The sequence below is a fragment of the Neomonachus schauinslandi genome, chromosome 13 (assembly GCF_002201575.2).
Source record: "Neomonachus schauinslandi chromosome 13, ASM220157v2, whole genome shotgun sequence".
In the NCBI taxonomy this organism is placed as follows: Eukaryota; Metazoa; Chordata; class Mammalia; order Carnivora; family Phocidae; genus Neomonachus; species Neomonachus schauinslandi.
This window is the reverse complement of record NC_058415.1, coordinates 63,392,231-63,464,319: the sequence shown is the minus strand read 5'-3', so window position 1 is coordinate 63,464,319 and position 72,089 is coordinate 63,392,231.

The following is a 72,089-nucleotide window of genomic DNA, read 5'->3' as shown; positions in this document are numbered from 1 at the left end:
TCCCAAATCAAACTGGATCCCTTGCCCCTCCACTGAGTTGTCCAAACCCCATAAAATGACCGCAGAATCTGCAGATGACCTGGTAATGGCTGAAACTTGAAGGTGCCTTTGTCTTAGTAGGAGAGGATGTTGTGGGTGTAGCATGGTCCAGATATGATATAGACATGTGACCAGAAAAAAGAACCAGGGGACAGAAAAAACCCAAGACAGGGTTATTGAAATACCAAGATGAAGGAAAGACATTGAGAAACAGTCTCTATAAAGGTTATATGTGTTTCTGAAGAATGAATGACACTTTCATGCTAATACACAATCCTATGGGTCAAGTACCCAATACATACCTCTGGAAGGAATTAGTTATGTTTCTCCTATAAAAAATAATGCACAGAGAGAAGTGAAAGCCACTTCACTTAGCCAGAATTGTCAAAATAAGACCAATGAGTAAAAGCTATAGGAAGACAGATTTCAAAGACATTCAATATAAAATGTTTAACAACTGAAAGATGGAACAGGTTACCTTTGGATCCTATACAATAAAATGATTAGGAGCATAGGTTTGAGAGTCAGAAAACTGTGGATTTGAATCCCAATGTTTAATATACACTCACTGTTAACTCAACTTCTTTGGACCTCTTGTTTCTCACCTAAAGACTATGGATAATAACAGGGCATACTTCCCTGAAATATTGAAAGATTAATGACATAATGTAAAAAAAAAAAACACACATACAGAATCTGACCACTTAAAAAGACTCAGTAAATGGAAGCTTTTTGTGTTATTGCTTTTATGTTAATAACTGGCATGAAGTAGAAGCTGCCAACTACAGATGGAGGAGATAGCTTTGGGAATTTATATCATGTAAACAATGTTTGTTTCTAAGCAAATGTATGGACATCTCAAAAGAGATGAAGTTAATTGTGTCCACTAGCAAGAGAAGACTCAGAACGTGTATGTCTGTTCACTGTACCTCTCCATCCGACCCATGTGATGTGGAAATGTATAGCCCAGCACGATAAACTAGACAGATCAATAAAGTTTAAACAAGAATTCCCACATGAGGTAATGCAGGGGAAAAAAAACCCATCAAATTGGATTATGACATAAAGGGCCTCTGTGTGTATGTTGAAAATATCTGTAAGTGATTTTATATGACCTGAAGCAGAATACCAAGGGCTAGTGATTACATAAATAATGGAGCAGGAAGATAGCAGCAATATTTAAGGTTATTCAAAACAATGAGTAAGCATAAAGCTGCCATGTGAAATGAGAGCATCTAATCCAATTCTATAAGGAATTAATTAGCTGATCTTTTGATTTAACACTTACCAAATTACTTTCAGAAAGACAAATACAACTGTCTCTGCTGGTGAATTAAAGATAAGCCCTGTCTTTAATGAAGTAAGAACTTATAACACATTTCAGTCTATTATTTGGTTTTAGAGATTGTCTTTATTTGATGGGTATCAAAAGGATGCTTCTTGGATCAGCATAGGAAAGGACTAACTTTAGATGTTTTTCACTGTTAGCATAAGAATTCAAAAACAAATTAATGTTACAGAGGATCCTATGCAGAACACAGATCCTTCAAGGGAAATAGAACTTGATCTTATTAAAACTGTAAAAACCCCATTTCATTGATAGCCTCTTTATCCAGTCATTGGTTTCAAGTAAAAGAGACTCCCAGCCCTAGACACTGAACTGATGAGCCCAGGGTAAGCAGTCCACATGGAGCCTTTTGTTTATGAAATGGCCATGATGTTACCAAGGAGCACAGAAAAAAGTGCCTCCATTCCACTGCTGCCATAGACCATGCCTGCCTTCATCCTCGCAGCAGGGGCTCTCCTTATCAGGTTCCTGCTGGTTCAGCTCCTAATGGCCTTCCTCAATTCCCATTCTGTCTGCTTCACTTTGGGCTGACACAGCAAATGCATACGGAAGAGGTTTGCAGTGTGGCAAGAGTCAGAGACTGGAGACAAAGAAGTCTCCTCTAATTAATTTATTTTTTTCCTTGTTTGTTTGTCTGCAATTCTCTCCACCCATTGATGATCAAGGATTTCAGTGGCTGACACCAAGGACAAGCACTAAAAGAAATCAATTCTCAGTAACTTCAGAGATCACAAAGTACTGGATAATAATCCTTTTTTTTTTTTTTTTGGTGTTAGTGTTTTAGATTTTTTTATTTTTTTTATTCTTATGTTAACCCCATACATTACATCATTAGTTTTAGATGAAGTGTTCCATGATTCATTGTTTGCGCATAACACCCAGTGCTCCATGCAGAATGTGCCCTCCTCAATACCCACCACCAGGCTAACCCATCCTCCCACACCCCTCCCCTCTAGAACCCTGTTTGTTTTTCAGAGTCCATCATCTCTCATGGTTCGTCTCCCCCTCCGATTTCCCCCGCTTCATTCTTCCCCTCCTGCTACCTTCTTTTTTTTTTTTTCTTAACATATATTGCATTATTTGTTTCAGAGGTACAGATCTGAGATTCAACAGTCTTGCACAATTCACAGCACTTACCAGAGCACATACCCTCCCCAGTGTCTATCACCCAGTCACCCCATCCCTCCCACCCCACCCCCCACTCCAGCAACCCTCAGTTTGTTTCCTGAGATTAAGAATTCCTCATATCAGTGAGATCATATGATACATGTCTTTCTCTGTTTGACTTATTTCACTCAACATAATACCCTCCAGTTCCATCCACGTCGTTGCAAATGGCAAGATATCATTCCTTTTGATGGATGCATAATATTCCATTGTATATATATACCACCTCTTCTTTATCCATTCATCTGTCGATGGACATCTTGGCTCTTTCCATAGTTTGGCTATTGTGGACATTGCTGCTATAAACATCGGGGTGCACGTACCCCTTCGGATCCCTACTTTTGTATCTTTGGGGTAAATACCCAGTAGTGCAATTGCTGGATCATATGGTAGCTCTATTTTCAACTTTTTGAGGAACCTCCATACAGTTTTCCAGAGTGGCTGCACCAGCTTGCATTCCCACCAACAGTGTAGGAGGGTTCCCCTTTCTCCGCATCCCCGCCAACATCTGTCGTTTCCTGACTTGTTAATTTTAGCCATTCTGACTGGTGTGAGGTGGTATCTCATTGAGGTTTTGATTTGGATTTCCCTGATGCCGAGCGATATTGAGCACTTTTTCATGTGTCTGTTGGCCATTTGGATGTCTTCTTTGGAAAAATGTCTGTTCATGTCTTCTGCCCATTTCTTGATTGGATTCTTTGTTCTTTGGGTGTTGAGTTTGATGAGTTCTTTATAGATTTTGGATACTAGCCCTTTATCTGATATGTCATTTGCAAATATCTTCTCCCATTCTGTCGGTTGTCTTTTGCTTTTGTTGACTGTTTCCTTTGCTGTGCAAAAGCTTTTTATCTTGATGAAGTCCCAATAGTTCATTTTTGCCCTTGCTTCCCTTGCCTTTGGCGATGTTTCTAGGAAGAAGTTGCTTCGGCTGAGGTCAAAGAGGTTGCTGCCTGTGTTCTCCTTTAGGATTTTGATGGACTCCTGTCTCACATTGAGGTCTTTCAACCATTTGGAGTCTATTTTTGTGTGTGGTGTAAGGAAATGGTCCAGTTTCATTCTTCTGCATGTGGCTATCCAATTTTCCCAAACAGGTGAAAACAGGTGGGAAAGCCTAATAGAAATATTACACCTTGACTCCAGTATACCAAAGCCATTTTGGATTCTGTTCCAATTGACTGTCATCAACATGCTTCAGAAATGTTGCTGGGATTATTTTCTGATATAGGTCAAAGGTTGTGTCCAAAGAAATGAATGCATAAAAGAAGATCTGGAAATTATCTTGTGAATTGGAAGACTTGGTGAAAGTCAGGTTATAGAATTTAGGCTACTAAGGAGGATTGCACTTCATCAGGAAATTGTGATTCAACATGGACAAGAACATTCAAAGTAATAACTTTTGACATTGAAAATACTGTAAATAGGATTTTATATTTCCCTTTCTAGAGATTATTTGAAGTAGCAAAGGCTATCATATGCTTCTGGTTTCTTATAGAATAAAATCCTGTCTTCTAAGCCTGATACACAAGGCCATTTATAATCCAGTGCCAGCTACATCTCTTCCCTACAACTTTCAAATCCTTTACCCCAGCCACACAAGAAGTACGTCTTTTTTATCCATTGATTCATTTGTTGATTCATATACTCATTCATTCATCCACCATACATATAGCATCTCATTTATTTATCTAAACAACCTTGTAAGATGGGTAGAGTATTATCATCTTTCCTAGAGCAGGGATGTGAATGCTCTGCTAAGGCATCTGAACTTAATTCTTAATGGATATGAAAATTCCACAAAGTACATGAAGATTAGAGGGATTTTTGTCATGGAATTAACTTGGGTCTGATTTTTATTTTGGAAAAATAACTCTAGAGGCATTAGAGCAGGTGGGTGTGATGGGGGAATTGTAGAGGACACAGAGGATATTGCAATGATCCAAGCAAGGTATAATAAGAGTATAAATTAATCTTATGGTGATGGGAATGGGGAAACATGGAATCACTATGAGAGACATTTAGGAGGTAAAGTAATGGACGCCTAGGTGACTGACTAAAAAATTATGTGAGGAAGAGGGGGGTTGCCAGAGGAGACCTGGGTTTCTGGCTCAAGTGATTAGATTATGGTGATGCCATTAACTGAACTGGAAAGTGTAGGAAAGGCAGGTTTGTGGGAGAAAATAAATCTTTTTATATCTTCTGTTTTAGGTACTATGTGACATCCAAGTTGAGATGCTATTAGCTTCTTTAACATGTGAATCTGGGCTCTTCTGAGTGGAAACATCAAAAAAGAATTAATATAAAATTTCTATTTTGTTCTATTTTTATTTTGCCCTTTTACTTTCACCTGACTGAGCAAAGACTGTAAGTGTTAATATCTTTTTAACACCGACTTAGAAGTGTTTGTGAGATAATGAAATACAGGCAACTGTTGGGTGAGTAAATCGGTACAGTCTTCCTGGAAGGCAGTTTAGCAGAATGAGTCTCAGTTAAAAGAGCCTTCCCTCTATGTGGTAGATTAAAAAAAAAAAAAAAAGCCACAGTGGTTTGCAGCTCCTCCCATCAAAAAGTTGAGACTATTTTTCTACCCCTTGAATCTGGGCTTGGTCACAGAACTTGCTTTGGTCAATGGGACATTAGAAAACATGACTGAACAGGACTGCAAAGTATTTGCCCATTGGAGTTTGCCTTCCTTTACTGCTGGGAAACATTACACCACCATGTGAACAAGCCCAGGCTAGCTTCCCACAGGAAGAAAGACAATGTAGAAGGAAGCCACAGCCACCCAGTCATCTCAGCCACCTCAGCTGCACCATTTGAGGCCTTGAACACCTTAGATCATGGTTTCTCAAACTTGCCAGTATTGACATCTGGGATGAGATCATTTTTTATTGTGGAAGGTTCTCTTGTGCATTGCAAGATGTTTAGCAGGAGCTCTAGCCTCTACCCATTAGATGCCAACAGCACCCTTCTCTCCCACATTGTGTTAGCCAAAAATGTCTCCAGACATTGCCAAATGTGCCCTGGGAGACAAAATCACCACCATTTGAGAACCACTGGTCTAGTCCATATTTATTGTCATATTCAAGGTATAGTTTTTATAATAATAGCAAGCACCATATATTATATGCTTATTATGTCATATATATTATGATAAATATTTTATGTGGGTTATGTCATTTAATCCTTACTGTAAGCCTAAGAAGTAGGTATTATTAACATCTCTATGTTACAGATTAGGCAACTGAAGTAAAAAAAAGGTTAGGGGCGCCTGGGTGGCTCAGTCGTTAAGCGTCTGCCTTCGGCTCAGGTCATGATCCCAGGGTCCTGGGATCGAGCCCTGCATCGGGCTCCCTGCTCTGCAGGAAGCCTGCTTCTCCCTCTCCCACTCCCCCTGCTTGTGTTCCTTCTCTCGCTGTGTCTCTCTCTGTCAAATAAATAAATAAAATCTTTAAAAAAAAAAAAAAAGGTTAAATATTATGCCCAAGTTCACCCAGCTAGTAAGTAGTGAAGCAGGGATTTGAACATAGGCAGTGTGTTCCTAGTACAACTCCTTAACCACCATTTGGAGCCAATCCATTTAAATCTGACTTCTCTTTAGGGTTAGAACAGAATAGCTCTAGTTTGTCTAGGATCAATCAAAACTGCCATTAATAGGCATCAACTTGGGCCAATTTTGACACATAAATACAATGTTTTTTACTGACTTGGTACTACCAATAGAGAGACAAGATTCCCTGAGTACTCTCTCATCATCCTCTGGGATCTTACCACTGCTGGGATCCTTCTTCTACCCTATTCCACAGTACTATTCTTATAGTATCCCCCATCTCAGATGCTATTCCTTCATACTTGGTTCTTCCAGTAACAACTAAAATAACAGACAACAAAGCACCTACTCATTTGAGATCTTATATATTAGACCCAAGCCCTACTCAGAGAGCTCATATACACTTAGTTTTCATTGTTTTTCTGTCTTTTACATTCATGACTTCATGTTTAAAGAACAAACTTGTTCTGTGACCCCTCTACGTCTCAGAGTAGACAGTAAATTTTCTCAGTACATAGTCTTTTGCCAAAAAAGACACTGAGGAGAATTCAAATCAATCTGGAGATCCACAGAATCAGAGATCATGGAATTTCCTGGAATTTTTAAGGAGGCTCTTGTTTTTGGTTGTTTGGGTATGATAAGCTCAAAGGAAAACTGATCTCACTATCTCGTTTTTTAAAATAAGTCTCTTATTGCTACCACACGATCCAGCAATTGCACTACTGGGTATTTATCCCAAAGATACAAATGTAGGGATCCGAAGGGGTACGTGCACTCCGATGTTTATAGCAGCAATGTCCACAATAGCCAAACTGTGGAAAGAGCCAAGATGTCCATCGACAGATGAATGGATAAAGAAGAGGTGGTATATATATACAATGGAATATTATGCAGCCATCAAAAGGAATGAGAGCTTGCCATTTGCAACGGCGTGGATGGAACTGGAAGGTATTATGCTGAGCGAAGTAAGTCAATCAGAGAAAGATATGTATCATATGACCTCACTGATATGAGGAATTCTTAATCTCAGGAAACAAAGGGTGGGGGGTGGGGTGGGAGGGATGGGATGACTGGGTGATAGACACTGGGGAGGGTATGTGCTCTGGTAAGTGCTGTGAATTGTGCAAGACTGTTGAATCTCAGATCTGTACCTCTGAAACAAATAATGCAATATATGTTAAGAAAAAAAAAAAGAAGAAGAAGGTAGCGGGAGGGGAAGAATGAAGCGGGGGAAATCGGAGGGGTAGACGAACCATGAGAGACTATGGACTCTGAGAAACAAACTGAGGGTTCTAGAGGGGAGGGGGGTGGGGGGGTTGGTTTAGCCTGGTGATGGGTATTAAAGAGGGCATGTTCTGCATGGAGCACTGGGTGTTACGCGCAAACAATGAATCATGGAACACTACATCAAAAACTAATGATGTAATGTATGGTGATTAACATAACAATAAAAATTTTTAAAAAATAAAATAAGTTTCTTATTAGAAGCATCACTTCTTAACATATATATGCATAGACATGTATGTGTGTGTGTGTATGTATATATATATATATATGATTATTTGTTTTTTTAATACAAAAATGGATTTACAATACCCATCACTTAAGAAAAAGTACTCTGTTGTCATGAGAGTGCCAACTTTGGCCCTTTCACCATTGAGGACACAGGGAGAAGCTGATCATCTGTGAACCAGGAAGAGTGTCCTCACCATACACTAAATCTGCTGGTGTCTTGATCTTGGATTTCTAGCCTCCAAAACTAGGAGAGGCAGATCCAAAGAGACTGAAGATCAAACTAAGGGAGGACTTCCATCAGATATTACAGGCTACAAATTACAAATGAGATGAAGGATTCAGAAGGCAACTTTTGCCTGGATCACCATAAGTAATGGATTTTTATTAAAGTAAGGACTACAAATGAAGAGTAAAAGGAAAAAGAAGAATAAGAAAGTCTATCATTATAACGTGGTCAGGAATTGAAAAATATAGGCAGCTGTATAATTTCAATTTTAAAGCTACAAATAGAGTAATTATTTCTATTTATTAATTAAATGACACAATAGTCTTTAGCATGATATAAAAACCCAATCCACTCATTTCACATTTACTTACTCTATCGTTGCGGCAGTGTAATATTTAACTAAAACATTGTACTCTGCTCATTATATAAGACGATCTTTACCCCCAAACGGTTATTTTCATGGAGATACAAATGTCAGTCCCTTTGGCAGATTGATTCTAATGAGAAACATCTAAACAGACAGGAGGGAGGGAGGAAGGGCAGGATGGAAGGATGAAGGTAGGAGGGAAAAACAGATTACGTTTTGATTTGTTTTTAGAAGAAAACAAATAGAAATAGAAAGTAGAAATATAAAAATCAGAAAGGAATACGACATTCAAGATTTCTTTCCCTACCCACATTTATTTTCATGATTTGCATTCTATATTATAACCTATGGTTGTGATTTGTACATTTCACATTTCCTTTTCAGTATTGATGGACTTATGTAGCACTGTAGATCTTATCTCCCCTATAAAGAGGCAATTCTGCAATTTTGGACATACACACTTCAAAAAAAGGATCTTAAGCTATGATCCCCAAAGATAGCTGTGAATAGTAACAGGACTTGGAGTGTCAGATATGGGGGGTTATGGTCATTTATAGATATACCATATTATTTCAAATGTATGCAAATTTCTTACTTACTTCTGACATTTAGACATTTGTTTCTGCTATACCATTTAGCCATTTTATTGACAATCTGTAATTTTACAAAGGTAAATTACATCTAGCAAAAAACAACATTTGGGATGAGTTTAATTCATTGTGTATTTTCTCAAGTTATAACTGTAAAGTTTTAGAAACAATTTTTTTTACAGATTTTTTTATTTATTTATTTATTTATTTATTTATTTATTTATTTATTTATTTATTTGACAGAGAGAGACACAGCGAGAGAGGGAACACAAGCAGGGGGAGTGGGAGAGGGAGAAGCAGGCTTCCCGGCTTCCCACAGAGCAGGGAGCCTGATGTGGAGCTTGATCCCAGGACCCTGGGATCATGACCTGAGCCAAAAGCAGACGCTTAATGACTAAGCCACCCAGGTGCCCCCTAGAAACAATTTTTATTACAATTTTGGTGAAAGAGTTTGGTATTCTTAAGTTTCATGTCTGTATAGATACCTAATAAATAATTTGCTTGGGAATTCAAAACTGATTAATGTATTTAGAGGACAATTTCCAAATCTATGTTATTACTGAGTTTTTTTCATTAAAATATAATAACCATTTTCACTCAATAAAATTAAAATGGCATTTTCATTTTTAAAACAACGAGCATAACTTTGGAGCCAACCCACAGGGTTGAAATCCTATTCTACCACTAAATATTTGTGTAGCTTTGGAAGTCATTTGGCCTCTCTGCTTTATTTTCTCAATTTTAAATTGCTACTATGATATTTAAATGAAGTAATATATGCAACTTAGAATAGTACCTGGCACACGGTAAGCAAGATATATATATTTTAACTACTATTATTAATTTTCTCTTTCCATTTCCCAAAGAATAAAGGACATCCCTCCAGGTAAGTAAACATAAAGCCACACTTTTCAAAATGGCACAATATTACAATTTATTTAGTATTCCATAATTTATTCAGTGCCCTCTTGATAAACTATTCAGATGTTTTCCCATATTTTAATGACTAAATGCTGCATTAGAAATATATCTATATAGATGTAGATATCTGTATCTATATATCCTTAAAAACTCATGCCCTCATTTCCTCAGAATATCTTCCCCCAAAGTCAAAGTGCTGAGCGAAAAGTTATGTGTATTTTTAGTTTTGAAAATATTTGCCAATTAAGTGCTGAAACTGTTGTAATAATTCACACAACCATCAGCAGTATACAAAGTGTCTGTTTTCACATATACATACATATACACACACCTGCCACCACTGAATAAAAACAGTTTTTATTCAGTTTTTATTTGCTTTTCTCTGACTACTAGTAAATTTGAACTTCCCTTGATATAATTATTGGCCATTTGCATTTTACCTTTTATGAGTTTCTTGTTTGTACCTTTGCTCATTTTACTATTGTCTATTTCTTATCCTTTTGTAGTGCCATTTGATAGTATGTTCATTAACCCATTATATGCCATAGGTACCTCTAGTATTTTCCTACTATATATGCCTACATATGGCATTTTTCAAGTCTTCCTCATCCATGTATCAATGAATAGCCACTCTTTAGACAATGGCTCTGAGCCAGAATCTTTCCTGGCCTCTGAGGATTTGTGGCTATTGAAGCATGAGCATTCAATGCAAATGCATTAGGAGATGCGCATGTTTCCTATTATAAAATCAGTGCTTCTAAGAATCTCCCTGAAGTGAGCCGGCATCACATCAATCTTCACACTTTACCTTAAGAAAAAAAACCCTCTTCCTGAAAAGGGATGTCTGGTTCATTTACTAACTCGTTGTGAGCCCCATTTTTCCGGGACAGTCTTGCATCCCAAAGCACTGTGTTCTTCTTTCATACTTTACAGGAATATATGAGATTCAGTACCAAGTTTACACTAAGGGCTCTAGGATCTCTGTGGTTTTTAATTAGCTCATGGAAGGCCTGGTGCATCTTACCTCAAACACTCAGTAGATCAAGGATCACGTTGTCTCATGTCTGTGTCTTTTGTCTTCCCAATGAAATAGTAAGCTCGGTTGTGATTTTTTGCTTTGCTTTTCAGGAGCCCTGATGTTTTCTTGGACACAGAACAAGGCTATTTGGAATTTCTCCCTGTAAGTAATGATCTATTTATGGACCTGTTTCTCTGACACATTTCTCTTGACACAGTTCTTAAGACACAGAGAAAAAAGGAATGAAGTGGGGCCAAATAGCTCCTGAGCATGGCAAATGGGATAAAGGAGCAGATGATTCACTCACTCAGTCAACTGACAAATATTAATCGAGCCCCTTCTACAGAACAGTCTGGGTGCCCACCTACCAATATGGTACAATTTGAGGAAAATCACAAGACTTACTTACCTAAGCTAAAACATCTCCACAAACAATAAAGATTCACTTCCTAAAAATCTTAGTAATATCTTAGACAAAACCAGCCACCTCAGGAAAAGAAACACATGACAGTAATCAAACGGGACAAGAAGTAAAAGAAATGAAAGGGCTGCTCAAGATGGGATACTATTCAAAATAAACTATAGTCACAGATGTATTTGGAGGAAGAAATACCTACAACATGACCATTATAAACATAGATTTTCAAAGCACAAACACTGAGCATCAGATGGTGAGGAAATCACGTGGTTCAGACCTGAGGATGGATTCATGCCGGTCACAGTCTACATTGGGAGTTAAAAATGAAAGGGAAGAGAAACTGAAGTGACACCACTGGGGGAGTGGAGTGGAGACCTCTTGGGCTGATTAAGGAAAGGAATGGTGTATTCCTGATACAAACTACAGAATGGACACCATGGTGAGGAAGATCAGGGATAAAAGACAAATATTCACCTACTGCCTAAAACACAACTTGATTGACCCAATGCTCAGATATACACTTAGCATTGTTTTGTGATTTCATTTCTCAGAGCAGATGAGGTCATAAGGTAGACTAGGCTGTAACCTATTCTCATCAACATGGAATGAAAATGTGGAATGAGGGAAACATCCTTAAAACAGGAATGGAAGAGTTCATGATAGCCAAGGAGGAGTATTTTAAGGACTCCAGGGAATAAAGGAACAAAATCCCCTAATCTAAAATTCTAGAAAGAGCTAAAAGGGCTTGGTGTAATATGGGAGGAGGAGAGTCTCAAGAGTAAAAATATGACTGAAAAAAACTATCAATGACTCTGCTGGGGAAGGAAAGGTAAGTTATCTAGAAAGACCGGTGTGACTACACAAGCTTGGATTTCAATAAGCTTCACTTTAAAGACTATATACTAATAGGGACACATAACGAAGATAAATACATTAAAATAATTGCAAGATTTGAAAGAATGGTAACACAAAGAATAAATGAAAGGAACTAATGGTTGAGGAAAAGTTAAAAGAGGAAAAGGGAGCATTGACATTGGTAAAGAATAAGAGAGATGATGAATCAGGGTAGATGATGGAAAAGAAAAACGTGGCATGTGGTAATTCTCCTGTTGCCCTGGGTGGGAGTATGGACTTTAGAGTTGTCTGAGGGAGGAGATGGGAGTTATTCATTAGGGATCAGCAGCAAGCGTTGTCTAAAATGGGCAAGAGCGTAGATAAAAAGACATGCAAGGGAAAGGGAGCACAGAGAAAAGGGGCAGGAGACCAGGAAAATGTCACAAAAGAAACTTTCTTGGGTAAAGTCCACATGGAGCAACTGATAAAGTGCAGTTTGTGTTTAGCAGGCCCTCAGTGTAGTGCACTTATAAACACAAACATGCTTAAGAATCTATATGCTGGATTTTGCAGGAGAAAACCAGTGTTGGTTAGTTAATATGATTCTAAATTTCTTTCTTTCTTTTTTTTATTATTCTTTTTAAAATTTTATTATGTTATGTTAATCACCATACATTACATCATTAGTTTTTGATGTAGTGTTCCATGGTTCATTGTTTGCGTATAACACCCAGTGCTCCATTCAGTACGTGCCCTCTTTAATACCCATCACCAGGCTAACCCATCCCCCCACCTCCCTCCCCTCTAGAACCCTCAGTTTGTTTTTAACATGTCTGTATCTGAAGGTGTTGCTGATATTTTGTCCAACAGTAAGGAAAGGAGAAGGCAACTGACATTTATTGGAAATAAACAACATGCCAGGAAATTTACAGATAGCTTAAATACTTGCAATATCATATGAGGTAGGTGTTGTTAGTCCATTTTTAGATGAGGAAATTAAAGGTCAGAGACGTTAAATATCTTGCCTATGTCAAAGCTAGTAAAGCAGAACTGAAAATCATCTGTTGGACTCTAGAGTCCTTACTTGCCTCATTATTCTATGCCATCTCAGGGGCAGGACAAAGATATCATAAACTCTTCAAGCATCAGGTGGCATAAAAGCTTACCACGTATATACCTTTAGGACAAGCCTCTGATCTGACCGTGTCTTGCTAAAATAAGTTTCTTAAGAACAATCATTTGGAATCTCTAACCCAGAACATTTTTGGCTTGCCCTCTCCCTACCTAATGCCCAATAAGTTGTTCCACTGGGCATCTAGCATCTAGTTGGCATCAGAAGCTCAGTGTAATCCCATTTACCCATGACTCTTTGAGTTCATTTCCTTATCCACTACTCTTCCATTTATTCACTTATTCAACAAATATTTACCACATACTCAAATATTCTAATAATCAAAGAAAAAGAAGGTATCCAGTTTCAACTTTAGCTTCTCATTAAAACTGCAATCCACCTGCCTATTTATCCAGTTGAATTTTCCTGATGATTTTCATCAAAAGAGTTTTGTTTTTTCAAACCCTACAGAGGTAAAGGGCATGGGACCCTTATTTTTTACTGAGCTTGATGCTTTCAGACCCCACAGCCATATCTGGCAAGGCTTCTGCTATATTTTAAGTTCATCTGAAAGTGCTGACTCCTTCTGGATCAGCTCAGACCCTTCCTCTCTTTGTCCTCTCCATTTTCCTCTTCTGTAAGCAGCCCAATCTCCAACCGCCTACAGTTTTAAAAACAAGGCTGAGAATCTTCTCAACTCCTCTGACACACTTCATATCAAAATGGGAACACAGTAAGCAAAAAACTTAATAGCTTTAGGTAAGTAGTTTTGGGCAAATTAGGTAAAGTGATCCTCTGTATAAATGCCAAACATATACTCTGTTTACCACAGAACAAGTCCAAGTCATATCAAAGAGAAACACATCTGATCCTAGGGAAATATATATGCCAGTACATATATTTCCCTGATTCATACTACATGATTTGGCTTTCAAATGCCAAATGAACGGTAAAAATTTGAGCCTTGCATTCCTGGAAGAGTTACCTCTTCTCCCTTCATTCTCTACAAAATGATGGTGCTGAATTAGTAATACTATATTAATAAATGAACACTTTCGCAGAATTTTTCAGTTTACCTTCTCATTCATCATTTCAAAACAATTCTTTATGAGTTACCCTTGTCTTCATTTTATAAATGAAGCAATGAAATCTAGAGGTTGAGAAAACTCTTGGTCACACAGTGAGTAAGTGATGTATCAAGGCTCAAACTCAGATCTTTTGATTGAAGTTTCATACTTTCCCTACATTCCACCTTTTCCAAGTGATCTTTATGTTCTCTTTCAGGGGCCAGGATGGGTATGGGCTGCAAAGCTGTCTGGGTGGGGAGGGGGTGGGAGTCATACATTAAGGATTAGCAGCAAAAATTGTCTAAAATGGGCAAGAGTAGATGCCTGGGTGGCTCAGTCAGTTAAGCAGTCAACCCTTGGTTTTGGCTCAAGTCATGATCTCAGGGTCCTGGGATCAAGCCCTACTGGGCTCCATGCTCAGAGTGGAGTCTGCTTGGGATTCTTTCCCTCTTCCTCTACCTCCGCCTCTGCCCTTCCCCGTGAACATGCTCATGTATGTGCATGCGTGCGCTCTCTCTCTAATACACACACACACACACACATATATATATATAAAATCTTCCTAAAATAAAATAAAATGAGCAAGAGCATAGACAGAGACAATGCAAGGAATAGGTAGCTCTGTAGAAAAGGGGTTGAAGACTAGGAAAAATGTCGGAGGAAAAACTATCCTGGGTGAAGCCCATACAGAAAAATTATTAAGGTGAACATTGTGTTTTATCTCCCATAATAATGGAACAATTATTCTTTTTAATTCACATTTTAACAATATTTAAATCATCTTCATTTGTAAAATATCATCCAGGGAATTATAATTCAATAAAATTTCCTTTTGATCCAAAGTATAATCCCTTATATTATAGCCATTTCCTAAACTCAAATCAAGAAATAAATCAAAATTACTTTTGAAGAAAAGGAAAAGTCCTCAAGTTTCTTCCTGTGGTTCTGGATGTTCAGAAGCAGGTTTACTTGGAAGCTGAATCTACCTTAAAGGTAACTTAGCATTATTTTTAGGAAAGAAGTGGGGGAATCTAGCACCTGGGAGGGAAAAATGAGGGAAACTGTAGGTGGGTAGATATCTCTTTGCTACTAAAAAGCCAGAAAAAATCTTGACATTAAGTATCCTTGGGATGGTCCTCACAGGCTTTCTGGAGAAACAAGAGAAAAAAGAAACCCTAGTTTCATGAATTGTCTCCTGAATCCACTAACAACAAAGAATCTAGAATTTGAGGAAAAGGTAGAAGAACAAAGATTTATAGCAAAAGTGAGATCTGGGAGGAAGAGAGAAGGAAGATCCCCTCTTGGGGATCACCCTCTGGTGAAAGACTATAGAACATTCTATCTGCCAGATGCCTTATTAGAAAAGGTACTCATCTGATAAATTCTGATTTATTCTCCAATGACTTTATCCTTCCTGTAACACTAGACAATCAATTGACCTAGTTCTGAATGTTTAGATTTCTTTCAGTTCTTTTCCTATAAATTCAATTTTCTTCATGTATAAAGATATAGCTTAGTTTTTCATCACTTGCCCCCAGACTGGCTTTTCCTGATGACTCTTTCTGAAGGCTGACATCTTTTAAGAATGACTATTCCAGGGGCGCCCGGGTGGCTCAGTCTTTAAGCGTCTGCCTTCGGCTCAGGTCATGGTCTCAGGGTCCTGGGATTGAGCCCCGCATTGGGCTCCCTGCTCGGTGGGAAGCCTGCTTCTCCCTCTCCCACTCCCCCTGCTTTTGTTCTTGCTCTCGCTATCTCTCTCTCTGTCAAATGAATAAATTAAAAAATCTTTAAAAAAAAGAAATAATCTGAAGATACAGTATCTTTAAAAAAAGAAAAAAAAAAGAATGACTATATTATATCCTCTTTTAACATAGCTAAACTGCAAAATTTTTACATTTCCCTTCGATTAGTTTTGGTAAGCGTCTTTGGTAAGCACCATTTAGTTTGGTAAGTTTGGTAAGCTTCGATAAGTTTTGGTAACTTGGTGTTTGAGGCAGTGGAAACTTTTGCTCAAAGCAAAAGAACCATAAAAAAATCTAACAACTGGGGGCACCTGGGTAGCGCAGTCGGCTCTGGTCATGATCTCAGAGTCCTGGGATGGAGTCCTGTGTTGGGCTCTGCACTCAGCGGGGAGTCTGCTTGAGGATTCTCTCTCTCCTTTCCCTCTGCCCCTCCCCTGCCCCCCATCCCCCCAATCACATGCTCTATCTCTCAAATAAATAAATAAATCTTTAGAAAAAAATATAATAACTGTTCTCCAAGGAAATTCACAGAGATCAAGACCCGGGTTCATGTGTTTAGGCAAGGCTGCCACACCTTGTACAGCTTCTCCGGGAGAAACTCTGGGACAATTTCGGGGTGGTCCAGCCCTTCAGAGAGCTGCCTCTGGTTGCTGTATCCCTGATCACATGAATGCAACAAACCACACAGAATACCTGTCAACGCTGGACCCCAAGGCAAACCTAGTAACCAGGTATAACCTCATATTTAAAGATCCCATGATAGCTAGACTTCCTATACAAATATACATTTCTTCAATAGCGGGTGACATACAAAGATAAGAGGGTATACATGCTAAGTGTTTTTAGTTTTCCAAAGGTATTTTCCTTATGAGTTCTTAACCTGTGCCCAATTTGCTCATTTTATTGGAGCACTATATAAAAGAGTCTTTTTATAAAATGAAGTTTGATTTCTTTGGGCACCATTTAATTTTATCTTCTTCATATGAGTTGCACCCCTAAATCTGGCCATCTGATCCCATGTAGCTAGAGAGAGGAAGAATTTGGCTCAATCAGGAAGAATATTTTAATGTTTCAAGTTGTACACAATAAAATGGACTCATGCAAAAGTAAGTTCGAGGGCATGTGCCCCACTCACCAGCACCCCATGTGTCTGAGAGCTGCTTAACTGAGACCCTCTGCCTCATTTAGAGCAATCCTCTGCGGCCACACCCTACCTTGTGCCTCATTCCCAGTATGCATTCTCAGATCTGCCCAGCAGAACTATGTAGCTATCTCACATTTTTAGATATTGTCTCATCTTCTGTCTTTTAGATTTAGTGATTTCTATTGGTTTCCTAGATCCACTCTCAAGATGCCAATAATTCTTTACATTTTAATTCATTTATTCAATAAGTTTCAATTAAAGTTACAGAATGTGACAGGCACTCTTCTAGGTCTTAGGGATGTAAAAAGGGACAAGACATATAGAGTCTATCATCTTGTTTATATTTTAGTAGGAGGAGACAGGTCACAAATAGATAAGTAAGCATATATATGAAAAGCGAGGTGGTGGTCAATACTAATAAAGAAATGTAAAGCGGAGTAAAGAGTTAAAGATGGGGCACCTGGGTGACTCAGTCAGTTAAGTGTCTAACTCTTGATTTTGGCTCAGGTCATGATCTCAGGGTCATGAGATCGAGCCCACATCAGGTTCTGTGCTGGGCGTGGAGTCTGCTTAAGATTCTCTCTCTGTCCCCCTCTCCCTCTGCCCTTCCCCCCTCTCCCTCCCCCTGTTCCCGCTCTCTCTCTAAAAAAAAAAAAAGAAAGAAAAGAAAGAGAAAGAAGAATCGGCTGGGTGTTTTATAGACAGAATGACCAGAGAAGACCTCTCTGTCTGATGAAGACATGAGGTATAAAATGGTAAGAGCATGAGAGATGTAGCTTTTTGCAAAGCAGGCATTCTAGACTGAGTTAACAGCAAGTGCAAAGTCCTGAGGTAAAAGTATGTTTGCATTTTTGATGCACATCAAGGTTACATTCTCTGCCCCAGCTCTCTGGATCATGGCCAACGACAGCTCAGATCCAATCAGCCTCAATGTTGGGTAAATCCATTATGGCCACCCAAAAGGAGAAAGAATGCTGAAAAGGAGATGCCGGATAGCTTCTTGTTATGTGGTGTAAAAAAGGAGACCCCAGCACTGAGTGAGTGACTGGGATTCGATATATATGTCTATCTAGATAACCTACCAGTAAACTAAGGAAAATGGGACCTACGGTATGTATTTAACCAGTAGTGTTTAATAAGGTTGTCTTCATATTTGAGAAAGGCATACATTTTCATCAATTCCCAAGCAATTCCATCAAAGTAGAAAGATGCAGAGAATGAGGGCTGAGATTTATTCTTTAAAGCAGAGCTTTGATGTATTAAACAAACCCCTCTATTTTCCCACCCCTTGCTATGCTTCTGAATTCCATGGTTCATGCATTAGGACCAGCTGAAGGTGATATTCTGACAAAGAACTGACAAAGTTTTGGGGTTACCAATGTAATGATGCATATTTTCAGCTTCTTGGTTTAAGTCTTAATTTCCAAACAAACAAATAAAAGGAGGTTAAAGTGTTATGGAAGAAAATGTGACAACCGGGTATTTTAAAGCTTGACATCTAAGTGGTTCTGAGGGCTATTCATCATGTATGTGTAATCAATAATGAATAATAGTAGCTACAATGTCCTTGGTCCTTATTATGTTCTAAACTCTATATTAATGGCAAGTAATTTATTTATTCCTCAAAAAATCTCTTCCAGGGAGGGAAGGTACTTTTATAATCTCCATCTCACAGATGAGAGAACTGAGTCTGCAAACAACAAAGGGCCCAGCCTAATACTGCAATGCCAGGGAAGGGCAGAGCTGGGACTAGAATCCAGCTCCATCTGTCTCCACAGCCCAAGCTATTAGCCCACCACAGGATCCTGCCTCCACAGCAGCGAAAGATAATTAGAGCATTTAGGAATCAGAGTATTACTTATGCTCCCACCACGAAGAAAAAAATCATCAGTTAATATAAGAAAGAGTTCCTGCCTTGACTGAAGTTGGCAGGTAAAATTCATTTATTTTGGAACTCATTTCTTAAGGTTCAAGATGGCTAGAAGTGAAACTGAAAAAATAAATCTCTGCTAATATGTTTACAGAAGAACACCCTCCCTAGGTCAGGTAGATAGCCTCTCATCTCAACATTAGGGTCAGACTATTGCCTACCTTCAGAGTCTTAGTAAAGTGGGAGAATATCAGGCCCGGGAGGAGAAGGTAGAGCTTGGGCAGTGGTGAGAGAGGCAGGGAGGGGAGCAAGGATGGAGAGACAGTCTCAGCAGCAGCTTGTGGTGAGAATATTTACGTAAAGCATGAGTCTCAATTTGCTAGGCATTTGTTGCTCAAACTAGTGTTTGTGAAGTGAGTTCCCTTGTTCCCTCTTCCAGATGTGAGCCCTGCTTTGCAGTCAGGTATAACGGAATCAGCACTGCCTTACTAGGCTGGAAACCAGCCTGTCATCCCAGCCTCTCCAATCACTGGGGACCCTGGAGAAGTCAGTTAACCTCAATGGACCCTTTTCTCATCTAAAAGAAATAAGACAATTGAGTAGACTCTCCCTTCCAGCAATCGTGTGAATCAAGGAGAATTTACAGCTGTTGCCATTCATTAAGTCCAAATTAAGTCACCTAATTATTTTATCTCTTGCTAGATAGAAGGTAAGCTCCTGAAAGCACATGGTATAGTAGGTGGCTCCTAGAAGGAGCTCAGAAAGTATCAGGTCTTTGACCATATCTACAAAATATTCATGGGGACAAATGGCCAAAGACCCCAGCATATATCAGCTGAGCCCTATTTTAGGATGGAAAGCAGCACTCATCCTTCTCATACAACAGTAATGTTTACCAGATGCTTATTACACTAAAAATCGCTTTCGTTTGAAATTGTAACTAAAAGTAAACGGTAAAATAGTATGTAAAGTATAATCTCACCTTTAAAAAGAAAAAAAGAACAACATATGCAAAGGTTAATGAACCAAAAAGGTCGGAGGCACATACACTAAACAATTGACAGTGGTTTTCTGCGAAAGAGTTTGGAGCAGAAATAGGACTGATTTTTACTTTCTACACCATGTACTTAATTACATCTGCATTTTCTATCACACTGTGGTACCTATATCATTGTTGAGGGTTTTGATTGCTAAAACACTCTAATTGTTCCAAACTAATCTGGCCAGGAATTGTTTGTCTCACATGTTACATGTCAGCCTATGTAAAAAACTAAACCCAAAAGATTTTCTCAAACCTAAAGATACTGCCTTGCTTTTTACACTGCAGGGGAAAGAAAACCACACACACAGAGACCATGTTTTTTCCAGTTAATACAAGTGTGAATGAAATGGTCTTACTTTTTTTTTCCTTTCAGTTCCTGTGACCCCCAGGAGAGAAGGCTGTGGGCTGATTATTAGAGCATTTGAGTGTGTGGGTTTGCCTGGAAGCAATAGCTAGCAAAGGCTGGGAGATGGGATGAATGATAAAGCATGCTCAGCTTGTAGAGCTCTGAGCTGAACAGCATTGCTCTCGACCAGATTTTATTTCTTTTTTTTTTTTTAAAGATTTTATTTATTTATTTGACAGAGAGAGAGAGTGAGAGCAGGAACACAAGCAGGGGGAGTGGGAGAGGAGGGAAGCAGACTTCCTGCCAAGCAGGGAGCCCGATGCGGGGCTCGATCCCAGGACCCTGGGATCATGACCTGAGCTGAAGGCAGACGCTTAACGACTGAGCCACCCAGGCACCCCCAGATTTTATTTCTTGTTAATTATATCCGATTTCACTTGATTATGGATTTCATTGAATTTAAAAGGCTGGGAGTGGGGGTCAATTCTCCATGCTATTCATCAGAAACATCAATAAAAAGAGCACCCAGAAACCCCTGACCATCAGCCGTGCAAATACATTACCCCTCATTGTGATGGATTTGCTCCAGTAATTATGATCACCTTTTCTTTAGTCTGTGTCTGTGAGCATTTCTAGAACACTTGATGCTATAATACCCAAAGAAAAAGCCCTTTCTGACATAATGGAGGCAATATAAAATATGTGCTTTCATGTCATGGAAAAATTTATGACATTCACACAAAGAGGGGTATTTATTTCCTATGTGTATGCATCTCTGCTTTCTGTTGTTATTGATGAATGGGAAAAGATAAATGTACCACAGAAGGAGGGAATAATGGCAGGGAGGGGAGCTGACTGCTGACTTCCCATCTAATGAACCCAGACAAGCTGCTGACATGCTGTACCTAAGGCTCTGAGGATGGTGGAAGGTGATGGGGTGATCTGTCACCCCTAGCCTTTGAGAATCGGAAAGATGAAGTGGGATGAGCACAGGCCTTGAACTCAGACCGAGGTTTGAATCCAGCTCCAGCTCTGAAAGCTTGGGAAAGCTAACTGACCTTTGCTCAGCTGCCGAATAAGATATTAATGTCTATTCCAGCATGTTGGAGAAATTAAGGAAATAATATGTAAAGCCTCTTCTATACTCCATAGTAGTGCCGTGGATGGTACTTAGTAGACACCCCCTCAAAATTCCCTCCCTTTAACTCTTTCTCATCTCTATTAGCAGTCCTTTTCCTTCCTTTCCTAATTTTTTGGCAGAAATAGCCAAGGTTTGGGTTTTTTTTTTTTAACCTTCTGACCACAAACCTTCAAAACAGGCCAGCAGTACCATAAGCCCAAACCAGCCAAGTTGATGGGTAGAATAACTTTCTCTTTTTTTTCCATCTTGGGTCTTCAAAAAACTAAAAAAACCAGACATATATAAACTTAAAAATGAAGATGATCTTTGTCCTTAGCCCTGAGATAGAGAGATGATAGGTAGATAGAGCTTTTACTCAACTTCATTTTTTCCTTTTGGCCTTGCTTTATACTGTGAATGTAATAATGCTAACTAGCAGATCAGCCAGGTCATGAAACGTTTATTAACAGCTCCCACCACCATGTTGAATGGTGTTTCCTTTGATATTTCCAATTAGGGTCTATACCACACATACTGTGACTGCATTCTTACACTAGTGTTGGGAGGCTATGAAATACTCTCCCTCCTGCTTTGTGAAAGGCACAGCTGGAACCAGGGTGAGGCCAGTGGGGCACCTGCACTGGAGGCAAAATTGAGGAGGGAGCCAAAAAATTTAGTAATCAAGATAAACAATATTTTAATGCAATTTAAAAAAAATCAAAATTATTGCCAAAAATCCACGATGAACAAATTGTCAACATTTTAAACAAAGATGGGAATTAACCATGCACTTGCATAACCCTTCCTGCTTCAGCCCACCCTGATCCAGGCCCTGGGTAGACCCTGCATCTGATATCAGTAACTGGCATCTGGTCCCAGCCCTCACATTACTTGGCTACATGGCCTCAGATGAGTCACTGAACCTCTCTGATTTTCAGTCTCCTCATCTTGCTTCACTTAGAAGTCTGATTAGAAACCTTCCAGCAACCCCGTGGACTTGCAAAGTCTATGATTTTCTACAGCATGAAGCTGCATTATTGGAACATCAGCAACGACTCAAAAGGACAAGATTCATTCACTGCGCCAGCCATTCAATCCACAACATTTACTGAGCAGTTACTTTGTGAAAAGTGCTCTGTGAGGTGCTGAAAATACCAAGTTAAGGACTACAGAAACACACAGAAAGAAAAGCCAACCCTAGTTAAAAGGCCAGAACAACCTTCCCTAGGAAGACATTTGGCCTAAAGGACTAAAGGAGTTAGGGATGGCAAGGATGGAGTTCCAGAAAAAGAGAACAGCGTGGCCAAAGACCTGGAGGTAACAAAGAAAATTCTCGGTTGGGGAACCGTAGTTAAGTCTAGTATGGGCGGTACTTAGTATAAATGGGGTAAATGAAACAAACAAAACCAGTCTTTGATTACAGAGCAGTAATAAAAGTATATGGAGAGTATAAGGCAAAGAGCACTGGGTTATGGTCAGACCTGGGTTCCAGTCACTGCTCTGTTGCCAATTAGCTAGATGGTAGGGCTTCCATTTCCACTGGGATGCGATTTTAGAACACACCACACACTTTACCATAAAGATGGGAGGCTTTTAATTCCCAAGAATTATTGCAAATCTCACATCTGAGATATTTAGAGTTTACATCCTTCAGTACCAAAGAGGTGCTATAATTAATACATGCAGTCACTTCCCTGCAAACAATTTGCTGAACAGCTAAATAGCTGTTGTGTGGTGCCTATGAGCCTGAAGAATGCTAGGACCAGCCTAAGGCAAACACACTTTTATCTTCCCCAGAAAGGCATGAGAAGGAGGCAACTAGGCAAATGTGATGAGCAGACACACCCAGCACATAGCTGCTCCATCTAGGCTTACGATGGTGGTGCCACTCGGCTCCTGCCATATTTGTGTCTGCTGACTTAATTCCTACAGTTAGGAAGACAGGATTAGAGCCAGATATTTATAACCAACCAAATTTATTTTTTTAAATGAACATCAAAGCACACAATCACTGGGGTCCTGAGCATAACGTCAAAGCTTTATGTTTGTGACCTCACTGTGGTCACACGTAATACCTACTATACAGTGAGCACTTACTCTGTGCCGAGCCTTACAAATATTAACTAATTGTCACAGTTCTATCTGATGGGTTAAGATGGCTATCACCATATCACAGGCAAGAGTAATGTGAAGCACAGAGAAGTAAACCATGTGCCCAAAGTCGCACAGCTGAGTGGCAGAGCTAAAATTCAAATACAGCCTGTCTCACTCCAGAGTCTGTGCTCTTGGCCACCGGGCTGTCTTAACAAGGTTTATCATCCTGTATGCCCAAGTGACACCCTTAGAGTACGGCACTCAGAGGCTCCTTGAGTTTCCAGGACACTCAAGGATCTGGATTCTCTGGGCTGTAGCAAGCACCTCAGTTATTTAGTTATGGAAAAGAGGAGCATACTCCACATGTTTTCTCAAATCCATCCTCTTATGCTCTTGCAAAGAGGTGTCCTTCCTCCTCTGTGTCTTCTCTCTTGCTCTCATTTCCCACACCTTTTGTTCTCCTTAGACACGAGCTCTCCCCACCAGCTCCCCCTTGATAAAAACTGATTGAGGTTCACTGTACCTTTTCCCTATGGCCCCAAACTCTTCCCCCACCAGACTCCATAAATGACTAATTTGCCTGGGTTTTCTCACCTCCCGTTCCCCACTCAACCCCTGGAAATATGGCTTCTGAGCACACTGCTGTACTAACACCGCTTTCCTAATGGTCACAGTGAACCCCTTTTCACTGTCTTTTTTCAGTTCCCTATTTTCAATCTTTTCAACTTCTCTGCACTTAAAATCAACCTGGTAATCTACACACTTGATAAGGAGAGACGGTTTATAGGATTATTAAAATTGAGGCGATTCTGCCACTTACTGGCTTGCTAAGTTGGGACAAGCTATTGGAACTTTCTTTGGTACTTTGGTACTTACTGCTCTCCCAAATCCCGAAATTTTGCTAAATGCTGAGATTTAGTTTTTTGCTCTGTGATCTCCTGCTCTCTCCATCCTCCTTTAATAAAAACAATAGTTGGCATTTACTGTGAAATCACTCCCCCCTGGGATCTGTACTATGTGCTTTCCAGAATGTGCCAGTGCCACCCCAAAATTAATGTCCACAACATGGTATTGAGCCGTTCACTTTTCTGAGCTAACCTCCCTCCCCGCTGCTCTGCCACCACCCACCCAAAGGTCAAAGCCAAAATGCTATCTTTGGCACTTGTTCTCTTTCATCTCCTGTAGTCAACCTGAAAACAAATTCTCATGTTTCTTACCTGTTCTGACATATCCTATTGGGATTTTAAGATTGGACCTCAATATGCCTGTGTTTGGTTCAGTAAGAGACCCAATTCCCAGAGCTGCATGGTTGGAACATGGGTTGCCTGGCCCTTATTCCAGGATGCCAAGATGCCATGAGCTCTTCAAATGAGACACTGTGGCTTACAAACACCCTACCTCCAGACTATTTTAAAAGTTTGAGCAAAGCACATGAAATTAGGAAATTCTGACAAGTAAGGGGAAACGAAAGAGGAATTCACATTTACCGCCAGCCTACTATGAATCAGGAACTGTGCTAAGTGCCGTCGCTTCCACAATGGGCTGATGATATAATTTTTTAAATATAAAAAGTGTGATGTCACAATGCTGCTTCTTATTGGCACTTCACAGGAAAGTTCTTCATAAAGGTAGTTCTCCCTGAATCATTTCGTCACTGACCTCCCAAAGGCTGATCACCCTGGAAAAATGAAGTCATGATTTAGCTTCTACTATTCTAATGGAGAGATCATCACTTTATGACTGGATTTCTCATTCACTGATTTAGTCTTTCATTCAACAAATATTGAGTTCCTACTCCGTACCAAGACTGTGATGAATGATAGGAATTCAGCTGTGAATACCTTTCCCTTAAAATACAGTAAGGAGAGCCACACAAGTGAGTGCTGGGCAAGTGGAAGGCAGGGTGGGAGCACAGGCCGGAGGCCCTTCTTAGATGAGCAGGGTTTACTTTTTCCACTTGTCTCCCAGACAAAGCACACCTATCTTCCTCTCCACGCCACTGCCACCATCCTCATCATTTCACACCTATATCTCCACAATAAGCTCCCTGCCTTCAGTCTCCCCACCTCCAATCCATCCTCCACACTGTGGTCATCTTTCTCGAATGCAAACCCAATCATGTCTCAAACTTTCAAACTCTTTCCAAGTCTTCCGGATAAAACTGAAGCTCTTTTGCTTGGGATATTTCCATTCACACTTGATCTCTGCCATGATAGTTTGCTATTCCTTGGAGCTAAGAACCCACATCTCTCACCACAGACACACAGAACTACTTCCAGTTCTCATATAGTTTTTTTCTGCCTGGAAAGCCCTTCTGTTCTCCTTGTCCTTCAAGACTCAGCTCACCTCAACCTCCCTAAGAAAGCTTTTTGATCTTCTCACCCTCCTTTAGGTGGATGCCTTCCCTTTGTGCTTTTATAGCATCCTGGGCATATCTCTATCCAAACACGGACTCCACGACATTAGTTGTCAGTTAATGTTACCCAGCTGCTGTTCATCTCTGTATCTACACTCCAGCACCCTGTGCTCTAGCCACACAGGATGGCTTACAGATACCCTACCTCATTGGGCACTTTCACACATTTCCTCTGCTTGGACTGTCCTTTCTATCCTTCTCTACTTGGTAAAAGACTATTCATTTTTTAAAAATATCTCAAAACCCCAGGGGAAGGAAAACAAACAAACAAACAAACACACGTCTGTATTACTGGCATTTGGTTTAACCTATAATTATAACAGTTAAATAGACTGCACCATAGTTAGCTAAATACCTATTTCCCCCACCTTGAAAGCTGGGACTATTTTTCACTTCCTTGTGGCTTTTTTGTTGTTTTTTTCCCCCAGCCCCCAGCACATGATAAGTACTGATGTGTGTTTTTTGAATGTTGAGAAAATCCAGGAGGGAGGATGAAGTATATAGCGTACATGTTAAGAACTCACTGTGCAGTACAGAGCTATCCTACTCTCTAATTATTTCATGTGTGTTAATCTTGTATCTACAACTAGATCATAAAATCTTTGAGGCCCAGAACTATGCTATACATTTTTATACGACTTCCAATGCTAAATGTGGGATAGGTAGTCAAAAAATACTTGTAAATAGAATCTGAATATAATCAAAATGAACTGAGCTTGCAAATATAGAAAGAGGAAATATATCATAGAGAGAGAAAAGAGAGCTCTAGTAAAAAGCAAAAAAAAAAAAATCTTTGCCAAGTTTTGCAAAGTAAATGATCAGAATGTTCACCATGAAATTAGAAGGACAAATGCTGACAATTTTATTTAAACCCCCTCTATGCCAATATCAACTTGAAAATATCTGTGGAAAGATCTTCACTAATTGTTTAAAAAAAGAAAAAGAGCTTTCAGATTTCTATCTTACTAAATGCTTTTTAAAAAGCATAAAAGCTGTATGTATGGAAGTACACTATATTGTACATCCAAAACTAATATTACGCTGTGTGTTAACTAACTGGAATTTGAATAAAAACTTTTTAAAAGTCATATAATCGAAGCTGTTTTAATAATATGCATTCCTTTACCAATCCACCTCTCCCCTTTTTTTTCTTTCTCAAAAACTTCTTCACCTTTGGCTATGTTGACTTGTGAGTCAAAGTCTCTTTTATCTGTGAACTTTCTCAGTTAGCTTCATGTATATTATGCTCTCTCCCACTTCAAAGAAGTTACAAAATGTTAAAAATTAATATTAAAAAAAGGTCTCCAGAGCAGCAGAGAGGCGGCCTCTACCTATCATCTTAAAATGAAGAGAACACTCTGACAACCCATAGCCACAAATTTTGGATCTGAGCTTCTAGTGTTTTTTTCTATCAGCATCAGCCTGGCTTCCAGTTTCCCCACACTCTCCTCTTCCAAGGTCTTGAGATATAGAAAAGCCAAAAATATACCTGTCTGAACATCCCAGGTAGAAACAAAATGTCAAGATGGAGAAACTTTGGCACATGGCACTCTCTAGACTTAAAGAATTTGTGATTGTGCTAAAGGTTAGCCCAGGAATAATCAAGTCTTTTCTACCCCAGATGTGACATTCCAGAAATCTCCATATTAGAGTCCCATCCGCGAATAAAAGCCACCATCCATAGAAGTAGAAGGGGTATATGAATTCAGTGAAGCCTGCCGGGTACCTTGCCTCACACTGGACCTCTTCCTGCCTAATCAGCTTCTAGTCACTCCTATCCTAAATAGCCATCATCTGTCCCCCTTCCAGTCCCCTTTGTCCCAGTCCTGGACTCCTCAAACGCTGACTCAGTCTCTGCTGTTTCAAAGGGCCATTAGATTTGAGGTGATTCCCAGGTGCCTGCAGGCGCATCGCACTCTGAGGCCCCGCCCCAATGGGGCTGGCATTTTAGGAAATCCTTTTCTGGGGACCTCTTCCCTAAGGGACCTAAGAGATATTCAAAACGGTGCCTGCCCACCAGCTAGATACCAGGCTGCAGAGAATCCCTCCCGCGAAAGAGGTTAAAAGGGAAAACGATATCCCCACAAAGAAAAATAACCCAGAATCCTCCACATATTCCACCTGTGTGTGTCATAAAACCCCAGGGCAAAAATAAAGCCCCAGCTGCCCCCAGCTGCTGCCGCCGCCACAGCAGCCCCAACCCAGCTCCCAGTGCTGCCGCTGTGGTGTGAGCGAAGACAGCACCTTCCCGCGGGAGGAGAGATCCCCGCGTCCAGCGTTTCCAGGAGGTGATTATGGCAAGCCTTTCAGTAACTCATCATTCATGCCGGCACTGACCCGAGCCTCACCCCGGCGCCTCTGACACTAGCGCTGAATGAGAAAGCCAAAGGCTGCCCTTCCAATTCTCCAGGTGACAACCGGCCCCCTCCCCCCCACACACACACACTACGACGCGCCTAGGGTGTGCGGTTCGGGCGGGATGACAGGTGCCCAAGCCTGAGGGGAAATCAAAGGCGACGCTTACAGCCAGGGTGAGAAACCCCAACCCCCGCCCCGGGCGGGAGGACTTGGCACCAGCTACCTGCAGGGCGCCCCCGCCCGCACGCCGGCTCCCGTCGCAGCCCCGAATGCAGCCAGGAGGGTGGACCCGGACGAAGGGAGCCTCCACGCCCCCTTTGTCTCCACGTTTCCCAAATGACAGGGGAGGAAAGTTTACGAGCGGGGAGGGTGTAGCTTTCTGCTGGGTCCATCTGACACCTCGCAGGAGGCGACCCTCCCTGGGATCGCCCTCTCCCCCTGCACCGCTCGGGCGCCACCTTCATCTGCACCTGGAAACCCGCAAGCTGGGTCTGGGCCACCTGCTCCGCCGCGTCCGGCCGGGAGCCTGCCCCCCCCTCCCCCCCCGCTGCCCCGGCGTCCCGGAGCCGCCCGCGGTTGCGGGCTCTCCACTCACCTCCGGTGGCGGAGCGTCCTCCCGCGAGCCCTACTGGGCCGTCCGGCTGCCGGGGGCGAGGTGCATTCACGCGGCGGTCGAAGACACGCTCCCCAGGCTCTGCTGCATTCCGCCTGCGTGGGAGAGCGAGCCGGCGAGCGCGCGGCGCGGGCGTGTACGAGTGTGTGTTTGTGCGAGTGTGTGTATATGTGAGTGCGGGTGTGTGTGAGTGTGTGCGCGCGCGCGTGGGGCGGGGGGGGGGTGCGCGGGATCACAGATCCCTCTCGGCGCACATCCCGCGCTCTGCCTCCTCCTCCGCCTCCTCTTCGCGCTGCGGCTAGCACAGGGTCCAGGTTTCAGGATCTCCTGTTTGTTTAATGAAAGGAAGGAGCAAAAGGCTGGCGGGGAGGGGGTAGCGGGGGGGGGGGGGGGGCGGGGAGGGCGCCGGGCTGCGCATGCTCAGAGAGGGACACCGAGCGCTCACTCCGGAGCGCAGGCAGCGGGAGGAGGGCGAGCTGTAGGTTGAGGCGGGCAAGACTGCGCCCACCCGAGCAGCAGGGGGTTCAGCCCGGTCCCCGGAAGGCAGCAGGGAAACCCACTCGCAACGGTGCTCGGTGCGCGGGGACTCCCTGCGCCTGCGGTGCGGGAAGCCGGTGACGGGATCCCGACCCATCCTAGGAGACCGCTTCATCTGCGAGTCCCGGTAACGCCGGGCTCTCCTCTGGGTGTATTTGTAGCGCCGGCGTTCCTGGCCCCGCTCTCTGGCCTATGTGCTGCGGGGGTGGGGGAGTGTTGGTCTCCCCGGGTCCGGAAGGAATCACAGGCAGCAGGTCGTACCTAAACTGAAATGAGTTTCCTGGTCTGTGCTGCTTTCTTCCCCTCCCAACTTTCACTGTGAAGAACAGAAAAAGGCAACTATTTGAGTCCCAAAACAGGTTTGATGGGGCGGGGAAGGTACACAAAAACCCTCTTCCAAAGAACAAAGCAGGAGTAGAAGGAAGATGAGTCTCCTAGGGCTCCATATTCAGCCTCCTTTGATGACAAGGTTAGATGCAGGAGACATTTGCCCTATTCAAGAAGGCCAAAAGAACAATAGATCCATTGTCCCCCTTGCCTCCAATGCCAAGGCAATTCTTCCTGAGTGGGGCTTCTGGCCGCTTGGTAAAGTGGAAGAACTGTCAACACCAAGAGAGTTCAGTGGGAGAACCTGAGCCCGCTATGGCGAAGGCACAGTAACCTGAGGCCGGGGGAGAGGCTAGGTGAGCGACTTCGCGAGTGGAGTGGAAACTCTTCTTTGGTGAGATTGTTCTAAGAGCAAAACAGGCCACTGGTTAGGACCCATTCAAGAGCGTCCGTTTTCAGCCTCCTTCCTGTTTAATCACCCTGTTTTTCCCTCCATTTTCTCTCCAACAGAAGAAAAGACATCCCAAGCAGGGAGCTCCTTGTAAATATATTATTACCTCCCGTTTATTCATTTTTTGGTCCCTCCAGAGAAGGACTACCTTTCGGTCATCCCAGCTTTGGAGGGATAGAAGACAGTCTACTCTGTGCAAATCTCTTCCAAGCTTTCATTAAAGATCACCTCCGAGCATTTCTATGCAGTGCAAGCAAGCAGATGCCTACTTGCTGAACTCTGACCCCCATCCCATTCATCTTCCCAATAATAATGCCGAGTGACACTAGAACAGCAGGACAATTAGATCTAACCCTAGAGCACACCCGGAGGAGAGAAAACAGCATGTCTAAATACCACCAACAAAGGAAAGTTTAGGAGAAAAGACATGAAGGAAGGAAGGGAGGATGGAAGGAAAAAAAAAAAAAAACAAGAGAAAGGGGAAGTTCTTTGAAAGTGAAAGTGCCCTGAGTGTTAGTGGCTGGCTCATTCTCTCAGTAGCTCTTTCAAAGGAATAGAACTACAGCATCTCTTTGCTAAAAGAACAGTGAATCTGAGTCTCTATCCACCAGGTTGGGGCGGGGGGGGGGGGGGAGATCAGGTTCTCCTGAAAAGCAGTCAAGTCTATAATGCACCACTCACAATATTTGGGGCTCCTATTCCATGCCTCTTTTCTCAGGTCTTCCCCTTAGCACCAGGCTTCTTGGAAGACATCTAAGACAGATGATCCCCCAGAGCAGTGAACAGCATTCGCTGGAATGTCAGGGTGTTAGCACTGGAAGGGCCGTGAGGCAGGAAACCCATTCTCCCTGCCCTAGCACTGCGTAAGCACCAGGTGAGTGAGGGCTCTGATCCAAGCAGTGGGTGGGACCTGGAACAGAGGCCAGGCTGGGGTAGGTGCAGGTCTCAACTTTGCAGTTCCGTCAATAGAGATGGTACTGAGACACTTCTTTCTACAGTAAGTGTCCAGGGCTGCCTGGCCAAGAAGCACACTCTCCTTTGTCTGAGGCTGGCCTTGGGTGAGGAGGCAAGGGACACTACTCCCTTTGCTGTCAGGGACACCCTGTTCACAATCTCAAAGCTCCAAAAAGGTCAAGGGTGAAGGAGACTTTACAAAGTGGAACTGCAAATAAAGTGGGATCCCTTTATGGTGCTGCTAGGAGAGGGTGAACGAGAAGTTCTGGAAGAGCTTTTTACTGTTTGGGGAGAGGAGGGCAAGTACGGGGGACAGTAAATGAGATGGTCTACATAAAACAATAGTGCTTAGTGCACAACCAGCTCTCTGTAACTTGTAGCTCTTATTATTTTGGTTTTAACATTTTCATTATTGTGATTTTTTTAAAAAAGGCTGAGGAAATTTCCCCCCCTAAGCTTAAACAAATAAAATAGACGAAAGCCAACTGCCTTCCAATTTTCCTTCTGGCTTCCTCCATCGCCCCCTCACACATCACCCTGTTCACTGATGTATTCAAATCCATGAAATGAAAAGCATGTTGTAAAAATGTGCGGCAGTGTGAACGGTGACTAACCCTCACCCTCACCCCTCCACACTCAGAGCTAGACATAAGCTTTGGGGAGCATTTGCTTTTCAGTAATATGCCTCAAGCACTTTTTGGCACTCACATCTCTCAGGGATTAAGGACTCTTCCCGCTTAGCAGTCAGGGTCTCTTGCTGCAACACCCCAACTACATTGGCTCATCAAGCTTTGCATTTTCACTTTTTTTTTTTTTTGCCTTCCTTCTAATTTTAGCAATCTAATGTGTTACTCCTCCTAGGTAACAGAATGCCCGAAGCCAATTAATATGCACACATCTGCAGATGGTTTTGAGAGAAATTAATGGTAAGATGCCAGGGGCTCATGTATTCAGGTATTTTCAATGCTCCTTAAATTCAGATTTTAGACTTAGAATTCATCTCTTTACCAAGTGGACAATCCCTAAACTTTGCACCTCTCTCCACCAACAAACAAACAAATCTAATCACCTCACCTTGTATATCCACAAAATAACCCAGTATTGTTGCCCAGCTATGTATGAAATTATATTTTTTAAAAAGAGCTGGTTATTAAATTTTAAATAGAACTAGCTGTTCAAAACATAGTTTCAATACAAAAAATTTTAGAATTAATAAAAACCAGTAATAGATACAGTGTTTGAACATAAAACTCTCCAAAGTTATAGAAGCTATAGTGATGTCTCGGTTCTTAAAAAATTATATGAAAGCAATTCCATTAGGTTATATATTGCTGAAATAATATAACAATTCTGTGGTGATACAGTATATGCATAAATTCTGCTCAGTATATGCACACTTACCATTTCCATTTGAATTGTTCTACCTATAATTTTTGTTATTTTCAAATACCACCCTAATGAGATAAATAGATTTGTAATTTTTTCTTCTTGTAGCATTTCATATATATGACCATTTTTTCTTGTTCAGTAAAAATGCCAAGCATTTTTTAGTAAGGGCTAAGCTAGTGATTTCTTATTATAAGGATAAAAATGTTCCCATGAATATCAAAAACCATTACAAAACTTAGTGATTCAACAAGTTTATACATTATGCTCTGCTCATCACAAGTATAGCTACCATCTATCACCATACAACACTATTACGGTACCATTGATTATACTCCCTATGCTGTGCCTTTTATTCCCGTGACTTGTTCATTCTATAACTGGAAGCCTGTATCTCCCACTCCCCTTCACCCATTTTGCCTATCCCCCACCCCTGCCCCTCTGGCAACCATCAATTTGTTCTCTGTATTTATGCATTTATTTCTGCTTTTTTGTTTGTTTATTCATTTGTTTTATCTTTTAGATTCTACATATAAATGAATCATTTGCCTTTCTCTGACTTATTTCACTTAGCATAATACTCTCTAGGACAATCCAAGTCATCACAAATGGCATGAGTTCATCCTTTTTTGTGGCTGAGTAATATTCCATTGTATATGCGGTACACCTGAAGCTCATATAACATTGTGTGTCAACTATACTCAAAAAAACATGGGAAAAAAAAGGAACAAAATTTTTTCAGCTTTATTGGGGTATAATTGACAAATAAAAGTTGTATATGTTTAAGGTTAAAAAAAAACAATTACAAAAATATCTCCATAATCTTATTGACACATTAAGTCCTCTTTCTATGTCTGACTTACCCCCACTTAGGTTGGTTGTGAGCCATTCAAGGGCAGAGGTTTATTTCTTTTTTATGGTCCTGGTACTTCATGAAAGTAAGCAAGTGGTATATGTTCAGTATATGTTTAAAGAGTAAATGAATAAATACATAGCCAAAAATAAATTTCCCCTGGAGACATGTTCACTTTGAAAAAGACTCCCAATGGGGCGCCTGGGTGGCTCAGTTGGTTAAGCAACTGCCTTCGGCTCAGGTCATGATCCCGGAGTCCCGGGATTGAGTCCCACATCAGGCTCCCTGCTCAGCAGGGAGTCTGCTTCTCCCTCTGACCCTCCTCCCTCTCATGCTCTCTGTCCCTCATTCTCTCTCTTGCAAATAAATAAAATCTTAAAAAAAAAAAGAAAAAAGAAAAAGACTCCCAAGTACCATGACACTTGGTACTCCTCATAGATGATGAAGTCGAGAGACTATTTTAAGTTCCATGTGGAACTACCTTAAGTATTTAAGGTTTTGTGTATGTGATTATCTAAAACCGGACATTGTATGAGAAAGGCAAAACAGATTTCTGCAGATATTTTTTATCCCTTTGAAAACATATAAATCAAGCCCATTCTAATTTTTCTGGTTCAGAAAGAGAATGCATTTTGGCTCCAAGTGCAGTATTATTCAAAGGATAACTTCCCAAACCAGCCATAATAATGCTCTAATTTATTTAACTTTCCCCCTAAGTAGGATGAATAGTTGAGACAATAATGGTTAGAACTCTTTTTCTCTTCAAAAGAAATCCAAAAAGTGAAAAAGACCACCCCCAGAATCTCAACCCCAGCACTTCTATTATTACTGTGTTGGGTGAGAGGGACCAGTAAGAAGTTGGTTCTGTGTTCATGGATGGGATTTTGGGGATGGGGAGTGGGGGGTAGGGGGGAGGGGTAGATTAAACGATAAAAGGTCTCAGCTCCAATCACAACCACCCTGAGCCAGGGGCAGGAGAATGGAAGGCCCAGGTTATTTGTGTCATGTTTATGTCTCCTCTTTCATTAATGCACCCAGTAAAAGAGTTTCTTGAGAATGATCTCAGAGAAGGAGAAAGAGAGATCCCAAGACAGAAGCTGCAGTCTTTTATAACCTAGTCTCAGAAGTAACATACCATCACTTCTGCCACATTCTGTCAATCACACAGACAAGCCCTGGTGCTCTCCTCAGATTATCTTCATTTGAGGGTCCCTGTGTTTCTTGCCGGAACCCTGACTGATACAGATTTCAAGAATCTTTTCTTATTTATGGACTCATCTCACTCACACTAAACCTAATGGTGGTTGCTATTGCATCTGCTCTGATTTCTGGGTTCCCCCACGTATTCTAGGTTGCTACTTCATATGGCCTAGCCCCCAGGATCCATGCACATTTGTTGCTGGAAATCCTACCTAGTGCTCCACATCCCCACAAGTGAGACCCAGACACATATCATTGATTCCCCTACTGTTTGGTTTCACCCCTGGTGCCATGCTTATTATCTTTTCTTGGAAACATCACCAGGAATTGTTAGAATCATGACTCTGCCTGCCTCGTACTTCACATGTTGTAAACATTCCATGGCTAGGATCTTCTGTCTGCTGACTCTATGGAATCCAGGAGAGGCTAGTCTTCCAGAGCCCATCTATTTCTCTTCTTCGTCTGTCCCGTGCTGCCAACATGGAACCCTTCACTCTGAATAATATTAATGTTCTCACTTTTCTCATCTTTAAAATTACTTTTAAATTACTCAGTAATCACTTATTAAGAGTCTAGTCCTGGGATCAACAAGCTGATTCTGTAAAGATCAACAAGCTATTCCATAATAGTATCTATTTTAGGCTTTGTGGACCATGCGGTCTCTGTCACAAGTACTCAACTCTGTCGCCACAGACAATGCATAAAAGAAGGAGAATGGCTATGTTCCAGTTTCTTTTTCTCTTTTACAAAAACAGGTCATGTGCTGGATTTGGCCCACTAGCTGTCGTTTGCTAACCCCGAGTCTAATTCTTCATTTTCTGCTCTTCACCTCTGTCACCAGCAATGTGTTTGTTAGAAAGAACCTGAAGAATCCTGCCTTCTGTCCTGCCTAGAGGAAAATAATAAAAACCATTAAATTGGTGCAGGAAATCTTAATCCATTGTCAATTTAGGAACTCCTTGTCAGCATGGCTTTCATGCTTTCTTAAGAATTAAAAAAAATTATTTTTCAGAAAATTATTTTTTCCTTTTCTGTAAAGAAGTTGGCTATGTTTTTTCCACATGGAACCATGGCAGCAATAGCAACAATACTATTTTTAGCCTAAAACTCACTTGTACAGCCCTAGAAGTTTAATGAGAGGAATATTTTAAAGGAAAATGGAAAAAAAATAGTGTGAACACAATACTCCTGCCTGTTAAAATAGGGCAGGTAAATATATTCTAATTATAACTAGCACCTTAAGAAAACTGCCACTCTAATAATAAACTCAACCCCAATAAAAAAAGAATACATTTTTACATAGATCCCAATATAGGAGCAATGCCTCTACTGAGTTGAACTCATACACATTTGGCTGCTGGCTGAGCATTTTTACACATTCAGCCCAAAGTTACAAATTCAGCCTATCTAAAAATGTCCCTCCCTCAAAACAATTTACAAATTCAGTGCAATTCCTCTCTGTATTAGTTTGCTGGGGCCACAGACAAGGATGTGGAGAAATTAGAACCCTGTGCACTACTGATGGGAATGTAAAATGGTGCAGCCACTATGGAAAACAGTATGGCACATTCACAAAAAATTAAAAATAAAATGACCATATGATCAATCCAGCAGTTCCACTTTTGGGGATATACCTGGGTATGTCATCCTGAGGGTATACCTGGGTAACATGGTAAGATGGTCATTTATTCTTTCTTCCTTTTATTTAGCCAATATGTGTTAAATGTTTGGTGCCAATGTAATCAGAGAATTTGACATCAAGAATTCCAGATAGGACTCTGAGGAACTTATGCCTAATATTCTGAGTGTGTATTCATGTTATTTTTAATTTATAAGTGTATTTGATAAAATAACAGTTCCATCAAAGGTATAAGAGAAATGTCTTGAGGGCTTATTAAAAACAACCTTAAGGTGTTACTGGAATAGTAGAGTATTATCATGGAAATTTTATTTTAACCATCTAACTTTGATGTTGATATGAGTTATGACATAAAGTTGTTTGAGGAAACTTTTTAAGAGTATGTCTCCTAGGCGCTGGATCATCCCATAGCCCTTATAACTGGTAAGTGATACATTAACCCAGCAAAGTGCCTCAACCACTCTTCTGACTAGGAAAACCAGGAAAATTACTGAACTATATACCAACCTATATAATTATACTATGTTATCTTTTCATAAAATACCAATGATAATTAACACCACCATCATTATCATCAGCAGAGAATTTTCATCGAATTACTTGCCCTTAGTCTACATAGCTTGGTAAGCCAAAGATTCAGTGAGGTTAGGTGTCTGTTATTTTGGCTTGCAGTATTATCTCTTCTACCAGTAATGCTATCCATATTTCCTCTAACAAACCACCATTCTTCAAACACTAATCCATGTAGTTTGGAGATATAAAATCTCTCCCACTTCCAAGCATGGGCACAGACCCGACCTAGTTAATCAGAAACTCCCGTTGCCCTAGCCTTGTGGTGTCTGAGATGGAAAAAGATCCAAACCAGGAAAAGTAAATTAAAATCCAGGACTTTTGTTCACAGGAAAGAAAACGTCCCCTCTTACTGGGATTCTAAGCATTTAAAATGCTCTAAGCATAGGAATGCTAGGAGAGAGGCCTTTATATGATTTTGAACCCTTGAACCTACCCATGCTTTAAAGTATCACTTTTCAAGGACCTTGCAGTAATTTGAGCAAATAATTCATTTTGCTTAAGTCATTTTGAATTAGGTTTTCATTCCCTGGCCCCATCGCAAATGTCTTTATAGATACATTAATTTCGGATTCTCTTTAAGAATGATAATGACAAAAGGAAAAACTAGCAAAGGATGGGAACAGTGTTTAAAGGATATCTCTGGTCACACTGTGACTGATTTCTAGCCCTGAACATTTTAGGCAGTCTTCCACCCATGAGCATACATCTTGTATGTCCTCTTCCCTTTTTCGGAATTGCCAGATTCAAAGGCTGGCACCCTTCAAGGCTGACATCCACTATTAGACAGATGGAGCTGAAGGGGGCAAGGCAGAGGCCAGGCAGACCCTGCCAACTCATTTGGCCTCAGGCCCAACCCTACTCTATAACCACCACTGCTGTCAATATCCAACGAAGGCTGGTCTGAGTTCTCCTTGCTGTCAGCTTCTCTAGGCTCCTGAAGATGATAGTGGTTTTGGAAGCTCATTGCTCCGCCCAGATCTGGTGGGTACATGTGCCAAGCACAGTTTTGTGTGGTCAGACAGGTGCCCACTGGCAGTAAGGCGGGATGAAGCTGCCTGCCCCTGCCCCAGGGGCTTGTGCACCACAGGGTAGTCAGGGAAAGTGCCTGGAACAGCTGTCACCCCTCTGACCGCCAGGCTGATCTGACTGGCTTGGTGGGTGTTCCCTCCTTCCTCACAGCTCCCAGAGTTGTTCAATTCACAAGCATCACCTTCCAGAGAAAGTGGAATGTTCTTATTTGTCCCCCTCCCCAGGTCCATCTTTTGCTCTGCATCCAGAAGTGATCTAAAATGTAATCTGACCATGTCACTCACTGGTTTAACCCTTTCCCTGGCCTGATGCTTAGGCCATGGTCCTTCATGAGCTTGACAAAGACTTCATATATATCAGCCCCAAATCTTAGCACAACTCACCCAAACCTTGTCTCCTCCCTTCATTCCGAGTGTGCCAAGTTTTCTCCCCCTGATATCTCTTACATACTGTTCTGACTTTTATTTGTCCTTCATGTGTCAGCTCAGACACCACGTCATCCAGAAAGCCTTCTTTCAATCCCCCAAGGTGGGATGGGGGAAGTGAAGGACCCTCCTCTGTGTTCTCATAGTGCCCGTAGCTTACCCCTAGCCTAGCACTTCTCATACTGCATTGTAATTACATTTATCTTGTGACTCCCTTTCTAACCTGGGAGCAAGCTGAAGATGAGGGAGTTAGGTCTTTTACCTGGTATATAATGGGTGCTTAGCTTATGTTTGCTGAATTAATAAATGGCATGTGACTACCTGTGCTTTCCTACTAGAATTAGGGCATAAAATGTGGCAGTAAATGACTGATCTTTTTAAAAGATTTTATTTATTTATTTGACAGAGAGAGACACAGTGAGAGAGGGAACACAAGCAGGTGGAGTGGGAGAGGGAGAAGCAGGCTTCCCGCCGAGCAGGGAGCCCAATGTGGGGCTCAATCCCAGGACCCTGGGATCACGACCAGAGCCGAAGGCAGACGCTCAACCGACTGAGCCACCCAGGCGCCCCATAAATGCCTGATTCTTAAGGGTGTCTCATCTCCGGAAAAATGTTACTGCCTTCCTCTGCTCATAAGAGTGCCTGATTCAAAGGGAATGGGGACTATGCTTGCCCAGACATAGAGGGAGCAGGAGGACTCTCACCACTTTTTCCCCACTTGTTACTAGGTCTAATAGAAAAAGAACTCTTGGCTCTGGAGCATCCCATCACCACTTCCACTGAACTAAATCACTTTTAGCTCTATGCCCGCTCCCCAAACAGCGGCATACCGTGGGTGTGCACGGAGCACCAGGGAACACAGCTCTGCTTTGGCACATCAGTCGTGCCTATACCCTCAAATGTCCAGTGGCTGCTGTGCCACCTCATGCCTACGTTAATGAGTGTTAGCAGCTGAGGGCAGTGGGACTTCAGCACCACCTGCAATGCTGGCTCAGTATATTGGATTTGTCATAAAGATCAGCATCTGTGCCAATAATGGTGGACATCAGCAGCAGTTGCAACGTTGAGGCTCCCTCTTCCAGTATAATGGTTTTCCTTTGCCAGGAGCCAGAATTCAATTGGAAAATGGTGGTGTCCATACGGTAGAGGAGATGTTTTCATCTATACTTGTGATCCCATTTGATACACCCTAGTAAACTGGAAGAAGCCAGAGGAATGCAGTTTGTTTTCAATGAGACTAGTTCCTCTAAATTGGCATGGCCCAAAATAACATTACGAATTCTATGGACTACACTGAAATAGAGTCCCAAACCCTGAGTTCAAGTCTTGGTTATGCTCTTCATTTATTTCTCACACTGGCATTAGGTAAGGTCCTCCTCAGCCTCAGGGTTATATCATCTAGAAAACAGGCACAATAAAGTCCCCCCCTCATTGGATTAGATTAAGATCATGTGTGTCAGTGCTCTGCAAAAGTGGAGTGGGATCAGCAGCCACTCTGTCCAACATGGTGCTTTATACATAGAAGGTGCTCAATAAATATTTGTTGAATCAAAATACAAGAGGGCTATATCTCCAGCTCTGAACACAGCACTAAAATGTTGCCAGGATAAACTGATAAATCCTTAACTTCCTCCACTTCATATCATTCTCCTCAGTTTGAAGGCAAGGAGTAACATTCTCTAGATGGTTTGTAGCTGGGTGGAAAAAATATACAGGACCTGAGTCTTCATTTCAGTGAAAAAGATGCCCTCAAATTTCTGAGGCAGTCACACTTCTGGGATATCCTTAGCAGTTCCCACAGTCCCACAAAGTTCTGCTTCACGCACCCTGAGGAAGGTGGGGGATGAAGCTGCAGGGAGGGGTTAGTTGGATTCTCCCTTGACTGCTTAGCAGCCTAGAGTTTTTCTAGTTGTGAATGAAGGAAGCCATCAACACCATCAAGGACTACTAAATAAAAGGCACACAGCTTCAAAACCCACCATGAACGAAAAAGGGCAGTCTTGGCTAATTAGTCCTCAACAGATGCCTTGCTAGCAGTGCCTCAAATGATGGTAGTCATGATTCAAGGAAAACAGTAACTGGCAAGCTCAGAATGTTTGTCGAGTAAGCAGTAAAAGTAATTGAGGAAATCTGGGTATAGTTGCAGACCCAGACTCCTAAGTGGATGGCCCTGGGGTGGACCAGAGTGTGCCCTTCTAAAGGAGGCAGATAGTGCTTGTCATACAGGAAAGGGACAAAGTGTTATCAGTTCTCTGGTTTTCAAGAGAAGCTGCAAATCTGGTTTTACATGGAATCTTTGATTTTTTTTAAGTTAAATAAAACCTTTTTGGAAATGCTAACAAAGAAACCCTGTGTTGACCAAGAAATGACATCTGTGAACAGGATTCAAACCCTGGTCAGCCAGTGTGCTTCTTCTAACCTATAACTTTTCTGTCACTCTTCAGAGATTTCTTACTTTACTGGGGGACATGGACTACACAAAACACATCCTAGAGCATGTGACTGGATTATGCTATAGTCACCAGGAAACTATGAGGTGCCTTAGGACTTATAGGAAGGGAGCAGTGATATTGTAGGGTATGATTTCTTGTGAAGCAGGGGCAGTAAGGTGAGTGAGGGGGTAAAGGCTTTCCTATGCAGCTCAAAGAGCTCAGAAGCATGTACACACACACACACACACACACACACACATACACACACACCAGATGAGATCTGGATGCATTACATAGGTAAAAACATATGCAGTGAACCCAAAAGAGAATGGAAAGAGCATCGTGCTAGGAAACAGACTCCCTAAAACTGTAATACACGTAGCTTGATTTTCTCATCTGTAAAGTGGTGATGAAAATAATGCTGTCTCTTTGTAAGAAATTCAGGGGATTCAATGAGATATGTCAGACATCTGGCATAGTGTCTAGCAATAGTATATTCCATTATTATTATCATTATTATTATTATTATTATTGAAAGTAAGCCCATACAGACAGAGACTTTCCCTTCAATACACATTTCATACCACCTAACAGACTCAAAGTGTTGTACCCTCACAAATGTCATCTATGGTGGGTTGCTTCTTCACCATAAAAAAAAGACCATTGGGATTAGCCTGAGAAGAGTAGTTTGGAAAATTCAGTTGTACTTCTGCCTCCCGCACCTTCTCTCATAATTCTCCACTGGGGTAGGGGTGAGGAGCAGCAGGCCAGCTCCTCAGTAGCAGAGCCCTTTGCCAATAATGAAGTCCTTTCCATAGTGAAAAATTCAGCAGAAAAATGAGGCTATCACCATTTTTTATTTTAGTTGATGTATTTCACTTCCCCACTGTCTGAACAAGATCTTTGTAAAAATGGAGAAACAAACACTTAATGACATTTTCCAAAGGAGTCTGATGTGTACCTGGGGTCTGATTGGCTCCAGCTGAGTAGATGGATGCTGCTTGGGAGCAGCTCTGAATTTATCAGCCTGTCCACCTGTCAATTTCAATGTGCATTTACTCATATTTCCTGTTAGTCTTCAAGGCTGGTCTACTTGAATGACTGATGTATATAGATGAACTATCATAAAATGGGCAACACATATAAGTGTCCTCAAATAAAAATTTAAAACAAGAGACAATTCCTTACTGGCCAGCAGCCATGTGTATTCATCAAGGGGAACAAACCTATCCTAATAGGCAACATTTGATGAGGTGCTCATTTCTTATCCCCTCACTTCAGACATTTGGATGATTATGCTAAAAACTACAGGAGTTGTCAATGAAAAAACAGATATTTTGGAGGGCAAAATAATAGATTTCTTCCCACCTATGTTTTGACAAATACTGAAATTTAGCTTTTCATTCTAGGGGCTACAACTTCTAATTTAACATATTAATGGAAGGCTTCTTTGGAGAATAGGTAGAAACCAACTCTAATGGATTGAACTGAGTCCTCCAAAAGTTCCTATATGGAAGTTCTAACTCCCAGTACCTCAGAATGTAACTTCATTTGGAAATAGGGTCATTACAGATATAATTAGTTAAGATAAGGTCGTACTAGACTAGGGCGGGTCTCAATACAATATGACTAATGTCCTTATGCAAAAAGGAAATTTAGATGCAGATAAGCTCACACAGAGAGAAACCATGTGAAGACTGGAGTTATGCTGTCACAAGCCAAGGAACTATTAGAAGCTAGGAGAGAAATCTGAAACAGATCCTTCCCTAGTGCCCTCAGGAGTATGGCCCTACTAACATCTTGATTTCAGACTTCTAGCCTTAGAACTGTGAGACAATAAATTTCTGTTGTTCTAAGCCATTCAGTTTATGGTACTTTGTTATGACAGCCCTAGCAAACTAATACATCAGTAAACCAATTAGATTAGATTTTGGCCAATGGAATATAATGGGAAATCTGGATAAATAAAAAAAGTGACTTGAATCTACCTATAAAGTTTCTCCCATAATGCCACAATTTGTATTATTTTGTTATACATTTATATGTGATACATTCATGTTGAAAGACAGTTATTATAAAAAATGTTAATAAAATACATATGGAAAGAGAACACCAATACTATAGAAGATAGAAAGAAGGTCATATATTACCTATAAGGATTAATGAAATTTCTGGAACTGAGTCTCAAACTTTTCTGGGTGCTTTCTTTTTTTTTTAAGATTTTATTTATTTATTTGTCAGAGAGAGAGAGCACAAGCAGGGAGAGCAGCAGGCAGAGGGAGGGACTCCATCCCAGGACCCTGGGATCATGACCTCAGCTGAAGGCAGACACTTAACTGACTGAGCCACCCAGGAGCCCTCTGGGTGCTTTCTAATAGCCTAAGTAAAATGCAGAACATGGAAGGATCTGTAGTGTGCTACAGAAAAGAGAGAAAGTTCACCAGTTTCTTGGAAACACAAAGTTTTAGTTGATACTTTATTATGTTTTAATTTATTACTATTACTTCTATTACCGAAATGATTAGATGAGCACTAAAATAGAACCAAACAGTAGTTTTTACCTACTAGGGGAAGAATGGCTATGCCATTTATTTTTTTTAAATTTTTTTTTTTAAGATTTTATTATTTATCTGAGAGAGAGAGGGATAGAGCACAAGCAGGGGGAGCAGCAGAGAGGGAGAAGCAGGCTCCCCACTGAGCAGGGAGCCCGATGCGGGGCTCGATCCCAGGACCCTGGGATCACGACCTGAGCCGAAGGCAGATGCTTAACCTACTGAGCCACCCAGGCGCCCCTATGCCATTTATTAGTAAAGAAACACCAATGTGGATTATATATATAACCCCATGTATACCCCATGCGGACCTTCTGCCCACTTAGCTATTTCTCAGTAAACTTTTATAATCCATGAATCCATGTCCTACTTAGTTGCCTGTTCAGTTTTGACAGTATTCATTTAACTAATTAAATTGTCATATTAAATACAAATGCCTAAAAATGTATGCAAAATGCATTTATTTTTATTTACTTTTAACTGGTACATATTTTATTATTTTTAAAATTTTAATTCCATTATAATTAACATACACTGTTATATTAGTTTCAGGTGTACAATATAGTGATTCACCAATTCTATACATTACCAGTGCTCATCACAAGAAGTGTACTCTTCGTCCCTTCTCCTATTTCACCCATCCTCCCCAGGCAAAATATATTTTATACACAGCATAAGCATATAGAATCAGAAATTAATTTGTTTTAAACAGATTATCACCATGATCTCCTTCTGTGATAATGTTTAAAAAGTTATCACTTTGCCTTAGCACCAATCTGTGGAAAATGGTAAGAATAAGACCTATTTGAGTATTTATTTGGATGCACATTTCCACTCTCTTGTTCCAGCCAAGGCTTATATAACTCTGCCTGGACCCAGACTGCCATCAGCATGTATTTATACAGGAGAGACAGGCAGGGAGCAGTTAATGTCCACATTACGCACAGGTGGAACAGGCATGATGGGAAAGTTTCTTAAATGTAGTCTGAAAGGAAATGTAAGGGAAAGGACCTTCAATTTTTCACTGTATAGGACCATATTTGGTTTCATAGGAATAGTCCCCTCATGGAGCTGCTATATACATAAAGGAGAGAATGTAAGATAATTTCTAAACATTACCCCGAAGAAAGCAATAAAGACAATTTATACTTTCTACTTCTTATTGTGTCAATTTTAGCTAAGTTGAATTTTTATAGTGAATTCTCATTTCACTGAAATTTCAAATTTATTGACATAAAAGTGTCCATTCTATCTTAATTCATGGTTCAAAATAATGTTTTCTAAGAATTTTTAAGGCTTACTCCACTGGTTTCTGGAATCTAGAAAAGTCTGATGTAAATCCAATTGTTATTCCTCTGTAGGAAATAATATTTTCCTACCATTAAATGAAATGAAACTTTTAATTATTGTCCTGAAACTTGTGTGGTTCTTTTTTTTAAATACTACTTGTCTCTCTGAGAGACTTTTCTACTTAAAATTTTGTTTTTGTTCAGCTATATAGAATGCTCTTTTATCTTTCTTTTATTAATTGATCTCCATTCTATTGCCTCATATAGGTACAGATTAGAAATTCTATATAATATTCCCTTTCAGTTAACTTTCTCATGCTTTCTATATTTTTTTGGCTTTTTTTTAAGATTTTATTTATTTATTTGTGAGAGAGAATGAGATAGAGAGAGACAGCATGAGAAGGGGGAGGGTCAGAGGGAGAAGCAGGCTCCCCGCTGAGCAGGGAGCCCGATGCGGGACTCAATCCCGGGACTCCAGGATCATGACCTGAGCTGAAGGCAGTGGCTTAACCAAATGAGCCACCCAGGTGCCCCTTTTTTTGGTTTTTGATAATAAATTCTAGGAGAATTTCTCAGCTAATACTTTCAGTTCTATATCTCATTCTAGCTAAATCCATTCTCCTAGTCCATTGATTTTATTTTTTGATTGACTTTACTTTTTAAATTTTGATCATGTTACTCATTTTTAAAATCTCTAATTGGGTCCTTTTAATAATTACCTGTTCTTAGGGGCGCCTGGGTGGCTCAGTCGTTAAGCATCTGCCTTCGGCTCAGGTCATGATCCCAGGGTCCTGGGATCGAGTCCCGCATCGGGCTCCCTGCTCAGCGGGAAGCCTGCTTCTCCCTCTCCCACTCCCCCTGCTTGTGTTCCTGTTCTCGCTGTCTCTCTCTGTCATATAAATAAATAAAATCTTTAAAAAAAAAAGAAAAAAGAAAAAAAAATAATTACCTGTTCTTATAAGTATCTTTATGAAAATATTAATTATGCATATATAAAAGTATTTTCTCCATTGTTCTTGTTTCTTTGGTATTTTTCTTTTGGTTGAATTTAATGCCTATCTTTTATGGTACTGTTTTTCTCAAATATTTGGTGATTCTGGGTTGTGTGATTTCTACATAACTGATCATCTTCACTCATTCATTTATGGATACTCTTGGTGTATAGTGCCTGCTTCTTGTAATGATGTTGAAGGAGGATATACTTTGGGACACAGTGTGTCAATAGCATTTCTTCTGGGTTTCCCTAGCTACTGGGGTGATACTGTATCTCTATCCCAGCTATCCACATTTTCTAATTGAACTGGTAGATAAAAACATCTGCTTCCCGGGCGCCTGGGTGGCTCAGTCGTTAAGCATCTGCCTTCAGCTCAGGTCATGATCCCAGGGTCCTGGGATTGAGTCCCACATCGGGCTCCCTGCTCTGCAGGAAGCCTGCTTCTCCCTTTCACACTCCCCCTGCTTGTGTTCCTGCTCTCGCTATGTCTCTGTCAAAAAAATAAATAAAATCTTTAAAAAAAAAACCAAACATCTGCTTCCCTTGCTCAACATTAAATTGGAAGTGGGACAAGAACCAACCTGCTAGGGAGCTCTGAACACTGTTCCCCAATCACCAGGACACCTCCAGTTCCTTTTGCCCAACGTTTCTAAGTTTGGAGTACCCCCAGAAGCACACAAGTCTTCCTTCTCTTGTGTGTTTTGAGCTGCAGTTTTCTCCATCAATTCAGAGCCGTATTTTCTTATTAATTATCTCTAGTCTAGTGACACATTTTCCTGTTTGTTAACATTCTGTGGATTTATTATTTTTTTAAACATGCATTTCAATTATTCTATAGATTTGGGTAGGGGATATATACACCTATGCCTGAGCTTAGTCCAGTGTCATGGTGCAGGTCCCCAGAAACCTATCTTTTAGTGATCCTGACTGTTCTACCCACACAGTAGAGCTGACAATGGAATACTGGCAAATTAAAATTCTAACATCTAAGGGAAATAAAACATTCACTTTTATTTTTGAATATTGTTTTTGAATTGTCTCTTCACACTATAGCAATATATACAAACTAAATTTCTATTACAGAAAGAAAAAGAATCTGTGTGCTTCAATACGTGTTTCTTAAATATTCCATCCTTCTTTTTGTGAAAGCATAGCAAACTGGAATAATTGTATTTCTGTGAAATTTTTAAAATACCAAGCCCAGTAAATATTTGGTTTTTGTATTTTTATTTAGGTGTAATTAAAATAAAAATGCACAGATATTAAAGGTTTAGTTCAATACATTCTGAGAATTATGTACACCCACATAACCATCACCCCAAATCAGATATGTTTCCATAATCCTCAGGATGTTCCTTATGCCCCTTTGCAATCAACCCCAAAGCCCCATCCTACTTCTACAGATCAGTTTCACCAGTTTTTGAATGTCATATAAATGGAATCATTATGTAATTTTATGTGACTGACTCCTTTTGCTTAATATGATGATTTGGGGATTTATCCAAATTACTGTATGTCTTATAGTTTATTTTTAATTGCTGAATATTAGTCAATTAAATGAATATATTGTAATGTGTTTATCCATTCTCTTAGATGGACATTTGGTTTGTGTCTGGTTTGAGCTATGAAAAAATATATTTCTATGAACAATCTTGTACAAGTCTTTTGTGAACATATATTTTCATTTCTCTTGAGTAAATACCTACAAATGAAGTTGCTGAATCCTAGAATATATATGTTTAACTTCACTAGAAACTGCCAAACAATTCTCCAAAATTGTTGTACCATTTTATGTTCTTACTAGCAAATATTTCAGTTGCTCCATATTGTCACCATTTGAAGTCGTCAGTCCTTCTTCTTTTAGTCATTTTAGTGGGTGTGAATGATGTCTTATTGTAATTTTAACTTGCATTTGTGTAGTGACTAATGATATTAAGGGCCTTTTCTCATGGCCATTTTCATTATTGGCCATTGATATATCTTCTTTTTTTTGGGTATTTTTTTAAAACTTTATTTTAAATCTTTCTAGATTTACAGAAGAGTTACACAGATAGTACAGAGAATTCCTGTCTATCTGTCACCCTAATGTTAACATCTTGTATAACCATAATACAGTTATCAAAACTAAGAAACTAATATTGACACAACACTATTAAATGAACTGCAGACTATTTAAATTTCAAAAGTTTCTTCACTAATGTCTTTATTTGCCTTTATTTCTATTTTAAAATTCAATCCAGAATATCACATTACATTTAATTATCATGTCTACATAATCTCTTCCAATCTGTGATGATTTCTCACGCTTTCCTTGGTTTTCATGACTTTAACTCTTTTTTTAATTAACGTATAATGTATTACTTGTTTCAGGGGTACAGGTCTGTGATTCATCAGTCTTACACAATTCACAGAGCTCACCATAGCACATACCCTCCCCAATGTCCATCCCACCCAGCCACCCCATCCCTCCCACCCCCCTCCACTCCAGCAACCCTCAGTTTGTTTCCTGAGATTAAGAGTCTCTTATGGTTTGTCTCCCTCTCTGATTTCCTCTTGTTTCATTTTTCCCTCCCTTCCCCTATGATCCCCTGCCTTGTTTCTCAAATTCTACATATCAGCGAGATCATATGATAATTGTCTTTCTCTTATTGACCTATTTCACTTAGCATAATACCCTTTAGTTCCATCCACGTCGTTGCAAATGGCAAGATTTCATTTTTTGCTGGCTGCATAATATTCCATTGTATATATATATACCACATCTTCCTTACCCATTCATCTGTTGATGGACATCTATGCTCTTTCCATAGTTTGGCTATTGTGGACATTGCTGCTCTAAACACTGGGGTGCATGTGCCCCTTCGGATCCCTACATTTGTATCTTTGGGGTAAATACCCAGTAGTGCAATTGTTGGGTCGTACAGTAGCTCTATTTTCAACTTTTTGAGGAACCTCCATACTGTTTCCCAGAGTGGCTGCACCAGCTTGCATTCCCACCAACAGTGTAGGAGGGTTCCCCTTTCTCCGCATCCTTGCCAACACATGTAGTTTCCTGACTTGTTAATTTTAGCCATTCTGACTGGTGTGAGGTGGTATCTCATTGAGGTTTTGATTTGGATTTCCCTGATGCCGAGCGATGTTGAGGATATATCTTCTTTTGGTGAGTATCTGCTCAAGGCTTCTTTTTTTAAAGATTTTATTTATTTATTTGACAGAGAGAGACACAGCGAGAGAGGGAACGTAAGCAGGGGGAGTGGGGGAGGGAGAAGCAGGCTTCCCGCCGAGCAGGGAGCCCGATGTGGGACTCCAACCCAGGATCCTGGGATCATGACCTGAGCCGAAGGCAGACGCTTAACGACTGAGCCACCCAGGCGCCCTGCTCAAGGCTTCTTAATTGGGTTGTTCATCTAATTATTGTTGATATAAAGGGGTTCTTTATATATATACTAGATACAACCCCTTTGTTGGACATATATGCTGTATTTTTCCCCCCAATTAATGGTTTGTATACTTACTTCCTTAATGATATCCTTTTCTTTTTTCTTTTTAAGAGAGAGTGGGGAGAGAGGCAAGCAGAGAGAATCTTAAGTAGGCTCCAACTTGGGGTTTGATATCACAACCCTGAGATCATGACCTGAGCTTAAATCAAGAGTCAGATGCTTAACCAACTGAGCCACCCAGGTGCCCCTCCTTAATGGTATCTTTTGATGAACAGAAATCTTTGATTAGGCAAAATAAAATTTATCAAAGTTTTGTAATATCAGTGTTTTTATGATTTTTTTCTCCAAAAAAACTTTTCCTACCTTGCAATTATATTCTCTTGTGCTTTCTTTTAGAAGATTTAGCAGTTTGTTTTTTTAAATAAATAAATAACCTCCATTGAATTGACTTGGCACCTTGGTCAAAAATCAATGAAGTATCTTTGTGTAATGTTATTTTTAGACTCTAACTCTTTTTATACCAATATTGTGTTGTCTTAATTAGTCTAAATTTCTGGTAATGGTAAGTCTTAAAGTCAAGTAATATAAGTTCTCCAATTTTTCTCTTCTGAGATGTAGAAATATACTCTCTTCATATTGAAATTTTATTCTGTAACCTTGCTAAATGTATTAGTTTTAGTTGTTTTCCTGCAAATAAGAGTTTAGTTTCTATTTTTATATTTATGCCATTCATTTCTTTTAATTACCTTATTGCATTGGCTAGGAGCTCTTATACAATGCTGAATAGATGTGCTTAGAATGAACATCCTTTTCTTGTTTCAAACTTTAGAAGAAATTAGGGTTTAATGTTTCACAATTAAGTACAGTGTTATCTGTAGACATGTTCAAAGATTCTCTTTATCAGCTTGAGAATTTCTTCTATTCCTAGTTCACTAAGAATTTTAGCCTGTAGAGTGTTAAATTTTGTCAAATAGTTTTTCTATTGTATCCACTGAGATAATTTTAAGGCATCTTTTTATTTATCTTTTTATCTTTTATTCTTTTCATGTGGTATATTACATTAGTTGAATTTTTAATATAAGACCAACTTTGCATTACTGGAATAAGTACCACAATCTCATGGTGTATTATCTTCTTTTTTTTTTTTTTTAAGATTTTATTTATTTATTTGACAGAGAGAGACACAGCGAAAGAGGGAACACAAGCAGAGGGAGTGGGAGAGGGAGAAGCAGGCTTCCCGTGGAGCAGGGAACCCGATGTGGGGCTCGATCCCAGGACCCTGGGATCATGACCTGAGCCGAAGGCAAATGCTTAACGACTGAGCCACTCAGGCGCCCCCATGGTGTATTATCTTCTTAAAAATATTTCCAGATTGAATGTACTAGTATTTTATGATTTTTTCATCTATATTCATGGTAAATATTAATTTAAAAAACTCAAAATCCCCTAAATAAGTTTTCAGAAGAATCATTCCTTTTTATTTTTATTTTTCTGCCTTCTCTTATAACTCTGTCTTGCAAGTATATCAAGATAATTTTCTTACTTTTTATATTTTCAAAAATGTCCCTTAGGTTCATATTCCTTTTGTTATTTTTAGCATTTACTGAATATTTTTTATCCTGTACCAAGTGTTGTGCTAACTACTTTACATTTTTATTGCATTATCCCATTTAATTCTTTGAACAATTCTACTCGGTAGATATCATCAGCCAAGTAGATTTTATAAATAAGGAAAATGATACTGAGAAACATTAAATATATTACCTAAGATCATAAGTGATAAAGTTTGAATTTAAACCAATATTTTTATGATTTCAGAAACATATAATCACCATACTGTTTTTCCTCCCAGCATCATCCAAGGATTTAGGAAAAGTACCTACTGAATATATTACCTCCCAAGTAAGAGTGAATAACAGGTGTATTGGTTTCCTATGGCTGCCTTAAAAAATTACCACAAATTTGATGGATTAAAAGAATAGAAATTTATTCTCTCATATTTCGGTAGACCAGAAATCAGAAATCAAAGTATCAGGAGGGCCACACTCCCTTAGGCTCTAGGATGGAATCTATTCCTTGCATCTTCCAATGCTGTCAACATTCCTTAGCTTGTAGCAGCATCTCTCTCTGGCCCATCTTCACATCACCTTCTCTGTGTGTATGTCTTCTACATTTTGTTTCAAATCTCCCTCTGCCTCTCTTTTGTAAGAATATATGTGATACAGGGTGCCTGGGTGGCTCAGTCAGTTAAGCATCCAACTCTTGATTTTAGCTCAGGTCACGATCTTGGGGTTGTGGGACTGAGCCCATGTAGGGCTCCACACTCAGTGGGGAGTCTGCTTCTCTCCTACCTCTCTCCCTCTCCCTCTCCCCTACCCCCTTCCCCCTCCCCCTGCTCATGTGCACACACACGCACACTCTCTCTCTAAAATAAATAAATATATTTTTTAAAAAAAGAATATTTGTGATTGCATTTAGGGCCCAGGTGATCCAGGATAAACTCCTGCCTCTCAATATCCTTCACTTAATTATATCCTTTGCCACATAAGGTAATATTCAATCTTCTGCCCAATAAGGTAATATTCAAAGGCTCTGGGAATTAGAAAGTGAATTTATTTTTTAGGGGGAGGGCATTTTTTCAGCCTACTATAACAAGGCAATCATAGTTGAAAATAGCATGCTCTCCAGCTTAAAACACATTGACTCATTAGATTACCTAGGCTGGTTCTTATGTTCAGCTCTACAAATGCTTAGTCCATAAAATCAGCATCATATCATTTCATTTTTGCCTACTTCATGGGCATGTAGAGAAATAAAATGAAGTATGACATAAAAGCACTTTCTGAATGGTATTATGGAAAGAATATAGGGCCTAATTCCACATTCTAGGTTCTGGAATCAGACACTGGGATTATATCCTGAACCCAGCTGCTTATTAACTTAGTGACCTTGGTCTTTTCATTTATAAAGGGAAGGTAAGATACCTATTTGACAAGTTTGTTGTCATAATGAAATGAGATAATGTATGTAAAAATGACTGGAATGCTGCCTGGCTCATAGTAAAATTCATCCTTTTTTTTTTCTCTGCTAAAAAAGGATGCTACACACACTCTCTGTATTGCTACAAGATGTTATGCAGATAAGCTTAGATCAGCAGTTTTCATTTCAAGCAAGAAGGACAAACATAGATAATAACTATTTAAATAATTAATAGGCTGGAACAAACCATTCACTGATGCTATGCATGGGAAATAAGAATTCTCTGCCATGACCTAATTCGTGTCCTTGGTCAATACATTTTCCCTTCTTTGTTCCAGGGAAGATTAACAATATTGTGCAATATAAGTCAGGACCTGGAAGAGTATAGCCCAGTAAATCGTAGTTATTGCTACTAAAGTTATTATTATTTAGTTGCATTCTAGAAGACACTACTGGCAGTATTACTATTCACATATAAAAGCAAATAAGAGTGTGATTCAAAGGACTAATAAATAACCCTGAGTTCATTCCACAGTAGTTCTATTCCCTTTTATATCTCTAGCTAAATGGCTCCATTCATTACTTCTACAGACTGGTAACATCAAGCTTATGGATTTAATTCCTAGGTGACCTTTTACTCATGACCTCTTACATCACAGACTGAAGCCCTGATGTCAGGAAGACATCTCATAAATGGTGCCTTTGACCAAAAGAAGGGCTTGATAAAGAGCTGTTCCTAGTTTTTAAAACAAACTCCTACTCTACTTCCCACCACTTAATTGATGGTGTTTCCCACAGATTCATTCTCCATATTCCTATTTTTGGGGGGAGGGAAAAGGTTCCCTGGGGAATTTTGCACAGTCCCATGCATTCAGCTATGTCCCATGACCTTCAAATATATAACTCCAACTCCAGCCTAGCCTTTTATCCTCTCCCTCTCCTTCTCCTGCTTCAGCCCAGTAGCCATAGCCTCTCACCTTTATATCACTCAGGCAAGGAACCATATGGGGCTGACTGTCCCTCTGAAGACTCTCTCAGCAGACTTAAGGAGCAGCCACTACTCCTTTTCCTGGCCTTCTGAGTTCAGAGCAGGGAGAAGAAAGAGAAGCAGTCTGGGGGCAGGGTGGGAAGAGGGTAGTTAAGGTCTCACTTAACTGCTGATACAAACCCTCTCTAGGACTTGGTAGATGTTTAAAAATGACTCCAACTCTTGGGGTCCTTTTCTGCTCTATTGATGACTTCCTGCCGCATTTTCTTGACCACAAATCTCTTGACCTGGTGGGGGTTCACCTTCAGCAGGCCATCACAAATATTCTTCATTTTCTGTACTCAATGGTTCACTATCAAATTCTCCACTGAAATCCCTTCTGACAGAGTAGAATGAGCAGAATGTCTTTTTAAATGACCCCAGGCCAACATTCTTATGATGGACATGAATTCCATGCTTGTTCTTCAGGATCTAGGTACCTTTGGCCCACTGTTGGAAGGAAATGCATTGCTCTCCAGATGCAGGCTCTCTCCACTTCCATGAGTAGCTTCAGATAGCATCTCTCTCTTTGATATTCTCAGGCATGAATCAGGCATCAATCCACAGTGTCTGCCAAATGCAGGAGAGAATCTTCCCCTGCACTGGAACTGAGGTGAAGGAAGTACATTCCTCCCATGCTCCCCACCCTCCTTGAATGGGTTAGGCATCAGAGTGTAATTCTATACAAAGAAATTTTCACAAAATCCTTTCTGGTCTCCAATAAACTTATCCTTGTCTACTCTCAATATGTGTGAGTTGTTTAGCTCTATAAAAACACTCACTTTGGAACATTCTATCTTCTATCTTTATGTCTTGGTCAAAAGCTAAGAGGATGCATCTGCATCCTATGTTATTATCCTATTTTTTTAATTAAAGGAATTTTACAGGGAAACCTTCATCATTCTCCCTCTTGTCCTTCATGTCACCATCTTTTACCTGCAAAGATAAAATCCTGCCACTATTGTCTTTTATGAATTTATACGTAATGAGACTTATTTAGCTTCAGGTCATGCAAAGTCTTTTTTCATAAAAAGCAATATTCATTTGTGAATTTTTTAAGTCACAATCTCATCAGTTGTGCTCTAATCAAACAAACAGCAGGGATGGAAATAACCAGGGCTGGATAAATAAATAACTGAGTTAATTATGTACTTGCTCATTTTAAAGAAACATTAAATCATGAAGGATTATGAATAGCTGGGTAATTGTTCCTGATCTTAATTCCCAGAGTATGGAGCTTAGAGAACTGATACCTTGTTAGTTTGCATAGCTCAACTACAAAGGAAGTGAGTGGCTGGCCTCAGCCTCATTCTCTAACTCTGCACTCCATCTCCTGGTGCACAGGGCTGCTTCACCCCACGTGCTCTGTCAGCCCTTCTCCCAGGTTCAAGGAGTGTATTAATTTCCTATTGTTGCTATTACTAATTGCCACAAACTTAGTGGCTTAAAACAACACAAATTTATTCTTCTATAAGTCTGGAGGTCAGAAGTTCAAAATTGGTCTCACTGGATAAAATCAAGGCTATATTCCTGTCTGAAAGCTCTAAGGGAAAATCCATTTTCTTGCATCTTCCAACTTCTAGAGTCTGCCTGCATTCCTTGTCTCATGGCCACCTACCAGCTTCAAAGCCAAAATGGCCCATCAAGTCTTTCTTATATCATAATACTGATTTCTGCTTCCATAGTCACATCCCTTTTTCTTACTCTGACTCTCCTGCCTGTCTACTTCCACTTTTAAAGACCCTTGTGATTACAATGGACCAACCTGAGTAATTCAAGGTACTCTCCTTATCTTCATGTCAGCTGGTTAGCAACCTTAATTCCATCAGCAACCTTAATTCCCCTTTGCTATGTAAGCTAACATATTCACAGATTCCAGGGATTAGAACTGGGACATCTTTGCATGGGGCATTATTCCATCTACTACACAGAGTAATCCCAAACTGCAACAGAGATTTCCTGAATCCCTCCTTGTCTTCCCCTCCCATTCAGGAAGCCAGTGTCTATCACTCTTGATGCCTGTTGGACCCTGGCATCATGACCAGTATCTACCCAATAATCCCAGATGCTAATGAAGAACAGGATTCTAGGCCTGTTTTTATGAATAGAATTTTACTGGAACACGCAGTCATGTTCATGCATTTACTTATTGTCTGTGTCTGTTCTCATGCCACAACAGCAGAGTTAAGTAGTTACAACAGAGACTGTATGGCCTGAAAAAGTCTAAAATATTTATCATCTGGCCCTGAAAAGAAGTTTGCTGACCCGCAATATAGAAGGCTGCTCTCTTTCTCCCTCTGCTTTATTCTTAACTCCTAGTTCACAGCCTTTCCTGATCCCTCCTGAAAGCCAAGTATGTGGACTATAGCCTCCCTACTTTGGTGGACTCTGAACTTCATTTTTCACACCACTGGCCCTGTTAGTCTTCCATAAACTCTGACTAATTTCTCAACCTCTAGGCTGACACATTCAGAATCAGCAGCTTTCTTGAAGAGAAAAGCAGTGTCACATGTAAGGTTTGTTTCTTTTCCTGCATCTTGTTTCTTGCAAATTTCTTCTATGTTAGTAGCTCTCTAGTGCCTTCAAAGAAATATTGTTTATGTTTTGTCTAGCTTTTCTAGTTGTTCTTGGTTAGAAGATTGATCCAAGCAATCTGGTCCACCATTACTAGAGCATATTTTTAGTGCCATTATTGCATTTTTGTTGCCTCCAAATCTTTGCTGTATTATCCATATTCCTTTAAATCTTGTTCTGTTTTCTTTTGCATTTAGCATATGATTTCTTTATAGCTTATAGTTTTTTTTATAGCTTTCTTACAGTACTCTGTCTCTTAAGAATTATGCTTCTTGCTTTTTGATAAATCAGGTTTTATGAAACATTCTTCTGAATCCTACAGTTAATTACTTTCTTGGACAAATTTATCCTTGACCATTCAGAATAATATTCCTTCCTCTTGTTTTGTATTAATTTACTACAGCCCTCATTTGTTTAGTTTTGTTTCTATCTCTTCATTTATCATCCAACTAGGTAAACCCCTGCAGTTCAGATAAACAACAAATCTTCTAATTAGATTTGTCCTCAACTAGAGGGCATATTGATGCATAATTTACACTCCAAGTCAAATTTTCCAGCAGTTTCTTTCATCTTCTGTTGCCTCTTTGTTCTGTTCATATGAAATACCCTATCCCCACTGCTTCATTGTTACTTACTCTGAACTGAAAGAATTCTTTAGAAATTCCTTTTAGAGCATTTACTGCAATTAAAGTTCTTATGTCTCTCACTTCTTACATTTATCAAATTACTTTTTCTGAATAAGTATACAAAAGTGAGGGATCTTAACTATCTGATGGAGAAGCACCTATAATCAGAACAACTGGTAAGTTTCCCACTTCATTGGTATAGCTGCTGGTCCTCTAGTTTCGGAGACAGATGGAAGGAGAAGTACAAAGCTCCTTCTTAACTTCTTAGATTGGATCTGTTTCAAGAGGTGAAGCCTAAATAAGTTTTTTCTCAATATACTCTGTCTTCCTTACAGGAGCTTTCTCTCATATTCTTGTACTATATTCTCCATGAATCTTAGTTTTTTTGTATTGCCTTAAAACTTATTTTTTATATTTTTATTCCTATTTTGGGATCCTATTTAGGAATTGTGAATTAAAAGATCAGAGTCTACTACCAGTAGCAGTTCTGCAGAATTGAATCCAGCAGTTATCCAGGGACTGGGCCATTCTCTTGATTCCACTGAGTTACATGTTTCCATAAATATTCTTCTTAGGCTTTCCAGATTCAAAGGGATGAAATGGCTTATAAAATGAGTCACAAAAATGAAATTGATATCAACATAAGTACTTGGTATAAATTAGGGTTTTTCTTTAAAATTACTGATTTGTGATTTGGTATTGAGGAATTTGGTATAGTCAAAGATTTCTTCTTCTTTTACAAGAACGAATAATGAGTTACAAAAAAAGCCACAGTGGACATTTTCTGCTTTGAGCAATTGCATTTGGATATTTTGGTGTCTAAGAAATAAACAATGAAAATCTGGATTTGAATCCTTTCTTCGAGGATTCAACTGTGTGACCTTGAACAATGTACTTATCTCTGAACCTCTCCACTTTCATAAGATGGGAATGATGGTAATGATACCTACTTCACTTGTTTATTAAGAAAACGAATTGATGTAAGATGTGGAAGAATTTAGTACACCATTAAGCCCTGTTTAACTTATACTCATTGTTTTAATTATTTCAGAATGAAAACTGAGAACTACTCTTTGTCAAGGTTAAATTTGAATGACAAATATTCCTGTTAATCTCTAATTATTTATTCATCCCAAACTGACATAAAAAATCTGTAATACTTATTTTCTATATGATGAAAAGTGTTCCAGGGTAAACAGAACAGCCTACGAATGATAAAGCTAGTGTAAGCTTTTTTTTTTTTTTTTTTTTGAGGGTGGGCAGAGAAAGAAGGAAAGAGAGAGAATCTTAAGCGGGTTCCATACCTAGCCTGATGCAGGGCTCGATCTCACAACCCTGAGATTGTGACCTCATACGAGATTTGGATGCTTAACCGACTGAGCCACCCAAGAGCCCTGAGCTGGTTCAATCTTTAAAGGTAAATGCATCCTCCCTTCACCTAGTGACATATCTGACATAACAGCAGGCACATCTCTCAGGTATATTAGGTCCATTCTCTGAATCTTCGAGCAACTTGGAGGAAGCTCAGATGAAGACATTAAGGTTAAAAACAAAAAAACAAAATACAAACAGAAAAAACAAAATCTACCAAGAACGATACTGTAAGAAATCAATTTCAGATTCTTACTTTCAATTGTATTCAAGGGAATTTCATGCTAGACCTCATGGTATGTCAGGGATTTCTTTCTTTCTTTCTTTTCCTCCCTACAGGAGAATTGGAAACACACATTCTTACTGCCGATGAAAAAGACTCAACTCTGAAAATACAGTTCCTCGTAAAACAGCAGAACAGACTACACAGGAAGATTAGCTTGCTAGAATTAAGGATTTTTCTGAATGTCTGTCAGAAAGAAATATCATTGACTCAGGAGCAAAACTTCAATAATTTGCATACACTGGAAAAGGGGGGAGGGTAGTCCTGAAAAAGCTGCTGTTGTATTGTTTGATAGCATCAAAACTAAAGGGGACTGCATTGATTTCTTCTCATAACATTGTGAAATTCATAGTAAGTGGATTGTTTCAAATATGAATTCATTTATCATATGCTCTTTTAAAATGTAGTGTAACCCCATTCTGTCAAAAAATGTGAGAAATTGTCTTTAATTAGAAAAAGATTTGTAAATCTTTACTCAGTTTTTACTAGCATTTGTGGTTATAAACTTGCTTAGCTGGAGTGTTATAGCTATGAAAATTAGCAATAAAAACTTCTGATTCCTCTATTCCCTCCTAAATTTCATCATGTACACATGGAATACTCATTTGAGCTTACAAATAAAATGATTACTGTTGCAAAATCCTTATTGTTAACCATTTCTATTTCTTGTTATTTGTTACTGAATAACTCTCTAGGACACCAAAGTATATATGATAAAGATTTAATATTTAGAAAGTCCAGAAGAATACAACAAGAGAAAAATAATCATAATCTTAATATCCAGAAATAACTGTTGCTTAATTAATATTTTTAATTTTGTCTATGTATACATCTACCCATATATATGTTTTATAAAATTTGATCATATTGTATATTCAGTTTTATTTAAACAATTCTCTTCTTTTACTTAAAATTTTGTGAACATTGAGAAGGAGTTAAGATGGTGGAATAGTAGGGGGACCCTAAGCTTGCCTCATCCCTTAAACACAGACATATCAGCATCAAATGATTTTGAACAACTAAGAAATCAATCTGAGGATTAAGAAAACAATCTGCACAATTGTAGGGAGAGAACGTGGCAGATGCAAGGTTCGGAGATGTAAACTGGGGGAGAGAAAAGCTGCAGTGCCAAGAAGGGGAGGGAGCCTTTTGTTGGGAGAAGTCAGGGAAAGAGGGAGAGAGCAGGAGAGAGAGTGGCATGGTAGGGTTTGCACAAAATGTCATGGTATGGGGATCCCCTGGGTCATACTGGGAGAGAATGCTCCCCTTCCTAGAGTATATCTGGAAGAGGGTAAATTGCCTCTCCAAGGACAGAAGGCCCACCTGGTGCCATCAAGTGGCTATTCAACAGCAAGGGACAGAGGCACATGCAGAGGGCAGATATCCTGGTCATAGCTTTTCGCTGTGCTTCACCATAGACTCCAGGAACCTCAGCAGCCCTATGACTACTTTTCTTGGGGAGAAGGGTGCTAGACACAGTGCTGTGAGGCTCTCCTCTGGGGGAGGGGAGCAGGTCTGCAGTGTGTGGGTCCTTTAAGTTTTGGAGTTTGGGGTCCCAACCACTGGCCAGAGATGAAACAAAGGAGAACTTCAATGCTGGGTATGCCCATGGCCGGGCACAGACAGGTTGAGGGCAAGGATCTGACAAAAGCCTGGGACACAGGAGGGGAGATTGTTCACTTCCCTGTGAGGGTCTCCTGAATAGCAGTGGCCCCAGGTTCCCCTCCCCAGGGCCAAGAGGGTAGGGTGACACCATGTTTCACCCCCCAGGCCACCATCACAGTAGGACTACAGAGAAAAGCAGAGCACCTCCAGTGGAGGCTGGAGTAGCGTACACCAAACTCTGCCCCCCTGCGCCCCATGGGGCAAATTTACTAGGGCAGGTCTGACTGTGAGCCAGAATGCAGGCCTCTCCCTCAGAAGACTAACACAGGCCCCGCGCATGTACCAAGTGTACTGATCACAGAGGACTCCAAAGCATCAGCTTCATTTCTGGTGGAAGTAGGACCACTTTCTTTTTTTTTAATTATTTTTTAATTTTTTATTCTTATTATTTATTTTATTTGTTTTTCTTTTTTTCTTTGGAATCAGGCTTATAGTTCTTTTGTTCGTTTGCTGGTTTGCTTGTTGTTCCTTTTTCTCGTTTTTTGGATCAGGCTGCTTTTTTTTCTTTTTTGTTCTTTTATTTTCTTTGGAATCAGGCTTATAGTTTTTTGTCTATCTGTTTGCTTTTTTGTTCCTTTTCATTTTCTCTTTTCTTGGATCATGCTTTTTTTTTTTTTTTAAATCAGGCTTATCATAACAAACAAATCAAAGCACACTTAGTTAAATGTCCAAACACTCCCCACTGCAAGCAAAGAGGAACTCTGCAGAGGACTGACATATGGGAAAGAGCAGCCAAAACACAACAACAGAGTGCACACAGCATAGGCCAGCAACACTTTCTGAAGTGCAAGGCCCCGGAGAGTGTATGACCCCTTCTTAATATAGTATTACTCTCAGGGGCAGAAAACAACAAGCTTTCATAACACACCAAAGACAGAAACCTAGACACAATGACAAGATTGAGGAATTCTCCCAAAAAGAAAGATCAGGAAGAAATCACAGTGAGGGATTTGCTCAAAACAGATATAAGCAATATATCTGAACAAGGGGGTGCCTCAGTCGTTAAGCGTCTGCCTTCAGCTCAGGTCATGATCCCAGGGTCCTGGGATCGAGCCCTGCATTGGGCTCCCTGCTCAGCGGGAAGCCTGCTTCTCCTTCTCCCACTCCCCCTGCTTGTGTTTCTGCTCTCGCTATCTCTCTCTCTGTCAAATAAATAAATTAAATTAAAAAAATATATATATATATATCTGAACAAGAATTTAGAACAACAATCAAAAGAATACTAGCTGGCTTTGAAAGAAGCATAGAAGACACCAGAGAAACCCTGGCTGCAGAGGTAAGAACAAAACAAAACTAAACTAAACTAAAAACTAGTTAGGCTGAAATAAAAAATTCTATAACTAAGATCAAAACTGACTAGATGTAATCATAATGAGACGGAAGAAGCAGAGGATTGAATAGGTGACATAGAAGATAAAATTATTGAAAATAATGAAGCTGAAAAGAAGAGGGAAAGAAAACTATTAGATCACAAATATAGACTTAGGGAACTCAGCAATTCCACAAAGTGCAATAATATCTGTATCACAGGAGTCCCAGAAGAAGAAGAGTGGGAAAGGGGGGCAGAAGGCTTATTTGAACAAATGTATAGCTGAGAACTTCCCTAATCTGGGGAAGGAAACAGATATTCAAGTCCAAAAGGCACACAGAACTCCCCTCAAAATCAACAAAAACAAGTCAACACCAAGACATATCATAGTGAAACTTGCAAAATACAAAGATAAAGAGAGAATTCTGAAAGCAGCTAGGGACAAAAGGTCCTTAACCTACAAGGGTAGACATGTAAGGATAGCAATAGACCTGTCCACAGAAACTTGACAGGCCAGTAGACAGTGGCGTGATATAGTCAATGTGCTGAATGGGAAAAATATGCAACCAAGACTAGTATATCCAGCAAGGCTGTCATTCAGAATAGGAGAGAAATAGTTTCTAAGATAAGCAAAAACTAAAGGAGTTCATGAACACTAAACCAGTTCTGCAAGAAATATTAAAGGGGACCCTTTGAGCAGGAAAGAGAGACCAAAAGCAACAAAGACTAAAAAGGAACAGAGACAATCTACAGGAACAGCAACTTTACAGGTAATACAGTGGTACTAAATTCATATCTATCAGTAATTACTCTGAATGTGAATGGGCTAATGCTCCAATCAAAAGACATAGGGTATCATAATGGATAACAAAACAAGACCAATCAATATGCTGCCTTGTACAAGAGACTCATTTTAGACCCAAAGATACCTCCAAATTGAAAGTGAGGGGGCAGAAAACCATCTATCATGCTAATGGACATCAAAAGAAAGTTGGAGTAGCCATACTTATATCAGACAAACTAGAATTTAAACCAAAGACTGTAATAGCAGATGAAGAAGGGCACTATATCTTAATAAAGGAGTCTATCCAACAAGAAGATTTAACAATTATAAATATTTATGCCCCCAACTTGAGAGCAAATACATAAATTGATTAATAACAAACTTAAAGAAACTCACTGATAATAATACAATAATAGTAGGGAACTTTAACACCCCACTCACATCAATGGCCAGATCATAGAAGCAGATCAACAAGAAAACAATGGCTTTGAATGACACACTGAACAGATGGACTTAATATATATATTCAGAGCATTTCTTCCTAACGCAGCAGAATACACATTCTTTTCGAGTGCACATGGAATATTTTCTAAAATAGATCACATACTGGGTTACAACTCAGGCCTCAACAAGTACATAAATATTGAGATCATAACATACATATTTTCAGACCACAGTGCTATGAAACTTGAAGTCAACCACAAAAAAAAAAATTTTTGGAAAAACCACAAATACCTGGAAATTAAAGAACGTCCTACTAAAAACTGAATGGGTTAACCAGGAAATTAAAGAAGAAACTAAAAAATACATGGAAGCAAATGAAAATGAAAACACGACAGTATAAAATTTCTGGGATACAGCAAAGGCAGTCATAAGAGTTAAGTATATAGCAATACAGACCTTCCTCAAGAAGCCAGAAAAGTCTCAAATAAGCTTAAATTTACACCGGAGCTGGAAAAAGAACAGCAAATAAAGCCTAAAACCAGCAAAAGCAGGGTAATAATAAGATCAGAGCAGAAATAAATGATATAGAAATCAAAAACACAGTAGAACAGATCAACAAAACTGGGAGCTGATTCTTTGAAAGAATTAACAAAATTGATAAACCCCTAGCCAGATTTATCAAAAAGAAAGGAGAAAGGACCCAAATAAATAAAATCATGAATGAAAGAGGAGAGATCACAACCAACATCACAGAAATACAAACAATTCTAAGAAAATATTATGAGCAATTATATGCCAACAAATTGAGCAATATGGAAGAAATGGATAAATTCCTAGAAACATATAAATACTACCAAAACTGAAACAGGAAGAAATAAAAATTTGAACAGATCCATAACCAGCATAGAAATTGAATCAGTAATCAAAAATCTCCCAACAAATAAAAGTCCAGGGCCGGATGGCTTCCCAGGGGAATTCTACCAGACGTTTAAAGAAGAATTAATACCTATTCTTCTGCAGCTGCTCCAAAAAATAAAAATGGACAGAAAACTTCTAAACTCATTCTTTGAGGCCAGAATTACCTTGATTCCAAAACCAAAGACCCCACCAAAAAGGAGAATTACAGACCAATATCCCTGATGAACATGGATGCCAAAATTCTCACCAAGATACTAGCCAATAGGATGCAACAGTACATTAAAAGGATTGTTCACCATGATCAAGTGGGATTTATTCCTGGGCTGTAGGGGTAGTTCAATATCCACAAATCAATCTATGTGATATATCACATTAATAAAAGAAAGGATAAGAAACATATGATCTTCTCAATAGATGCAGAAAAAACATCTGACAAAATACAACATCCTTTCTTGATAAAAAACCCTCAAGAAAATAGAGATAGAAGGAACATACCTCAGCATTATAAAGGGCATATATCAAAGACCTATAGTTAATATCATCCTCAATGGGAAAAAACTGAGAGCTTTTCCCCTAAGGTCAGGAACACAACAGGGATATCTAATCTCACCACTGTTGTTCAACACAGTACTATAAGTGCTAGTCTCAGGATTCAGACAACAAAAAGAAATAAAAGGCATCCAAATCAGCAAGGAAGAAGTCAAACTTTTACTCTTCACAGACAACATGATACTCTATGTAGAAAACCCAAAGGCTCCACCAAAAAATTGCTAGAACTGATATATGAATTCAGCAAAGTCGCAGGATATAAAATCAACTTACATAAATTGGTTGCATTTCTATACATCAATAATGGAGCAGCAGAAAGAGAAATCAAGGAATTAATCCCATTTACAATCGCACCAAAGACCAGGTGATAAACCTAACCAGAGAGGTAAAAGATCTGTAAGCTGAAAACTATAGAACACTTAATGGAAGAAGCTGAATAAGACACAAAGAAATGGGAAAAATATTCCATGCTCATGGATTGGAAGAACAAATATTGTTAAAATGTCTATACTACCCAAAGCAATCTACACATTCAGTGTAATCTCTACCAAAATAACACCAGGATTTTTCACAGAACTCGAACAAATAATCCTAAAATTTTTATGGAACCAGGAAAGACCCTGAATAGCCAAAGTAATGTTGAAAAAGAAAAGCAAAGCTGGTGGCATCACAATTCCAGACTTCAAGCTGTATTACAAAGCTGTAATCATCAGAACAGTAAGGTACTAGCACAAAAACAGACACATAGATCTGTGGAACAGAATAGAGAACCCAGAAATGGACCCACAACTATATGGTCAACTAATCTTCGAAAAAGTGGGGAAGAATATCCAAGGGGAAAGTGGCACTCTCTTCAACAAATAGTGTTATAAAAATGGACAGTGACATGCAGAAGAATGAAACTGGACCACCGTCTTACACCATACACAAAAATAAATTCAAAATGGATGTAGGACCTAAATGTAAGACAGGAAACCATCAAAATCCTAGAGGAGAAAACAGGCAACAACCTGTTTGACCTCAGCTGCAGCAACTTCTTACTAGACACATCTCTGGAGGCAAGGGAAACAAAAGTAAAAATGAACTACTGAGACCTCATCAAGATAAAAGCTTCTGCACAGTGAAGGAAACAATCAACAAAACTCAAAGGCAACCAACAGAATGGGAGAAGATATTTGAAAATGACATATTGGATAAAGGCCTAGTATCCAGAATCTATAAAGAACTTAACAATTTGCTAACAGACACGTGAAAAAATGCTCAACATCACTCATCATCAAGGAAATACAATTCAAAATCACAGTAAGATACTACCTCACACCAGTAAGAATGGCTAAAATCAACAATCCAGGAAACAACACACAATTGCAGAGAAAGGGGAACCCTACTGCACTGTTGATGGGAATGCAAGTTGGTACAGCCACTCTGGAAAACAGTATGGAGGTTCCTCAAAAAGCTAAAAATAGAACTACCCTATGACCCAGCATTTGCACTGCTAGGTATTTTTCCAAAGGATATAAAAATGCTGATTTGAAAGGGCACACATACCTCAATGTTTAGAGCAGCAGTATCAACAATAGCCTAATTATGGAAAGAGCCCAACTGTCCATTGACTGCAGAATGGATAAAGAAGATATGGTGTATGTGTATAATGGAATATTACTCAGCCATCAAAAAGAACGAAATCTTGCCATTTGCAACAACATGGATGGAACTAGAGGGTATTATGCTGAGCAAAATAAATCAGTCAGAGAAAGACAAATATCATATGATTTCACTCATATGTAGAATTTAGAAACAAAACAGATGAACATAGGGGAAGGGAAGGAAAAATAAAATAAGATAAAAACAGAAAGGGAGGCAATCCATAAGGGACTCTTAACTATAGAGAACAAACTGAGGGTAGCTGTAGAGGAGGTGGGTGGGGGGATAGGCTAAATGGGTGATGGGCATTAAAGAGGGCACTCGTTGGGATGGGCACTGAGTGTTATATGTAAGTGATGAATCACTAAATTCTACTCCTGAACCAATATTACACTATATGTTAACTAACTTGAATTTATATAACGTAAATACATACATACATACATACATACAAACAACACATATTAGATAAGTTAAAAAAAAAAAAAAGGAAAACCCTAAATACTCCATCAAAAAACTACCAGGACTGATAAATGAATTCAGTAAAGTTGCAGAATAAAAAAACGTGTAGAAATCTATTATTACATTTCTATACACTAATAATGAATCAGCAGAACAGAAATTAAGAATCCCATTTACAATTATGACAAAAATAATAAAATACCTAGGAATAAACTTAGCCAAAAAGGTGAAAGACATGTATTCTCAAAACTATAAAGCACTGATGAAAGAAATTGAAGATGACACAAACGAATGGAAAGATATTCCATGTTCATGGATTGGGAGAACAAATATTGTTAAAATGTCCATGTCCATACAAAAAAAAAAATGTCCATACTAACAAAAGCAATCTACAGATTTGTGCAATCCTTATCAAAATGCCAATAGCATTTTTCACAGAGCTAGAACAAACAACCCTAAAATTTGTATGGAACCATGAAAGACCCTCAATAGCCAAAGCAATTTTAAACAAGAAAAACAAAACTGAAGATATCACAATCCCAGATTTCAAGATATAGTACAAAACTGTAGTAATCAAAACAGTATGGTACTGGCACAAAAACAGAAACATAGATTAATGGAACAGAATAGAGAGGCCAGAAATAAACCCATGATTATATGGTCAATTAATCTTCAACAAAGGAGGCAAGAATATGCATTAGGAAAAAGACAGTCTCTTCAATAAATAACATTGGGAAAACTGAACATCTACATGCAAAAGAATGAAACTGGACCACTTTGTTACATCATACATAAAAATAAACTCAAAATGGACTAAGGACCTAAATGTGAGACCTGAAAGCATAAAAATCCTAGAAGAGAGAACAGGCGGTAATTTCTCTGACACCAGCCACAGCAATATTTTTCTAGATATGTCTCCTGAGGCAAGGGAAACAAAAGCAAAAATAAATTATTGGGAATACATCAAAATAAAAATCTCCTGCATAGCTAAGGAAACAATCAACAAAACTAAAAGACAATCTACAGAATGGGAGAAGACATTTGCAAATAACATATCCAATAAAGGGTTAGTATCCAAAATACACAAAGAATTTATATAACTCAACACCAAAAAAACCCCCAAATAATCCAATTAAAAATGGCCAGGAGACATGAACAGACATTTCTCCAAAGAAGACATGCAGATGGCCAACGAATGCAGGAAAAGATGCTCAATGGCACTCATCATCAGGGAAATGCAAATCAAAACTACAATGAGATATCACCTCACACCTGTCAGAATGGCTAAACTCAACAACACAAGAAACAGCAAGTGTCAGCAAGGATGTGGAGAAAAGGAACCCTTGTGCACCGCTGGTGGGAATACAAATTGGTGCAGCCACTGTGGAAAACAGTATGGAGGTTCCTCAAAAAATTAAAAATAGAACCACCATATGATCCAGCAATTCTACTTCTGGGTATTTATCCAAAGAAAACAAAAACATTAATTAAAAAGAATATATGTGGGGCATCTGGGTGGCTCAATCAGTTAAGCATCTGACTCTTGATTTTGGATCAGCTCATGATCTCAGGGTTGTGAGATGGAGCTCTGTGCTCAGCGGGGAGTCTGCTGGAGATTCTCTCTCTCCCTCTGCCACTCCCCCCCAAAATAAATAAATAAATCTTTTAAAAGAAAAGGATATATGCACACCTATGTTTATTGCAGCCTTATTTACAATAGCCAAATGTAAGCAGCCCAAGTATCTACTGATAAATGGATGGATAAAGAAGAGTGATATATATATATCACTCATATATATATATATATATATATATCACTGTGACACACACACACACACACACACACACAATGGAATATTACCCAGACATAAAAAAGAACGAAATCTTGCCATTTGCAATAACATGGATAGAGCTAGAGGACGCAAGGCTAAGTAAAATAAGTCAGTCAGAGAAAGACACACACCATATGATTTTACTCATGTGTGGAATTTAAGAAACAAAACAAATGAATAAAGAAAAAAGAGACAAACCATAAAACAGACTCTTAACTATAGAGAATAAACTGATGGTTACCATAGGGGAGGTAGGTGGCGGGGATGGGTGAAATAGGTGATGGGGATTAAGAGCACACTTATCATGATGAGCACTGCATAATATATAGAATTGTTGAATCACTATGTTGTACACCTGAAACTAATATAACACTATATGTTAACTATATTGGGATTTTTAAAAATAATAAATAAAAGAAAAATAATAAAACTTACTTCATTGCGCCCCCCACAAAAAAAAAACTTAAAAGAAAAAAGTAGAAATGTTTGAATGAACAAGTCACTGGCCAGTCTGCCTCTATTTTGTTTTTCATATTATCCATCCTAAGGAGCTTGACTTGCTGGCTGGTATAATAGCTTTTATAATATTTACCCTTGAATCTCAGGACTGTGTGAAGCAGACAGAGAGTAATTGGAAGTAAATTTCTGAGTCCTGAAGAAGCTTTGAACTAGCAAAGGAAACTAAGCCTAAGAAGCTAAATTCTTCATTTCTCCTAAGATAGGTAATAAATGAAACTTCTACCTTTATCTCAAGAAGGAACCAACAAGACTTGATAAGGAAGATCTTGAAAAGGTTGGATCTTGCCACACTCATCCTCATTCCCTCACCAACTCCAAGACACTGAACTCACTTTCAAAATGTTGAGCTTCAGAGAGTTGTTTTTAAAAAAATTTTAGTCCCTCCTCAGGTTCCATGGAAATTGTTCCTCTTCAGAGGGATATAGGACTATTTAAAATTGCTTTAAATAAGTTGCTGGCCCTTCTCATCTTTGATCACATTTTGAGAATTAAGGTCCTGACCTATTATCTATTCTCCATGCTAAATCTGTGATAAAGTCTGGAAGGTAATGCTGCTTAGTTGGGGATATAATTTTTCCAACACAAACACAGAGAAACAGAGAAATGGAAGAATGAAGCAGGCAGTTGTGTGTGTGTGTGTGGGGGGGTGTGTGAGAGAGAGAGAGAGAAAGAAAGAGGGAATTTCCAGTTAGATCAAGTTCCTTTTGAAGATAGCGATACTGTTCTGTCCTTCAATTCCATGAGAAAAACATACTTTTTTTTTTTTAACAAAATACCCCTCAACATAAATTATTGCTGAAAAGTTTCTTTTAGTTGCACTCAAAACAACATGGAATGAAACACCAGCCAGACATAATTTATCTCCTATCTACCTATTGGAGCCCAGGTATGATTCAAACACTCTCCTTTGCTAACATTAGATCTCTGAATATACTGGCTTCCCCTAAGAACATCATGCTCCAACATTACTTTTCTAACTTTCTTTCCTAAAACAAAGAAGCAAGCAAAAAAAATCATTAAGCAGCTTCCTAGTATAGTTTATTATTATATAATATAATAATTTCTCTTTAATGAGATAAAGGTTTCTCTTTTATGAGACAAAGTGGTCTTATTAAGGTATCACACATTGAGGTATGAATGCCCAATACTTTCAGCCGCCCAGAGGTATTTCTCTTAGATCTACAGTTTTAATTTCTAATTGTTGAATTTTATTAGTGAGAAAGTCTGATAATGACATTGTGATTCCTCTCAAATTTAACTTAAACCAATAGACCTAGAAAATTACGGACTTTGGAACCACATTTGGGTTCCATATTAAAAACAGCCAAACATCCCTGTAAGTTTATTTCCTCTGCCACAAAATAAGACAAATATCTCCCCTTCAGATTTGTAGGTACAAATAAGGTAGCCTTTATAAATCACAGAGTGAAGTTTATGGCATTCAAATCATAGATGTGATTAGTTATGTTAATTCATTTATTTGGCAAGGTGCTGGATTTGCCTTACATTAGAAGTCACCTGCTCCACCTTTTATGAAGGACAGCCTTCAAGACATCAGGGAATTTCTTGGCTGAGGGTGGTCTGTCAGCAGTGTGGGGAACTGAAAGCCTACAGTAGGGAATGGCAAATACTCGGCACAAGTGCCATCAATCCTAGCTTCTGTGTCTACAGCATATACTACTCATTGATTGAGCACTCTTTCTCATTGGCCAGAGACATGGTTTCAGAGTTTTCAACACAGTAGTTCAGGAAGCCCCTCCTAAGTAATCAGAACCAGCATTGAGGTTAAAGCATTTTGCCAGTAATAGTACAGGACAAAGATCAGCCAATTTTTCCATAAAGAGCCAGAGAGTACATTTTTTTCTTTTTAAATTTTTGTGCCATATGGTCTCTGTTGCAGATACTCCACTTTGCCTTCCTAGTACGAAAGCAACCATAGACAGTACGTAAACAAACGGGAGTGGCGGTGTTCCAATAAAACTGCATTTACAATAGTAGGCAGTGGGCTAAATTTGGCCCATAGCCGTGTTTGCCAACTCCAGGCCTAGAGCTTCTCCCAAAATCAAGGAGACAAATGCTGCTGAAATAATTTCAAGAGCATTTGCAAAGGAGGTATTTTGGCAGCCTGGCAAGGTGAGGGATGTAAAAATGGGCCTCCAACCTGAGGACTTCCTCTGCTTAATTCTACCTGAAATCCTGCTGAGTCCACTTTTCTCCCAATTCTCAGAGATTGCCGAGGTCAGTGTGCTCCATTGCTCTTGGACTTCAGCTGATTCAGTGAGTCTCTTCTAGCTGTTTACATCAATGTGAAAATGCACCAGTTGATGTCTCCTACCCAGGCCATTTACTGTTAATGTTAATACAACCCTGGGCTTTAACCTTGAGTTTGAGGTTCTTTCCCACTTGAACTCATGATCCAAAATGTCACTGGAGACTCCCATTGCCCCAGCAATTAAAGGAACCCTCGAGTATTGCCTCCCCCATAACCATGCAATGAATTGAGTTACAGATAAATGTTATCAAAACCTTTTTTTTTTTTAAGATTTTATTTATTTGACAGAGAGAGACACAGCGAGAGAGGGAACACAAGCAGGGGGAGTGGGAGAGGGAGAAGCAGGCTTCCCGCGGAGCAGGGAGCCCGATGCAGGGCTCGATCCCAGGACCCTGGGACCATGACCTGAGCCAAAGGCAGACACTTAATGACTGAGCCACCCAGGCACCCCAAAACCTTACAAAGTACATTATGTTTGCTCTTCACAGGGCATGATGGTTATAATCTGTACATTCAAAAACTTGCAGTATGTTTGGCTATTTTCCCAACTGGGGAAAAATAAAGCTATTTCTGTTCAGCGGCTTAGGTCCGGATGTCGGGAAGGTCTTTCATTGCACAACACTTCCAGTAATAAATCCAAGACCCTACTCTCTTTTTTCATAGGGGGTATAAGTGTTTTGTGCTGTCAAAGTGGAAGATTAGCCACACAATTTGCTTTAGATGGGCTGAGTGAAGTGTCAAGGCACCGAAAGCACTACTCCTGCTGGAGCCTCAGCAGTAGCCACCACTCAGATTGTGATGGACAGTCTGCTGGTGAAGCTGATACCCTGCAACTTCATGGTTCTGGCCTTGGAAGGTGCTCGTTTCAGCAGAGACTGGGCGTTCCATCAGACCTTCTCCTACAGTGAAGACTCTCCAAGCATGGAGCCCACTGGCCTCCTCCCCAGGGTCCTTTCTCTCTTCACTGTCAATCCCAGTTTGGGGACTTCTGACTGGTCATCTAGCCTCTTAATTTCTATTGTGTATCGATTCACTTTATGCACTGCTCCCTCAGGGCTTTACCTCTGGATTTCTGAAATGCTTATTTCCTCTCAAACAGCCTGGATCTTGCACATCAGAAGATTTGCCTTTCACAAGTATTTCTCTGAATTGGGCGGCTAAATTAGAAGACAAAAATTAAACAGTTTCTCTTTTATAATAATTCAATCATTCTTAAAGTAATGAGTGTCTTTAGCTGAACTGGGGAAAGGTGGTGTATAGAACGTAAGGGCACTGGAATATTCCAATGTATTATCTCCTTACATCAGTCAGGGCTCTCTGGAGTCTTTCCTAACAGGCGACAGGCCCAAATGAGGTGGTCTTGTTTGGATTTTCATCTTTTAGGCCCAACGACTTGTCCATAGACTAAGCAGCTGCTTCCCATCAAGCGACCCAGAGGGAGCCAGGATACTCACTGGCATGGAGCCATTGCCTCTACTACACAATGTGTCCCATTAAGCAATATATTTCTGTGAGATACTGTCTTAAGAGTTCTTCTGAAATATGTCAAAGTGCTTCTTGGAAGTTAGGACAAAACATGGACTATACATCTATTTCTTCTTGAATTAATGAGAAAGCATAATTTGAAAGTAGGCCCCAAACAAAAAGCTATAGATAAAATAACTGCTCTATCCCTGCCAAAGAATGCTTCTCAAAGAGTGTTACTTGAACATAAAAAGATCTGGTAAACTCTCCAGAATAATAACAATACCATCTCCTTTTTTTTTTTTTTAAGATTTTTATTTATTTATTTGACAGAGAGAGACACAGTGAGAGAGGGAACACAAGCAGGGGGAGT